The sequence below is a fragment of the Nestor notabilis genome, unplaced genomic scaffold, assembly GCF_000696875.1.
Source record: "Nestor notabilis isolate BGI_N333 unplaced genomic scaffold, ASM69687v1 scaffold28806, whole genome shotgun sequence".
NCBI lineage: Eukaryota > Metazoa > Chordata > Aves > Psittaciformes > Psittacidae > Nestor > Nestor notabilis.
The window spans coordinates 5,397-76,793 of record NW_009932873.1 but is presented as its reverse complement, the minus strand read 5'-3'; the positions used below and the strand labels follow the sequence as shown (position 1 = coordinate 76,793).

Sequence of the window (71,397 nt, the reverse complement as noted above, 5' to 3'; positions counted from 1 at the left end):
ACCACTCCCATAAACATACAAGCTTCAACCTGCAGGCTTACCTAAAGCATCTGATGGCTGCTTGAAAGTCTTTTTATGCTGTTATGATAGTGGCTGTTAGTGTAGCTTATTGGCAGCACATCAGACAAGGCGCCTCCTCTCAGTACTCCTGTGGCACAGAGGCACCATTGCACGCTCCTGTTGTGCCCAGATGCAAAGAGGTTTCTGATGAGTAAACTGAGATCAAAGCTACCAGAAAAGCGTTGGAAAAAGAGGAAAAGAAGAGAATTGAAGGAGGGAAACTATAACGAGCGAGGGAAAAAAAGGAAATAGGAAAAAGCTGCAATGTGAGACATGAGACAGTCAATAGGAAATGAGCGAGAGGGAGAGAAATGGGAGAGGTGGTGGCAACTGCCAGATAGGAGAGAGGTTTCCTGTCTGCCAGCACATTCTGAAGGCACACGTCAGCTGTGATGGACTAAAACCCTGACAAGCCAGGATTACAACTGTCTTGAGTTTTCTGTGGAAGACTGAAGATACTTGTTTGGTGTCTGGGAGTAGCTATTTCTTGAGGAGGCTGTGCAGATACTGTTTGGGACCAGAAAATTGTTTCAGCTGTTGTAATGCCTTCTAACATTTTGCTGTGGTTTGAGTGACAGTGAGTTCCATGTGGCAGTATTAGAGCCATGATGATAGCAGTTCCTGTTGTTTTGTTAGGTGGCTTTCAAAGTGGGTGCTTGCAAGTAAGAAAATACTGTGATTTTCTGATCTGTGTCGATTGGATGTTTTTTTCCACCTTCTGAATAATTATTATGTGATGTCCCAAATCAGGCCATGACTTCAGCCAAAAGTAAGGTGTTCTTTTCAGATCGTTTCTGGTTTTAAAAGAGTGGTTTTCCCCACTGCTGTAGACTTCTGTAGCCATCTAACCTAACTTAGGCAGTGCCATAGCAATTTTGAATAAATGTTTGGGGGGAGCTGTAATAGAGAGAAGGGGATGAATTTATATGATGTAAACTCCCTAAGTGTAAGGGAGGGAGGGCAGTGGTGGTTTATCAGAAAGGCTTCTGTGTCAGGGCTGAAAGTTCTTAGCTGAGAGATCTCATAATGATGAACTGCAGCTCTCCAGTTGGCAATTTGTTCTTGTTGTCTGTTGAGAGACACAAAATGATAGGTTGTGGTTTGCCCTGCGTAGTCCCTGCGGTTTCAGTAGCGGAAGTGGTTCATGTGGGTGCAGATCTCATCTTAGCAAACCAACAAGCTCAATCATTTTGGCTGGTGAAGGTGGTGTGGGGATACTGCAGAGAGAGCCGTTTGCAATTGTTGTGGGATTTTCTTTGTTGTAAGGATGCGTCAAAGTCTGTAGGGCACTGGTAAAATGAATACCTTTGTCATAGGCTTTTCTAGCCTTGAGTTATAATAGAACCTTCAGCAGTAGACGAAAATGTCTTGCAATAGTTCAGAAATGGGTACATAAGCTAAAAGAACTCTGTTACCTGGTTTAGTCGCTTCAGTAGCAAGTGCCTTAGTATATGGGTTTGGTAATACTTACTCAATGGTTGGTAAGTATAATGTTGCCAAGCACTGGAGCCCTTTGAGCAATATTGAGAGCCCTGAGTTTTACACTTAGATATGTCAGGTCTATGAAGTTATGTAAAACATTCAGCCCACTCACATTATGGAAACTGTGGTGAGAATAAAACCCTGTAATACTTGGGGGAAGAAGGAAAGGGGAGGAAAAAAACCCAAACAAAAGGCAAGCAGATTCCTCTGTTCTTCCAGTGTGGAAAGATGTAGGAATGTTGGTGATAGCTTTAAATGCTAGAGTGTTGTTTACTTTGGATGTTAACCAGTGCAACTTCAGCTGTATGTATTGCATAGCAAACCTTGACCTTCTCTCCCTTTTCCTTTTAGTAGACTTATTATCAGGTTTTACACTCATCAGTGAGACATTAACTGTGTTTTTCAGTGTTTGCACCTGCTCACCCCTGCCTTTGACTCCCCCTGCATAGATGGGGTATCTGGCTGGGTTCTGGCCCTTTTAATCCAGATACATGGTCCCCTGGTTTAGGCGAGAAGAACACTTCTTTCCTGGGAATATGAAACATGCCTGCCTGGTTGTGAGATGCAGTGATGCTGCCTGGTGGGTGCCAGGCAAAGGGAAAGAGTCGCTGTGTGCTGATTGTGGCCTGTTTTGACAGTTAACACCAGCCTTGCTGGAGGAGGCTCTTTTCTCAGCGGAGCTCCTGGGTCACATGTGAAGCAGCAGCAGATAATTAAGTTTAGCTGGAAAGGGGAGAGGAAATAGCCTTGCAACAGGTTTGAGTTTTGGGCAGCCTGCAAATCCAAATCCTCTTGCTGGAATTCAGCCAGATGGAGAGAACCTGCCCCTTTCCCGTTCTCCCTTCTCTTTTTTCCCTAATAATTTTTATATCATAATGGCTCTGCAGCTACTGGGAGGCTGCTTCGCTGAGCCTGACTGCAGTGGCAGGAACACCACAGTAGCTCTGTGTGCTGAAAATCTTGCTCCATCTGTTGCTCCTTACATACTGAGAAAATGGCTCCTTCAGCTCTATAACATGCTTCTTGGTGTATTGATGGGGTTTGATCGTTTGTTGGATCAGCAAATGGCTTCAGAAACTTACTGAAGTTTACTCCACCAAGATAAGTTGGTTCCTCTGGGAACTGGGAATATATTTTCCCCCAAATAAGGGTTGATTTAGAGCATATGTGATCAAAACTGCAATTGATGTCAGCAGAGCATTTCAACAGTGAGGTAAGGAGGAATAAAATAAGAAAGAACATACAAATAATGAGGTGGGGTTTGGGGTTTTTTTGTTTGCTTGAAAGAAAAGGTTTGCAGTTGGTTGTGAGGACAGGCACACACTTCAAACAAGGACTGTTCTGTTCAGGGGCCTTGTTTGTTTAAATCCCCACGTGAAATCTCTTCAGCTTCTTCTCAAAGTTGTATTTGGATCAGTTTGCTGTGGTAGTAAATTTGAAATACAGTGATTAGCTGTATGGCAATGAGAAGCCTACTCAAATATCTGGGACCTCAAAATGGAAAGCTTGTTTCCTGTGGGATCTTAAGAAATGCTTTCTCAGTCATGGTAAAACTAGTAGCGTTCCTGAAGGTGGTTGCATGCTCTGAGCGCTGCATCCTCTCTTTGTCTCTGGTACCTCTCCAGCTGTGTGCACACTGGATATAGATGTCAGGCTGCATGAGTCTGGCACAGGAATAACAGATCTGTGGGGCAGCCCTTTGTCAGTGACAAATACTTCGGCTGTCACCGTGGCCCCAGAATCTGTTTCTCATTGGCAGTCAACCCAATTCAGTTGCGTGATAATGTGCATGAAGAAATGCCCAGTAGCAAATGAATTTTGTCTTGTAAGATTGCAAGCCATCTGTACTCTCCCCCTCCTCTCTCTTTTCCATCACGTGAAGATGTTTGCTTTATATTAAAGCTCTTCTCTTGGCATCCTGGTGGTTTCCATGCTGCAGTGGGTCTGATTACGTATATTCTGTTTCAGAACCGCAGAAGGCAGAAAATACCTTGGGAGAAATTGCCTTACTGCATGCTGTTTCAATACAACTGTCTTTCCCTTACTGATTTAATGCACAGTACTGATGTTTAGCCAGTGACCAGTACTTAATTTTTATATTTGCAGGTTTCTTACACATCATCTGTTACTTAAACTCACCTGTTGGTTATGGTGATAATACAACATTTTGTTTAATCCTGTGAGGACGTTTGACTGTGAACAACTGTTGATGGGTAGTGAACATGTTCAGTTAATATAGTGTAGTGAAAATTGGAGAGGGAGGTCTGTATGTTGGCATTTGGAGCATGCTTTGATACAACATTGAGGGAGTTGTGGCTTCTTGCAAGCATGGAGGACTCTGATCCAGCTGAGTACAAATAAATTTAAGTTTTTGTAGGGAAGCTGCATGCATCCTCTGTTTAAATGGAAATGATAATACTTAGTTTTGCATATTTGAGGATCAAATCTTATCTGAAAAGCAGCTGCAGTTACCATGTAATTTGTCTGGTTTTAGCAATATTGCCCCTCCAGAGGCTAAAGCAGGAACTGTCTTTTGAGGCTCCAGCAATGCTCAGCTTGTGAGAAAATACACCATGATAACACAGGTACAACTAGCTGTGTGAATGCTCTTGCTCTGGATTTTTGAAGTAAGAGTTGCAGTGTTAAAGCTTTATCTGAAACCTTCAGTTTCTTCCTGCCCACCTCCTGACCCCTTGCATAGCTTTGATAGTGTGCTTTAAAGCATCATGATTACTGTGAAGGGGGAGATGGAGAGCCCTGGAAAAGATTGTTGATTATGCAGTGGCTTGAGGGCAGAGGAGAAATGTCAATAGTACAGACTCCAAAATTAATTCTAGGGGAGATAGCTCAAACGGGTATTTGACTCATAGACAATGTCTGGAAACACTGTGAACTCTAAATATCAGTGGTCGCATGTTCCTTGTTGCGCTGAAGTGATGAGGGGCTGAAAGTATGTTCTAGTGCATTAAAGGAATGGATTTCTGCATTTTCAGAGGCTGGGGCTATGCTTACAGGTATTGCTACCTTGCTGCTTTCAGAATATGGGAATGTAAGGCTACAGATGTGGAATACATCTGTATTTCAGATCAGTATCCGTATCTGTATCAGTAATGATAAAGCTGGTGCTGGTTTGCTTATGGGGTCAATATTTGATGCAGTTCTTGTCCGTTAATTGTTTTATATGTCATGTACTGTAAAGCTGGGGTGGGATGAAGGCTACAGTGAGTTGAGAACGACCTGCAGAATCCCTTGGAAGGGATAAGTGAAACTCTCCCCAGTTCTCGATACCTAGTGAGCAGTTGGTAGAGTTTTATTGAGCCTGAAAATATTTATTGCTGAAAATTTCCAGCTCTAGAGTGTACTATAACAAAATACTTAGTGCTGACACAGTGTTACTGGTCTTGTGTTTTTATCTCTTTGAATTATGACACAATTTGAACAACTATGTTCAGCAGTTAGTTATGAATGAAGTAGATTTTGTCTTAGAAAATGGAGTATCCTTGCTCTCATTTTTCTCTCTTGTTGAATTGTCAGCTATGCAGTAATTACTTGTCTCTCTCTCTTTAGTGTGCTGTTTTGGCACTGTCTCAAGTTTGAATTTAGTGATTGGCATAAATACCATATTTTGGAGCTGGTTTGGGGGGCTGCCTTTTTCTTTCTTTCTTTCTTTCTTTCTTTCTTTCTTTCGTTCTTTCTTTCTTTCTTTCGTTCTTTCGTTCTTTCGTTCTTTCGTTCTTTCGTTCTTTCGTTCTTTCGTTCTTTCGTTCTTTCGTTCTTTCGTTCTTTCGTTCTTTCGTTCTTTCGTTCTTTCGTTCTTTCGTTCTTTCGTTCTTTCGTTCTTTCGTTCTTTCGTTCTTTCGTTCTTTCGTTCTTTCGTTCTTTCGTTCTTTCGTTCTTTCTTTCTTTCTTTTTTCCATAGCAGTCTTACTGGAATCGCTTGAACTTAATTCAATGACAGGATGAGCAAAAAATTTGTTTAGATAGGCTGTTCTGAAATGTTTAATGCCTTCTAAAATTGTTCATGGTAAAAGATCAAGGAAGGAAACAGTATGACCTTTCAAACGAAGCTCCGTATATCCCATTTTCCTATGCCAGAAGTCAGACCGGACAATGACAGACTGAAAGCGTTCGGGTTCTCTTTCATAAAGGATCTTTCACTTTTCGCTTTTACAGATAGGTGGTTGTTTTGATGGTGTCACAGATTGAGCAGACTTTACAGCTGGTTTTTAATCAGTGTCTGTATTTGTACCAGAACTTTTCTTGTTTTAATTACTGTCTGTAGCAAACTGTCCGGTAGCATGTTGTGTGTCACAGCAGAAAATGGTGGGTCATTCCGTAATGTTTTCCTTTGGTTAGCACATTCTTTCCTTCAGTATATATACTATTAGTAAATGCTTGCAACTAACAATCGTGCTTAAAGTTTTAATGACTTCAGTATTTTTTTGAGGATGTTTTTTTAAGCACTGCGTTTTGCTTAGGGTTAATGCAGCCATGCATTAAAAACAGACAGATGTGGTTCAGTCTTGTAATGATTGACTCTCTAATGTAGGTTGCCAGTCTAATCCTAACTTGTGCTGATATGTGCTTTTTAGTCAGCTGGCTGGAGCCTGGAAGGTGGGTTTTGTTTGGAGGGGAGCTAGGGGATTTGTGTGGTGAATCGTTCAGTGAGGTGTATAAGAAATCTGGTTCTTTCTCAAGCAGTAGAGAGCTGTGAAATTTTCTTATCCTCTACCCCGGTTTTGTATTTCCCCCCCCGCTCAGTTTATCGCTTTCTCATGTCTAAATCATCCTTGCTTTTTCCCTTGTGGGTAGTACTGCTCTGGAGCTTGTCCTATGTTTGATTTGATGTCCTCCTGTTTCTTCTGTGACAGTTTTGAATTCGTATTTTACCTGTCATTCTACAGATGCTGTCCCTTGAGTTTCACATAGTGACTGCTGAAGCTGTGTCCAGTAACGTGCTTAGGAAATTGGGCATATTTCTTAGGGGGTTCTTGTCTGGTATCTAGGATCCTAAAAGCATTAGGTTACCTCTTGTGTAGCAAAATGCTCTGAAACCAGAAAGCTTGCAGGTTTTGTGGCTTACATGTCCATTGCTAGCACTCAGTATAACTTTCCTTCCCAAATATGTTATATATGCCAAGTATCTGTACCTCATGGAGGGCCATGCAGACTTCTCTTATTAGTCTTTTGAAAAGGAATTATGGTAGTGATTTAAGATTGAATGGCTTAATACTGGGCAAATAACCTGGATAATATTTCTATTTCAGCAGTTGTTGATCTACTTTTTTACTGCAAAAATAATTTCCTGTTTCTGTTTCCTATTTCTCAGACTAAGATCCAGTAATTTAAGGCACGTTTCTAAGAAGCTAAAATAATGTAGAGTTTGTGTATGTGAAGCACTGTTTTAGTACAATTATTACTTTGTCTGACGTAAGCTCTCCTTAAATTGTCTACTGTGACTTGCAGAAATTCCTAAGAGGAAGCTTCTGTATCTTTAACTTCCGCTGCCCATTATGTAATACAACATACTTCAAATACTCAAATGAAATATTAACTCGTATATTCATCAAGTTGTCTTCTGTTTTCCATAAAGCATGCCCAAAGCAGACAAACAGAACATTTCTTAGCCGTATGCTGCTTGTGATTGCTGGTATTTCAGACCAGTAAGAGTTTATGGAAGAAGGCAATCTGTGCTGTGAAGGCAGAGAGGGTGAGCTTACCCACTGCGCATGGCAGAAAGGAATCGACTGTAGGCGATGGAACAAGTGTGGATAACAGCTGCAGGTCATGCAGCATTTGTGTGCTGCTGCAGTCAGAAACTGCATTGGAGGGTCAGTATCAGTTCTGTAAAGACAGAAAGTCAAAGACCAAGATATGTCTAAAGCATAAATGTGCATGACTTGAAAATAAGGCACCACAGGCATAGAGATAAAAACCAGGTATAGCTTATAGCTCTCTTGGTGATAAGGGGGAAGTGCTGTTGCTAACGAAGCATGAGAGTTCTGACCTTTTTGTGGGGGGGAGGACATTCACCATACTTTCCTAAAGTGAAGTTCAGTGCCTGTAACATCCTTGTGACTTCTCAGTAGGTATGTGCGTTCTAAATAGTGGCCTGCTATTTTTGTACTTGAAAACACCCGGATGTTTCTCAGATGTCTGAAAGATGCAGATCATCATGCAGTGGACTCTTGAGTTCTTGCAGTATCTTGTTGAAATATGTCTGATTTCTTGCATATCTTCTTCTCTGTGCTTTTATATCAGCTTTCTCTCTCAAAAAGCATAGTAGTCTTTTGCTAGTTCCTGTTTATTTCAGATGCACTTTGTTGCTTTATGTAACACATGAGAAATTAATGTCCTGAGCTCACTGAATGAAAGGGAGAGAACGAGAGTGCTTGTAACATATGGCTCTGTAAAGTATTAAGATACTCTGATGGCGGAATAGGACAACCTTTCTGCTTATTGTTTATGATTTTCGGGTCTGAGAAAGTGCATTGGTGAGCTTTTTGTATACTGATGTAACGGTGTTATAATGTTAGATACTCATTGACTAAAAATGCATGTACCCACCTATCCTGTGTCCTATTTCAGGGCAGATTTCTTCATCCTTGCCACTTTGAAGTTCCACAACATGGTGAGATTTGGCTTTTCAGCTAAGTTGCACAAGGGCTGCTTAGTGTTTGGCGTGTTGAAGCCTTAGGTTTTGTTGTAGAAATTTAACCAGCAGCGGTAGTGATCAGATGCAGAACTCTTCTTGCTGCTCCATGTATTTTTTTTCACAGGGGTGTGGACTCCATTCCTTGGGGACCACTTTGCTTCCGCTGTATGGAGCTCTGGGAAGCTGTTCTTTTCCCATGCCTGGCTCCTTATTGGGGTAAAGGTCTGTGAATTCTGCATAAATATTTACCGTATCCCAGCCTAACCAGCTGAGAGCTGCTAATACTGTTACTGAACAAGGAGAAGTTGCTTGTGTTGCTTGCAGGGTGTGTGGTTTGCATATGGGCAAGAAGCAAAGCATTCCTTAATCAGTAGAGTATAAGGGAGGGGACAGGGACCAGAACTGCGGTCACTTGATGAAGAATGATGGAATAAAGAGATTGGAAAGTTCTGGAAAGTGAAACCTGAAATACACAGGCTTGTAACTTGTAGTGTGGTATTTTAGAAGCACTGATTTAACTTAATTCTTCTGTTTGTTTTCTTATGCTACTTCTAAAAGGACAAATCTGGCTACATGAGGAGCAGTTATCTACTTACTTTTTTACCATCTTTCCTGTGTTCTTTGGAGAGATTACTTTTTTAATGATGTGGAAAGTGACATCTCTTTTCTGTGTTTTCTTTCCTACTGTTGTCCAGGACTGTGGAAATCCCTGTAGATTTAAAATAGTGATACTATAGTCCTATTCATGCGTTTGCTACCTCTAATTTCTTCTACAAACCTGGTTGCACCAGACTTTCTTGCTTTTTTTGGTGAAAGATTTATTATTATTATTTTCCTCCATATTGTTTTCTTCTTATGTCCTGTGGCTGAGTGAGTACTGAGGAAAGGAAATCTGGGAAATCAGAGAAGGAAGCAAGATACGAGCTTCCATTCCTGGATCTTTCTTGTTTTTACACTGTTTCCTGGCAGCTGCATTGGTTTGTACTTGAAAGGAATGCATTGTGTTGCTTTTTCCCAAAAGCTGGAGAAAAAAATAGAAATAAAAATGAATACTGTAAAATTCTAAGTTAATTATGTGCATAAGCAAAAAAACTGCCTCCAGAAGTTAAGTCTTACATGACTGGTCTGTGTAGCTCTGCAGTGATCACACTGGGTAATAATCCTGTTAAAAATCAGTTATTTATATGCCCTTCCCCATCGCAGGTCAGAAAGCTTTGTCTCAAGTCATGATGCATGGCACTTTTGTGATATTTTGAGTCTGGACATGGTAGGCTTCAAAAGGTGGCTGGTACTTCAGCAAGCAATGGTCTTTCAGCAATTCAGTATCTGAGGAAAGAAGCAACCAGGGCTGACCCTGCTTACTTACACTGGATCCTTCTATGTGGCTTTTTGCAGTGTGAAAGAAATCTTAGAGCAAGAAATGAACAAATTAAGCAGGCTCCAGAGTTCACTCTCGTTATACTTTTCAGAAGTTGCTGTTGCTGTGCCCTGTGCTTAAATCCTTTTTCTACTTGATACTTTTCCCGATAGACTGAAATTTCATTTGGATTCTTCAGAGTGTTTTTGACTTTGTAATAATGACGAGCAGGCTGCAATATCTATTTCTGGAGCTTTAAGAGAGTTTCATGGTACAAATGCATTTCTTTTTCCAAGTGTTGATGCCAGTAAGAGATTTTTTTGTTGAAGGGGATTGAAAATGTCCCTTGTGGAGTAAAAGCATAACACAGCCTTGAAGCTTATTCCTGTTGCAGTCGTCCTTTTATTCACTGACCTCAGTGGTTTCAGATGAAGTATTTTACTTGCAAATTTCAGGAAAGGATTTTGTGTTTTGCAGGGATATGATATACTCTACAATGTTACATGTTTTCTCTTGCAATTGGAGAGCAACTTATATATCATGAACTTGTGGTATTTCCCTGCGCAAGGGCAATATGCAGTTTTATTGAAGGGTAAACTGAGGCACGCAGCTAGGGAATGTGGGTTTCTGTGGAGGGTGGCAGATCTGGTTCTGACCATCCTTTCCAAGCACTGCTTGTTGGAGTGCACTGTTTGAACTGCTGAAGTTGGTAAAATTTCTCTGTACAGTGAAGGAAATGGGAAGCAATGGTATTTTAATCAAAACGTAGTTCAGTAAAGTAAGGCATATTGGCCTGTTTCATCTGTGTTTCACTTAATATAGAGGAGCATTAGGGAGAAGAATTAGGAAATACTTGATTTTAAAATGTGATCCAGGTTTAAAAATATCTCTGTTTTGACACCCTCTTTATGCCTTAGCCGTGGCTGCTTGGTGCACGTGATTCTCACTCGGGCGTGAATAAACTGGGTATGAAGCTCTGCTCTGGGATTTGCAGTGACTTTTCCCTTGCTTTCTTAACTCTTTGTGATTCCATGTTGGCTTAAAAAAAATACTGTTCTTATTTCTTTTCTTGTTTTCCTCCTGTACTTTGGGTCATATATCAGGACTCTGAAAAGAAGGGGTGCTGGCCTGTGAGTATCTGAGTAGTACTTATGTTCTGGGCTTTTTGCTTTCTTCTGGTTACCATTTTCTTTCTGAGAGCTGACATTTTCTTTTCTGATTTGTGAAATTCCTAGAAAATGAGGAGCTGGGCAAACCAATATGTTTCAAAATACAAACCAATGAAACAGAGCTTCTCACTATTCAGAAAATGATAATGCATGCCACTGGAAAAGATAGAAGCATGGAAAATACAAGCTCTAGCAGGGAAATTATTGCATGCTTAGAACCATGGAGTAGATAGTTGTAGGGGTAGGAGTTGATTTCTTTGGCTTCCTGTCTGCTGTGTAATTGTAGCCTTGATGCAGTTGTGGCTTGGAGATTATATTTGGTACCAGCACGCATTGGACTGGGCAGCACAGAAGTTGTGGTGAACGTAAGTCTAAAAAATTTGGTCATGAGAACTGAGGAAATGCTGAGGAAAGAAAGTAACTGCTATTAATGCATTAAGTGGTTTGCTGCAGTTTTATCTTTTTAATAGGCCCCATGATTTGGGAAGAAAAGTGTAATTTTATTCAGAATGGCAACTCAAATCACCAGAACTTACTTCGGTCAAATTGGATAGCTTTATGGCAAAGGCTAAAATAGAGACCTTGCTTTCTCCCTCCTCCTGCTGCATGTGGAGGCTGGGGTGCTTGTTAATGGTGAGCCAGGCATCACACTGCCTGGGGCATGGTTAGAGCCCTGGGAAGATTTACATTAATCAAACACAAACAGACAGTGTAGCGTGAAGAAATTTCTATCCCGCCAGCAGTGCTCACCAACTTAATTAGGTTATTGGGGCAGAAAAAGAAAACAGCCCCTTCACCCTCCAATCCTTCTTCCCCAGGGCTTGACCAGTCATACAAGCTGTAAGAGCAGTAAGCTCATTGCCCCCCTGTTTTGACCTCCCAGTTTCTTTCCCCGGATGACAGAAAGAGGCATGCTTTCATTCTCACCCTCTTTCCTGCCCTCTTCTCTTCTAAAACAATACAGAGGCTCTGTTTTTCTGAGCCTATGTGCTTTTCAGGTGCCGCGGTGGTCGGGTGTTTTCAGAATGCCTGAAAACAAAATACATTATGTGGCAGAGTGTGACCCTGTAACAGGCTGGAAGTGGATTGAAGGAAAAAACCTCTCTGCCCTAAGCCTCGCCTTTGTTCATGCGTCTTGTGTGCTACTATTTCTTTGATCAGTGATCCGATTTGATAACATGCATGCACATACATATATGTATATAGACATACATGTGCACATACATAAATACATACAGAACATAGATATTTGTGTATTGTGTATGTGTAAATACATATATAGGTATATATTGTTCTGTCCCTCAGAACAGTTGGAAATGCTAAATTTTAAAATCCTAGCTCTCCTCGGCTTTCTTGTTGGATGCAGTCTCCCATACATGCATATATATGGGGTGTACGTGGATGCTGTTATCCGTGCGTCCATTAGCAGCGCAGCGTTGGGCCACAGCTGATGGTGGTTGGGAGGAGGTGGGAGAAAAGAGGTGGAGTTTCTTCCCTTCCCTCAAGTGGTCAGTGAAACAATCACGCAGATGCCTCTCAAGGACATCGGATAAGCGTGAAAAAAAGAGAAAGCTTCCAAGAGGGATAGCTTGAACTCCTTGGAGAGGACTTGGTCTCGGTGTACTCCCCCTGGAAATGGGCCTTTGGGATCTCCCTGTTCAGCTGACTTTGTCTTGTGAAACAGGTAATATCTGTCTTTGTTCCTATTCTGTGATACATAAATAGACTGAAAGATGAGAAAATAGCTTCCTTGAATGCAGAGGAGAGAGAAAGGATTTTTCCTTTAATATGTATTGGAAGAGGGCAGGAGGGGAGGGGTTTTATTTTTATTTTTTTCTCTTTTAATAGCTGCTGTGTGAACCTTTGTTACTCTTATATTTTCATTGTGAAAATGGTCAATTAAATATGCTTTCTGTAGGAACCTGTGCCTTGGTATTTCAACTCAAGAACAAAAGGTTTTGACAGCTAGAAAAGATGCCTCAGATGTAGATGCTGGCAGCACTACTTTCTTTCTATTTCCCAATGCTGAATTGCATACCAGCATGTTAGCAGAACCTTCTCACCAGCTTTTGCAGTCTAAATGAACGTGATTTTCGATAAGCTGATATTTTATGCATGTTAATGTTAAATTAGCTATTGGTTTTCAAGAAACCATCTAGGAGTGTTTTCAGTGTTGTTTTTTTTCCTGGATGCATTTTTCACTGATCAGACCTCCTCTCCTCCTACCCCTCCCCACCTTTTATGTTTTGTTTTCAAGTGTTCTAAAGATTAAGCAAATTGCATCAGTAGACGATAGTGATAAAGATGGTCTGCACAGTACTGTTGGTGCAGAATTGAGACAGCATAAATCCAGGGACAGCTATCGGAGCACTGAGAGACTTCTCCCTGTTTGCAGTAGTTTCCGCTAATGTGTGGGTCTGAGGATTAGATGTAGAAGGGCTGCGAGATGCTGATTGCTGCTAGGAAATTTGGCTTTTACATATATATGCAGATACAGTATGTATGTAAAAAGCCTTTTTTGAGTGCTGATATGCTATAAAGTGGACAGATGCTCATTCTCCAGGAAGACAGCGCTGTAGGTGGCTCTCACATGAAGAGGTAACTGTCTAAAATACTGAGTGACAAGTTACTGCAAGCTCTGCTCTCGCCCAAGTCAGTGAGAGTTGGCAGTTCTCAGCATTGTGCCTGTATGAGGAGGAGGTACCAAGAACTGCTGTAAGTGAAGCAGGTGGGGGATCAAACCGGGTATTGATATTTCTGATAGCTTGGTTACCTCTATACTGATCAAACCGGGTGTTGATATTTCTGATAGCTTGGTTACCTCTATACTGCTGCCACGTGTCTTGAGGGATTTTGCTGCCATCACCTCGCAGCAGCTGGTAGGTTTCCTGAATAAATGTGTTTTTCTTGTATTTTTACTTCTATTTTTTTATTTTAAGAGACCCAAGAGGAAAATACTAATACAAACATATTCAGAAGCCTATTAATAGCAATGTATTTGACTCCCATGCTGTTCTCAGGATCTTGAGCCATTTTACAAGTACCATGGCTTTGCTGCTGGTTTTTTTCTCTTCCATTTTAGAGTAGAAGAAACAGGTCTAGATTTGCTGTGAAATCCTAATGCCATGTTCTGCTCCAGTTCTTTACAGTTGGTCTTGCTGGATTTATCCTGTAATTTAGATGAAGGGGGAAGATGAAATGTGAAGGAGCAAAGCATACCACGAATGCCTGTGTAAATTTTTTCACTTCGCATGCAATGTATGCTATGTGCATCTTTTGTCTTGTGTTTTACAGGCGAGACCTACATTTCAGGGAAGAAACAATAGGTTTGCATATCACAGTAGACTCTTTATTTTTCTTAGACCATGTAAATAACTAAGACAGCATTAACTTTAGTATGAAGTGTTGCTAATCTCTTTGTCATTCAGTTTACATCACGTATTCCTTTTTTGTAAACTCTGACAAACTCAGATGCATGGTTGAGAAACTTTCCATGGTTACTTTTAAAATATGAGTCAGTGCTGGGATAGAAACCCTCTTGGGAGGTGTTGAAGCAAGTAAGGTGAAATAGTCAATTAGCTGCATATTTTTTGTCTCAAATAGTTTAGATTTCTGTTGCCTTTGGTGTTTGCATCTACATGAGTAAAACTTCACCAGTAGAATTAGCTAGATTGGAAGCTGCAAAGGATTAAGAGCTAATAATACACTATACAGGTTAAGCAAGAATGCGGTAATGATTTCTTGGTCCTCTCTCAGCTTTCGTCTGTAAAATCGTGTATTCAGTTTTTCCCTGGTGTAAATTAGGCCACTGGGAGCACTTTGCCTTTGGGTAGTTTAAGACATATTAGCTGTAAATTAGTTTATTGCAGCTGGCAAATATTTAGAAGCTTTGCAGAGGTCATAAGGGTGAATGTTGTCTGCACATCCCATGCAGAATGGGTGTAGTTTGACCAAAGGTTCATGGCTGGGTGGGAGAAGGAAAGGCTGGGCTGAAAAATGCTTTTTGGTTGAGTGTCTGCTTTACTTTGAACTGATTAATTCCTGGTTCTGATGAGCAGGCAGGTCCTGGGTTTGAAGTGTTGGCATTAGACTTCTAGATCAGTGAATGTGCATTAGCCCTTAAAAAAAGACAATGGAAGGAAAATTTAAATTAAGACAGGGTGTCTTTCTTGGAGCTAGGTATTTTAGTCATGCTGACTTTGTCGTAGGAGTAACTTAATGGAATTTTGTGTTTTACAGTGGGTCAGACAAACTGATAATACCTTTTGTATATATAAACCCATGGGTGAGGGTGTTGCTGAGCAGTGTACTTCTGGGAATGTTTTCGAACAGTAATAACATCTGTATTGATGTGTTGCATTGTCAGACACGAGTTCATAATACTGAGGAGCAGAACAACACAGCCTTGTTGGTTCTTTAAAATACCTTTTGAAACATATGTTGGAGGAGTAGTAAATACGTCTTAATGTAGTTACTTTCTGCACCAGAGCTGCATGTATTTGTTACAAGCTGTAGAGGTGTGGTGCTCCTGTGCCAGGCAACTGTACTCACTTACTCACCAGAAATGTGAACTCTGGGCCAAATATTCAAATGTGGCTCTGAACCTTGTACATATATTTGCAAAACTTAAAGCTGGATAATTGGAGTTAGTGTTACGGTGTTTTGAAAGCTACATTTCCAGTTTTATTACGTGCACTGTGTTTTTTTTTTTTTCTCCTCCCTTTCTAATTGCTGTCTTTTGCTGTTTTTAAGAACTGTTTCCACACTAGTCTCATTGCTGGTTCATAACAACCACAAGCTAGGTATGGCATTAATAAGGAACTAGGCTGTGTGCCTAATGACATGCAAACACTACTTGACACGCTGGGGCAACACGAGTGATCTCCAAGCCCTTATGCGTCCGTCGGGTGAAAGCAAATGCTGTGGCACTCGATGGCTTTAGGTTTCTATGGCTGGTTTAGGAAAATCAAATTGTCTGGCGCAGCACTCTTGTTCCTTTGTCTCTTGCTTTGATTTTTGTGCATCTAACTCAAAAGCTTTTCCAGACGCCCGTGTAGGAGGAGTGGTGGTGGGGAGGCGGGGAGTAGGGCTGCTTCCATTGAGCCAGTTCTGTATTGCAGTTATTGGCAAGCAAAGCAAACATTTCATTTCCCCGTAATTAGCTCCAGTTTAGGGAGGCAGGTTAATTTTGACTGCCGCGCCCTGTCTGTGCAAGAAGCCTTCTTGCTTTAGTTGATTCTTTCGTAGAGGAGCAGTCTGTGGGCAAAGGGATTTAAAATGATTTTCAGAAAGGAAAACTGAATTGGAACACACATGTTCTGTGCTTTTTCCTCCACCTCGAACAGCTGAAGCTAAGGTTGCCAAGATAATGTGAAAATGTGGAGAAAAGGGCTATCTCAGAGCTCCTCTAGTGTGGCCAAACTTTCAGCTGCTTTTGCTTGCTATGCCTGGGAATATTTGGCCATAGCCTGCTAAAAAGAAGTGGGTCATAACTTCTGAAATGACAAGGCGTGACCTTTCTCCTGTACCTGGTCAATTCTGCTGAGTGGGTCATGCAGTAAGAGCTTGCAGCAACTGTGGACATCTCTGCATGCGTTAGAGTTTTGCTTCAATTTTTGTTATGATAAGATTTTCTGAAGGTCTATTTCAGTCTTTCTGGTATTTAATTAATTTCTTCTTTTTCCATTTCAAAGATGTCAGTTTTTCTTTCCCAGCGGTGGAAACTGACAGATGTAGTAACTTGTAACCAGTCATGTTTGGAAACAAGTAGGAAATCACCTGTGATTTGGCAACCTCTGTTCATCAGTTTCTGAACAGAGTTTATTCCTGTTCAGAATTATATTCTGTGGGCAAACAGCATCCCTATTGCTTGAATCTTGCTTTTAGGCTGAATGTAAAAGCAGCGTTAGGGAAATGAGCAACGTGGTTTATCTATGTTCTCTTCCACTGTCCCCCTCCCCAGTTTTAGTTTGCTTGCTTCTACCCCATTGTAGAGATACAATAGGTGTCCTTGTCCTAAAAGGCTGTAACTTCAGTCGCTGTAGATGGAAAGCTGATGGTTCTGAGCCTTGGAAGTCAGTCAGGAGTGGAAGAACAGTACTGGCTGCTGAAAATGTCTCTGTCCCCTCCCCTTTGTAGAGTTTCTGCGGGGACTAAAAGTTCTTGCAGGGTCCTGGCTTCAGCAGCAGAGCAGCACAAAGGCCACATTGAGAATAGCTGCTGGGGAAGCCCTCCTTCCTTGCCTGCCCTGTAAATGCAGTTCTTTCTCCATGAAAAGCCCTGACATCAGCTCTTGGAAAAATCCAAGTGCTTGTGTCATGGAAAATAGCTGAGGCACTTGCTTGGGCTGGGACTGAATGACTGAACTGTGGATGAAACTTCTCTAGATGCTTTTCTTCTACCCTTTCCAGACATTACTGTTCATAGAGAAATAGAAACCCTTTCCATCTGGAAGTTTTACAGCGAAAGGATGCTAAGAACAGTTGGCTGAAGTGTCTTCAAAGTACCCTGCTTGTCATTTTTCTTTATTTTCATTTTATCTATTTAACAGACACTGTTGCAAGCTCCTTTTAGTCCCATCTACCTGTGAAGGAGTATTTTCCAGAGACAGCAATGTTCATTTGTATGGAGATACTACATGTATCATCAGGAAATTCCATGTACCTCTTTTTTGGAGGCAAAATCTCCCTGTGTTTGAAGTCCATTTTATGAAGAAGACTTACCTTTTCTTGCTCCCTTCTCACGTTGCTGCCTTCCTTCACCCATCTCAATGAATCCCTCACCTGGTATAGCTCTCTAGTTAACTGCAAGAATGAAAGATTCATCTATATTTCTATACTTATATATATTTTTTTAAAGCTCAAAGAGGAAACATCTGTGTGATGGAAAGGTGCTCTCACTAGTGTCGCTGGAGTGGTCTTTCCCTGTGGAAGCACCTTCCTCTTGGAGTCCTGACCTTGTCTTCTTAGGGACCATCAGAAACCCGTTAGATTTCCAGACTTGTGAAAAGGCTTAATTATTTTTTCTCTTAATTTTTATCAAATTGATATTCACCTAGTTTGCATTAAGTGCTTAACTCAGCACTGTTGGTTGCTATAGCGCTGGTCCCTTGCATTGATCATTATATTGATCCGTCAGGAAGTATGTTGACAGACTGTATTGACTACTCTGCGTTTTCTAACCTAAAAGGAAGATTTAATGGCATATTCTGGTTATGGATAGAAACATTGGTGGGCCAGAAAAGCAATGCAACATTGACCGAGTTGGAGGTATTTATTAGGGCAAATCCAGCGCTGGAGTCACTGTGGATGTTTAGAAGGTGGAGAACTGTGTGGAGTTGACACAGAAGGTATTAGCTATATGGGCTCTCCAGTCACTTCACTGAACTTCCTCTGTTCCATGTCGGAAGGCAGTGACTAGGCCTGTTCACAAAGCTGTCAGTAATCTAAGGCTAATAATGCCACGAACGATTCTTCCATGAGTCATTGCGTCAGCTGTGGTTGCTGCCTTGGTCTCCTACAAAAATAACATGGAAACTTTTATTGCCTAGCTCGGTTTCGCCTCCTTGTGCACTTGCTACGAGTTCATAGGATCTGTCCATAGGCTCTGACAGCTCCCAGGAATCCACGCTGTTTGGGTGTCATCTTCAGCCTCGCTGTTTCTCCACACCTCACATTACAATCTGTTGTCATCGGTATGCAGTGGGGATTTTTTGAGGAAGAAAACTCTGTGGTTTCCCGAGCTTGTGTACTTTGATACGAGGAAAAGATGACATTGCATAAAACTGCTCTTCAAGTGCGTTAATGCTAAGGTAAATACACTTGATGTGTTGAATCAGTGTTGTCCACAGAATAGCTGATGTGGTTCCAGCTGCAGCTTGTGGGCAGCGCAGTGAAATGGCAGACTTCTGTCTGCGTTTTTTCTTGGTTGCTAATAGTTGCCCACTTGCTGCATCTGTATTTCTCTCTATCCGCCTGTCATTTGCTATCTCATCAGTTCCTTTTACTCATCCGCTGTCCTATACAGAACATGTCTGCCCCTTTTTGTTGTGACAGAAGACTGCCTTTAGCTCTATATTAAGGTCACGTTGGTACTGCTTTTGTTCGGGTCATGTCAGCACTCTCCCATAATACCTTTCTCAGGGCTTTTAAGCCCTGCAAAAACCTCTCTGGTGAATATGTGCGTCTGCAAACTTGGAAAACAGACCTTCCCCCCCCCCCCCATCTCTTGCAAGATGAAATTCTGGGAATTATCTGCAGAATGGCATTTAAGACATCCATGCTTGCTGTACTTTCAAGGCACTTAGTTAAACCTGCTAGGTTTAGACATTTAGACAGAAAATGTAGCCTTTTTTCTGACTAGTGTCAGTGCAGGTTGTTGAAAATGAAGCTTCATAGGTAGTGAAGAAGTTCTAAGCACTAGATGCAATGGAAATAGTCATGAAATTTAACTGTCACCCAAGAACAGACTTCAGTTCTTTGAGTTACAGGACCTGATTGGGTATGTATGAGCAAGAGGAGAGTACAATCAGGCTCAGCCTTCCAGAAGTGTGGCTGCAAGTTACACAACTTGCTTTTTCACCAAAATCCATGGAGGCGGTGCTGGCAAAAGGCTCCTCATTGACTAATTTACTTGGTGAAAACCTCCTGAAGCAGGATGATGTCATTTTAAGTAGACATAGTTTGGGGTTTTCGGGGGGGGGTGGGGGGTGCAGATGAGACTTTGACTTAACCTTTGGTTTTCCTCTTGTCTTCCTAAATGTGTGAAAAAGAAGAGTGAGTGAACCTGTAACGTTTCTCATCTCTCCTGCATTTGGGGTGGTTGAGTAGTTTTGCTGCTTTCCTTTCAGAGTTAGAATTCTGAAAGAGGGTTTGCCTGTAACAAGCAATGTCTTATTTAAATGAAACTAATAAAGCAATGAAGAAGCTTCTATTGCAACTGTTCATCTCCTAATTAAAGATTAGTTCTGTCAAGCAAGCAGTTTTTGGCTGTTGTCTTTTGTATGGATTTCACAATATTTCTTACTCATCTCGGCACAAGTTGTAATAATTTATACTTGCATCGTGCAAACACATACAAGCTTCATTTCAGGCATATGAGTAGTCATGCTGAAGTAAGTGGGACTAAAGTTAGGCACATGAATAAATATTTCCAAGGTTGGGGCCCTTGTCTGAATCTAAATATTTTTGTCTTTGATCAGTTTCTGAGATAGCAGATACTTGAGTTCTGGTAATATTTTAGTATGGGAGGAAAAAAACCCAACATGGTTATCTGAACGCTGTGCTATTTATGGTCAGATATATTTTCAACCTCCTGGGCTAGAATGGAATGCTTTGTACTGTTGGAAGCTGGGAATCCTTCCTTGCTCTGCTGTGTTTTGACACATTAGGTCTTGAAACTATCTTTTTCTGTCTTGGCTGCAGGCACTGGTCCCGTACTGAATGGTGCATGCATGTGTGAGCTAACTCAGAGAAGTATGATTTTTAATCCATGCTATTACTAGTTGTAGGTGTATTTCTCTCACTTGGCTTTATGCTAAATAGGTTTTCCTAATGCAGCATGACTAACAAGACATACTTTTAGTAATTTGATGCATTTAAATGACTTAAATTATTTGACCCAGTATTTTAAAAACAAAATGTGACTTGGCTTTTAATTGTTCCTGGTATTTGGGAGAGTGGAACAACTTGTTTGGAAATGTGCTGATGTTCATCAGTTATCAGACAAAATGTCTACAGGGTTTTATCGTATAGCCTAGACTTGCCAGCTAGATTTGGAAGTAAGTCTCCAGCTGTTAACCGCACCCTGCTGTGCTTTCAGCTTGCATGGTGTTTACAATAGTAGGTAAAATATGTTTTGCATGTTATATATAGTGCCGAATACTGTAACACAGCGAGGGAATTTTCAGTACTACTTTCAAACTTAATACTATTTCAAAGTGAAGATAAGTTGCACTGAAATACAAATAGTTGCTGGGTAAACTCATGGGAGCTCTTCTGCGTTCTTTGATTATGCTCCATCCGCTTTTTCTCTGTTTTCTGGTGTACTGAAAAAAGTGTTTGGGAACTGAAGAACGTCTTCAGCAAATAAAGAAATACTGGGTACTCTCCAGGTGGGAGACTGGAAGAAGAGAAGGAACTTCTATACAGAGTGCTCCCTGCTGTCTTGGCCAGCCAAGGATGTTACATTGCAGTTGTAGTCTTAGCTCAGCTGACTCTTCCCTCTCTGATTTCTGTGACTTCATGACTCGGTGGCCTGGGTGGGGAGTTTTTCTGGGGGAACTCGGGAGCTTCATCTCCAGCCAAGCCAGACAAAGCCCATCCCTTCCTGCTCCATTGGCTTTACGGAATACTTCTGAAGGAAAGCATGTGCAGGAGGGGGCCTAGAGCTCCCTCAGCCTCACCACCTCTAGACAACGCACTGCGTGCGCCCAAGAGGCTTTGCTGCGGTGGTGACCTGCTGCCTGCCCTGCTTCCCCACCACCTCCCTCCTCCCTCCCTGCTTTGCAGGAGAAAGAAACACAGGAAGCTGGCGGGCGGCCAAGGGGCTCCAGAGCTTCCGGGAGGCGCTCCTGGCGTGCCGTGCTCCACAGCAGTGGGCCCAAGGGCTTGGTGGACGGAGCACTGTGCTTCTGACACCCCGGGCCTGCGCTGGGGTGTCCCTTCCCCTGGGTGTCGGCATCACTGCAGTGGGGATGCTTCAGAGCGAGCCGGCTCCTGACGAGTGCTGGCTGTGTGTGCCGAGGTGCCATACCTACCTGTAAGCACAGTTATAGCCTCAGACTGGGAAGCTGGGAGGTTTTGGCTTGCGCTCGGTGGGACTTCTGTGCTCACCATTAATGTCAAAGCACCGAAAAAACTCACGATGATTTCAGTGCTGTTTTATATAAAAAACCTTTAGGGTTCTCTTTCTAAATAATTATTGTCAGTAGTTTACTCATAATAAGTAGAAAGATTTTATACAATTTTCTAGACATCTAAAATAGAACATTTGCACTTCATCCTTGAACAGGTAACAAATAGCTCTGAACCAACCAAAATGGTACACCAGTGAACCGACTTCATTCATCACCGGTTTCTTTTGCTGCAGGAGCATAAGCTTGGAGTTCTGGGTGCCTGATAAGAAACACTATGGAATAAAGGTTTTTACTTAAATGCTTCATTAAAACATTTGTTAGTAGTGTTAGGACTCTACGCAGCTCAAAAGTTCAAGTGCATTAGATAAAAAAAGTGGTATAATTAATCTTAAGCATCTTTTCCTGCCTTAGTGGAGGGACGATAGATTGTCTTTCCTGGATCCCTTTTCTCCTTTTCAGTGAAACACTTGGTTACTACTGCATCTGTTCACCGTACAGTGTTCAGGCAGGGTTAGGTTGGCCTGAGATTACTTGTTTGCTTTGCTTTGGGATTCATGTTGTCTGTCTTGCATAAAGTAGTTTTTTACTGGCCAAAACTTGTAAATGGGAGGACTGAATGCTTAAGAGATCTGGCTTTGCAGGTAGAGCAGAATGAGGAGAGGCCTGAATTTGAATCAGCATGGATTTCCCAGGCTTCTAATATTAAAATAGTGCTTTTTATGGAGAGGAGCAAAGAGGACTATTACTTCTTGTAGGGTCTATATGCAATCTTTTTCTTCGATTAACTAACTTCTGTACTGCTTTACCCATAGGTTGCTAAGGCTTATGTAATCAAAAGCCCTATATATCCCCTTAATTTTGAAGCTGTTAGTGAACTTCAACTAAATTTGATTCTGTTATCTAAAAGATGGCAAGTGTCTTGATGTGTGTAATTATTTTCAGTAATAGTCAGACAACATTTTAATTTCACTTGCCTAATGTGTCATCAGATGTTCATGTCAGAGTTGCCGTATTAGTGCATGTTTGCATAGGGGATTGGCATGTGTGAGCTGGCCAGCGTTTTGGGTGTATACGCATTTCATGGACTACCTATTATTCAAAGTAAGGGATTAAGTTGAGTACTTCTGCTGTGTATCCAGTTATGTTTTTCAGGTAATGGGGAGGGACTTACTGTAGCTTTAAGACTGTGCTATTTCTGGCTGCACCACTCTACGTCTAGTTATCGAGGAAAAAAGAATAGGTGAATAGGTGACAAGGTGCCCCTCCTTTGGAGAAAGGAGCTTAAAACATGAGGTGTGCATTTTGGGCATTTCGGTGATGCTCGAGGAATCTTCTGTTGTAATGCTCTGAAATGCTCTTGGAGAATGAGTTGGTTCTGTGTGTTGGACCAGTTGTTGGACAGGGCCGTTGCTTAAGCTCAATTGAGTATTGAGATGGTGTGTTTGGGACAATCCTGCACTGATGTGGTCTCATTCTAACAGATTTAACGTGGGATTATTGATTTTTACCAAATAAGTCTGCTTAAACCAAGCTAAATTAAAAAAAAAGAAAGTATTAGATTTTAGATTTCTTCTCACTTGAATTGTTTCTCTGCCTCCCTTTAACCTTCACCCCATTACTTTTTGAAAACCTGTATAAATATCAGAAACTGAATGCAGCAAGGATAACTATTATGTATATAATGGGAAATTATCAGTTATAATAGCTGTAGAAGTCTTCATTTAGAACAAAAGTGACTTAAATTATCTATTCTTTTACACAGCTCTAAATTTTTGCATTGCTTTCTAGCCGAAGGATTGAAAAACATTCAACAAATAGGAATGGAGCTAAACTTCTGTAAAGTTTTGGGGGAAAAAACCTAGTTCTGCTTTATGAAAGCAGAAGTTGGTGCCTTAAGCTGGATGGCATACACCTTGCTCAGTCATTTTTCTGTGGTAATTGAAGGGAAATAAAATCCTAGTTTCAAAAATCTCACATCTTTTCCTTACTTAAGTGCATATACACTTCCTCCTCCTTTTAAGTGGATTTGTGTTACCTATGTTATCTGTATGTCCTAGTAATCATATTTGGAATAGTTAATTTCAACTTCACTTTACTCTGTTGTGCTGGTCTCGAAGACATCAAGTTCATACAGTTCCGTGATAATAGTAAGATCTTGTTAGGAGGAGATGTCAGCATGAGCTCCTTTATACCACAGAGGAGGGAGACAACCAGAGTGTCTCAGCTATAGGAGAATCTTCAGTTAGAGTTTGGATCTTCAGTAAGTACCAGGTACTCAGTCCATCAGCAGGACAAAGACTCAAGCTATGTTAATTTTAGTGTATGGAACCTAATTGTCATGAAAGGAAGGTGACCCATGAGCTGCAGTTATGTATAAAGAAAGAGCGAGCTACTAGATGCTGAATATGAGCTCAGAGATTTCTGCTCTTAGTTCTGTTTGAAACCTTAAGCATATTGATAATAATTCTTTACCTACTTGAATCAGTTATAAATGGACTAATAATTAGCTGAAGTAGAAGAACAAAAAGAGGCTTGTTCTCTTGTGGCGGTATTACGGAAGTGTAATATAACTGTATATTTAAGCATTAGTGTTAATCTCAAACATAATCTTCAGGAACAAAAAGGGTCACTAAACTTACGTTCTTTCTTTCTTTTCAGGTTTCCTCTCAAAAAACCTACAAGGTGAGTTACTGAAGTCTGACTTTTTATCTGTATTGCAATTTATGATCCAGCATTTTTGAAGGAGGTATGCTTTTGAAAGAAGACAACCTGAAATGTATAAACAGAGATAGCAGTACCCATTACGTATGCAGGAAATTAATATCCAGATTGGGACAGTGTGCCAAAAATACACTTGGTGGGGTACTTAAAGTGCATGGCATAGTGTTACCACTTGCGTTTCTGTTATGTACACTGGCAGGTTGTCTTACCTGAGATTTGAGATGGTTGGAGAAAGTGACACTGTGTTACTGAATGAGGCACAAATGCTTCCTTTGAGGGGGTATTGTAAATGTTTAATTCGTGCATACAAAGACCATTAAGGTTTGCTGGGAGATGAGGTGGAGTAAAGATTTTGGGATGTTTTCCAGTTTTATATAGCTTGCAATCATTTTGCTTTTAAAATAAAATATGGCCTGGTGTTGAATAGGAAAGATAATGCACTTGGTGTTACTAATATAAAAGATTAATGAGACTGTTACCTGGATACACTCCCAAAGATGGTGAGGGAGATAATTTTTCCACTTGAATTCAGTCTGGGAATAAATTTTTTAAGTGAACTTAATGCATGCATTTCAATCTAAATTCCTTGTTAGCAAACAGAACTAGCTCAGGTTATTTCCAAGCTCCTTGCCACTCTAGGCAGTGCTTCTGTGGTCCAGTAGTCAGGATCCTCTGCTTTGGTTTGACACAGACACGGCAGCATTCTGAGCAGAGAGTCTCCAGCTGACAAGAAGCAGAAGGTCGAACGCTGCAGTAGTACGCACGACTTTGATCCGACAGGTAAAGTCCTAAAACTTCACTGGTGAAAATCTGAACTTCAGTTGGAAAACTAATAGGGGTTGGATCCAAATTATGTCAACAAATGTGGTTTTCAGAGTTGTGTTGTTCTGCGATTGCAAAACCTTTTGAAGCATGTGGGCATTGAAATGCATATGGGCTTGCTTTTAAACATGCTCATCTACACAGCAGCTGTTAACTGTGCAAGAATAAACCTAGATTAGTGGTATCAGTGAAAAATTATAACTGCTTCCTTTTTCAGAGAAGTCAGTCTGAAATTTCAGTAGGCAAACACTGTAATTAGTTGTGAGTAGCTCTTTTGGCCATTTTAGTTGAAGTGTGAAATTGTAGATGTTAGAGGCTCAACTAGGACTAGTATTCCTTGTTGGTGTTTTGTTGGTTTGGGTTTTTTTTTTTCCCCTTAGTAGATTTTGATCCATCTCTGTCACTTGTACGGTGACTTTATACTTTCCAACCTGACACAATTTAAGATAACCATGTAATTTTAAAGGATATACTCTCCTATGGTGTTTTTAACCTTCTAAAAGGTTAAATGAGGGTCAATTTGGTAAGCCTGTCCAGTGCTGGCTTGGAAATTAGGATGCATGCAGGGATTCTTCATTCTCTCTCTGAAACACTAACCCAGCGACTACTGCGTGTGTTCATGAAATGCATGACAGGCTCTTGTCTGAGCCTCCTGGCCCCATGCGGTGTGCATTTTTCATGTCTCTGCATTCTGCTTTCAGCCCAGTCTTTTCCCTGGGGCTTGCGGAAGACATGAGAGTTGAATGGAAGGGTGGTAGAACTTGTAGAATGTGTTTTTTGCACAAGACACTTGAAGCTCATGTTTATAAAACATCCTGTTCGTTAATGCTTTCTGCCACTAGCTGCATGACTCCGTCCTAGTGTGCACAAAATAAATGGGCTTTTAATGTCGGTTTAAAAAAGAATCCTGTAAGGGAGAGCACCCGAATTAGTGCTTGTCTTCTTTTCCTTTATCCTTGGAATAAGTAATGTAAAGCTATTTTGGGTTGGGATATGTTGGGGGAGGTCTCAGGCTCTGAATCTGTTTTGTAGAAGGGATTTGTTTTCTTCCAAACCAAACTTCAGGAATCCTCTAATCTAAATTTGGTGGAAATCATTCCAATTTTGCGAGCTGTTACCTGGCACCACTGTTAACTGTGCTTGTGATCTGGTCTGATAGATGAACTCTCTTCATTTTATTTTTAAGGGGTGAGTTCAGAATGCTGAACAACTATGCATATGTCAGTTACTTTGGAGATAAACAATTCCAGAGTTTCTATACTTAGACTGTTTTTTATCCAGGATACTTTTTGTAGTTCATTGCAGAGAACTTCTTTCATTGTGTCTTAGATTCTGTAATAGATTCTTTGTGGTGTTACCTGTGTCCTCATGCTCATATTATTCACCCCTTATTCCAAGTGTTTCACCTGTGTTTTGTTCACATCTTATTTGTGTTTTGCACGATTTAACCTAATAAATCAGTCTGTGGTTTTCATGAAGTTTTTTTTTTTTTCTCATGTTTGGTCTCCATATTTTCTATATCTCTCTCTCCTTTTCTCCTGCTCTCGTGCAGATAGCTCCTCCAAGAAGACAAAGTCTAGTTCGGAGGAGAGTAGATCCGAGACGTATGGTAAGCTAAAGCAGCTGCTGCAGCCTTGCACCTTTGCAGTCTGCTCCATGCTTTCTGTCTGTGCACCCAAGGCTTTTATCCTTTACATGATCCGCATGGTTGGCTCTGCAGCAGGGAGTGGGAAACTGGGTTTAAATGTTGCTTCAGTGTATCAGCTTGTAGTTTTTGTAGTGGCTGGAAACTAACCTGTACCTGGTTCTGTTATCTGTTGATAGTTGGGAAAACTTGCTGAGGCTGCTCTTCTTGGAGATCTTGTGCCACTGGGTATTTTTGGCATCGTGTGAAGACACAGCTCATGCCGGACTCCAGCATAGTTTGTGGTTGTAGAAAAATCTGTGGAGGTTAATCTGGATGAGCCAGCAATTCTTCTTTTTGCTTTATATGTAGAGGATCTCATGTCTTGTTTCACAGCAGTAGAAAAATACATGTGTAAATTTCAAAAAACAGAAGAATATGAACTTCATTCATCATTCTTTGCTCTGGAGAGGGAGTAACTTCCCTCGCAGTCCTCTTGTTTGGTAGTCTTTTGGACCCTACCAGCTTCTTAAGAGCCCTGGACCTAGTCTGAATCTGGCCGGTACTGCTACATTTCAGGTTTCTAAGTGTAAATGTCCACCTCTGTCTTGACTCCAGCCATGGGTTGCCTTTTCTTTTCTGGGGTTTTTATTCCTTGATATTTAAAACAGTCTGTGATACTTGCTATTTTTATTCTGTTGAAAAAATCGCTTGCTGCATAACCTGCTGTAGGATTTTGGACAGATGCAATGACTCTTCCAGTATCAGCTTTATTATTCCACTGGAATAAAATTACCAGGTGTTAATGGCTGTGATCCAACTTCTTAAACCACCTACGTAATACACAATGACGCTGTCATAGCTCTGCTTGTAAGGAAGATTAAAAAATAAAAGCAAAAAAAGCGCTCAAAAACCCAAACCCCACCAACCCTGAAGAGCTCCTTCTAAAGCAACATAGGCATGTTGGTAAAATCCTTTCAGTTGGTGCAGTTCAGAGAGGTGTGATCTGTTCCTTCTGCGAAAATGAGATCTCAACTTTCCCTGGAATTCTGAATCACATGCTTTTCTTAAGGAAAAAGAAAATATGACAGTTATGTTCCTCAGGGTGTGAGGCTATTCCTCAGAAACTGTAAACAGGTTTTGAGAGTGCATTGCTTTGCTTCAGTAGAACTGGAAGCCTGTCTTAAGGAGACCTGGCTTGCTGTAGCTTGTATGTCTTCCTCCCATGCTCAGAGAGAATGAACAGGGAAGCGGCCTGCTTGAAAAGCATATATTTTGGGATGATGCTTGTGATGAGCTTGTATTGAAGCCTTGACCAGTTCTTCCCTTTGCCAGGTAGACACTGGTTAGTGACAGCCCAGTCAGGTTGACTGGATTCCTCTATTTTGAACTTGATTAATTTTTGCCGAACGCTGCTTACCCATAATATATTGGAGGTGCTGTCAAGCTATTGTAGGTTAATTACAGGAAACATTTGGTATGCTTGATGGAATGTATCTGTGTTTATACTTCTCCCTCAGTCTGTGCAGTGTCCTGGTTTTTCATGTATGGCAGAAAGAAACATGACTTCCTAACGTAAGCCTTTGCTTCCCCCAAAGTTTCCTGCAGATGCTCCATCCATGTCCAGTATCTATGGGAGCAGTTTCCACTCATCCTTCCTTTCCAGTGGCCTTTGCTGTGTTGGAACTTGCCCTGCCTTTTTTCTCTACTCTCTTTCTCCAGGTTCTGTGGTATGTGTAGAGAAGTCTGCTGTTTGCTTTGGATGGAACCAAAGTATTTAAAACCCTACAAGTAGATATACTGTACTGATAGTTTTCTTGCCGGTGACTGGATGTTAGCTGGCTCTTTCTTTGGCTAGCCATTGGACAGTGAATAATAGAGAAGTCTGGAATGACAGCAGGAAAAGGAGGTGTGGCTTTTGTGTATGTGTTCTTACCTCTTGAAATTCTTAATTAAGGAGCAGGAGACCAGAATTTCTTGAAGTATATGAGTGGCTTCTGGAGGGTGGAGTGGGTAGGTAGGGAAATTGTCCCAATATACAGAATCTGATTTATAGTGACATGAAACTTACTTCTTCTGTACATCCAACCGTCTCATGTCTGTGTATTTACAAAACTTAGATTATCGGGAGAGTGGGTATAGTTTCAGATACGCTATAATGTACTAATGAGTGCCAAAATCTCCGACAGTACTTGATACCTGTTTCTTGAAGTAGAATTCTTGTCTCTTAAGTGAATTTAAGATTGAATTTAGTGGTAGGTGAGAAATAACAGTTGCTCTTCCCTTTTGCCTTGCTTGCTCTCCAAGGCTATCTTCCCTTATACATAGTAATGATCAGTTTCTGGTCCAAATAATAGACTAGAGTGTATACATATTCTTTCACACATTCTTGCCAACTTTGGGATAAGTTTTTAAATCTTTTTGTTTCGAAAGCCCAAATTTTACTCCTGTTGAGATTTTTTTGAATTGAATTTACTTTTCCTGTTTTGTTTCTTGCAGTTCTTGTCAGCCCTGTGTCTTTATGTTGTGGCCACCATTTTCGCTAGACTCTTAAAAGGACTCTTGGGAGCCCCTCATCGCTACCCTTATAATAGCCAGAAAGGGCTGGGAGTGCAAGGGGCACTCGACCACAGGGGTTGAATGTGTCGTTGCCATGGGAGCAGATAGTCCTATTTATCATGGGTAAAATACATGGTTCTCTTTTTAAGAAAGGTTACCAAGCCTTGTTTTATGAACAATGTTCAGTGCCATTGTTATTAACAGTTCTAAATAGACACTGCTCTGATTTCAAACCATACAGTTTTTGCACTGACTTTACATGTCTTCTATTATGTCTTCTATTACCAGGTTAGTGGAAGAATCTGAGGAATGCTGCCATTATGGCATTTGGTATGAAGACCACTGTAATCACTACAGTGAAGTGAAATTCAGAATTTCATCCTATGAGACATTTTCTGAATATAAGATGATAGTTTTATTTACTTTGTGGAGCGGGGTTTCTGAAATATTTTGTAGAAATAAAACTTCCCAAATGAAGTGAACCTTTTGGGCACTCTCAAAACCCCAAGGAGTTTGTTGTGTTTTTTTTTTTTTTATTGAATGATTCACATCAAATCACTATATTAAATTGCATTTTCCCATTGTGGCCTCATGCCTCCAGGGAGGTTATAGTTCACAAGTCTCCTCCCATGCTATGTCCCACACAGTTTGATCAGAGGAAAAGCTACTTTGTATTATGGGAGATGTAATTCATGTCTTTGTTCTTCCTAGTGAGTCAGGTTTCTAGAATGAACCCCGGCTCTGTTTGTTGTGCACTGCTAGGGAAATTAAATTTCCTATTTTATTGAGTAACTTCTAGATATTTAGGATGTGTAGAAGTGAAGCAGTAAATGATCCCTCCACTGCAGAAGCTCTTGGACAGTCGAAATGTATTTGCCAAGACTGTTTGAAACAATCATTTTTACCGTGGTGTGTCAGTGACCTTGAGAAGTTTGGACTTTACCCTTCCTATTAGCCAAAAGGCACCCTTGTAATGGGGCTGGAGAACGGAGCCATGGTGTCGCAGAGGGAATAGTGCCACCTATTGAAGAGCTGATCGTCTGGCTTTTCTTGCAATTCCTTTTTTCCAAGACTGGTCATTTCTAACTGCTTTCATTTTTAATCTTAAACCTCTTGAACTACAGCACATGGTTAGCAGCTTTACTGTACTCTTGGCTTGAAGCTATACCAATGAGTTTGGGGAATTATAATATCCGTAAGGATGAAAAACAATTGTTAATATTTTCTCTACAGAATTTTACGAATCCACTCAAAATAGGAACATGTAGTCTGATTTTGTGTACTTAGCACATAGTTACAGTGATGGCTTCTCACTTTATGCCATCGAGATACTGTCATGTGAAAGTGAATTTGGGAGTAAGATGATTATTGATTTGAGTACTGTCAGTGGTGAATCTTGTTGACCTTGTAATGTTAACTAAGCTTCAGGTGGAAAAAGTGAAATATCATGGTAAGATACTTCAAAATGAGTGACTCATTCATTCCACCTAGAGAACACTGAGAATTGGAACATGAAAGCAAGAAAGGTGAATGAAAAGCTGATTGCTGCTTGCTAACATGGGCTCTTCACTGTTGCCCCAAATTCATAGACTTTAATTAAAGTAGGTGAAGTTGGTGTAGTTAGTAATTTAATGTAAGAATTCCTGTATGTACTTATGATACCCAGGCGTGACAGTAGCAGCTATTGGAAACTTTACATTGTGTGTCATCGAGCTCTCAGTGGTTTGTGGCTTTCCTTTAAGTTCATTCCAGAGTGTCTAATGAGGTGTTCAAGGTACAAGACGTGGGTTATGAAAACATTGCTGCTCTGGTCTTAAAATTCCACTACTATAAGCAAATTTCAAATTGAATTTTACTTAAGGAACAAAAGTGAGCAAATGGCACATTTAGGGTGGTTATTGCTAATTTTGCCTCACAGCAGAGTAAAAGAGAGCACTTGAAGGCTGCTTTTTTTTTTCCTATCTGGTTCAGACAGGGAGTGCTGTCAAAGCTGATCTAGTTCTGCAGGTAATAGTGTTATCTTCAGAAAACTTTCAGATAACTTCATTAAGATCACTATAAAGCTGGTGTATATCTCCGTCAACCATGGTGTCTCTCAGCTGGTCTACCTGGACCTCATTCCAGACTTTTCTGTTGTATTAGGAGAAGGGTTAAGTGCTTGCTTCTTGTCTGAAGGGAACAAAATAAGGGAAAAACCAATTACGGCCTAATTTGTGTTCAAGTCCTAATTTCAGTTGCCTCCCAATTCTAAAATTAAAAAGTGGTCTTGGGTGCAATTGAGATTTGTGGTGTGAAACAGTTTAACTTAATTTTGTGATTATTCTTGGGACTTAAATTATACTCTGTAGGGCCAGTTTGTGTTGCACATCCTACTGCATTGCCACTGCTTTGGCGTCACGTTCATTCAAGGAGGAAGCTTAACAGTAGATTCAAGGGTTGTTGGTTCTGGAAGTGAAACAAACTCAGTGGAAGAGCACTGACTATGCAGGGCTATGCTGTGCCTTTAAACAAGGACAGTTCTTGTGAGTCAAAAGATTAGTTAGTGTCTTACTCATAAAACCTGTACGTCTGGCAGCAGGATTTAAAACGAGCTGTTTTTATGGAATAGCATATGTTCTCTTTCCCACACCCCACCCTGGGGCATCATTCTTGTGAAGTGAGACTTAAAGAAGCTTGGTCCTATAGAAAAATGGGAGGTACAAAAGGGAGAGGCATTTTATTTCACTTAACTATATAAAGAGGGTGTGAAAGGTGGTGGGGTTTTTTTCTTGTCTGCTTTCACCTTGCATCCATTCCATCAACTTACTACAGATAGCTATGTATAGCATAATTTGCTTCTACTTTATTGGCAGAAGGGGAAGTTACTGGGATAGATACTATGATCAGGCTGCTGCAGAAGTGCTGGAATGCAACCTTTTCCAGTACTCTCACACCCATTTTCATATATGCCACACTCAAGGAGAACAGGGCTGACTGGGCAGACAGTATTTTCACTTGAGGCTTCTCATTTCCATTAGGAGTTGCTCTAGAGGAATGAAAGGAGCTGTAGTGGTGCGAGAGTAATTTAAGACATGGCTATGACTTCACACTGTTACAGTTCATTCCTTAAAAATGATTGCAGAAAAGACAGTCTTGCTGGGACAGCGTCTTCACAATTTCCTTTGCTCCCTCTATACTAACTGAAACTGCTACAATTTTGGTATCTGTGGAGAACTCCAGTTCTTTCTCAAGGTACTGAAGGTATAACAATTTTGCCTGATGCAGAAGCAAAGCAAGCTGATAGAAGTAAGGGTGATGTTTAGTAGCGAGTAATTTCTGCTGTGTAAATAAAGGAACATCCGTGAAGCATTTTGCAGAGTTCCTTTTCAAGATAAGGGCTCCATTGTGGTAGACATTTTGCAGATGCTCTTAGGCAAGTGCTCTGTGGTGGATATTGCCAGCACTGCTGCTTTGTTTTGCTTTTCTCTTATTTCATTTTCAGATAAACAATAGACATACACAACGTTACAGCTTTTCTAAATGCTGCACCTACTAGGTACATTTATCTCTGCAGCAGTATTTATGTTCACATTATATGGAGTAATCCTAACACAGGGAAACAAAACAAGTTACCTTTGATATCACACAGCAAGTTAAAGGTGGAGCAGAATCAAACTTGCATCTCCTGGTATTTTGGCTCCATACTTCAGTAGCTCAGAGGGAAACATAGTCTTGATTTCAGATGTGTTGTTCAGTGTAGAAAGCATGGCTTGTACTTCTTTACTGCTGCTGCTCTGGTTCTAAGCGATATTCTCATCTCTTACAGAAGATGCCCCAAGATGATATTTTTGCTGAGAATTGGGAGAACTTTTCCTGATTAAATCTGTTTTAGTCCAACCTGCCGATGTTAGTCTGAGAGATTTGTGACTTCTTTAATAGAGTAGCTTGTAAAAGATGTTTGGTGTTTTGGATGGTGTACTGGAACATGACAGCCCTCTGCTGTATTTTGGAGAAGTATTAATCCACACGAAGGGAAATTGTGCTCATTGGTTCATGACATAGTTGCTTTTCCTTAAAAGCTGCTTTTGCCTCAAGTTGTGTCTGATGTGCCGGAGCTGTCTGCATCTCTGCTGTTGTATATCTCTGTTTCATGTAACTGAAGCAATAAGCTTGACCTGTCTTGATATTCCTATCTGTTTCTGGACTGATGCCCTATTTCTGTCTCTCATATATTTTTTCCCTCTCTTGTATTATACCAGTTTCTTTCAGTACTCTGTGATTATCTAGGAGGATAAGGTTTTGGACTGATGCCTAGCTTGTGTCTCTTTGTATTTCTCTCCTTCTCTTTCTTCTGCCCTTTCCCCACCTTTGTTATACAGGTCTTGTTCAACGGTGTGTAGTTATCCAACGGGATGAAAACGGTTTTGGGCTGACAGTCAGTGGAGACAATCCAGTCTTCGTGCAGTCCGTCAAAGAAGGTAAGCAGGCTTGCTAGGTGTGCTAGCCAGAGAGCAGCCTAGAGAGTTTTCATGTGAATTGGAGAAATGTGTGCATGAGCTGGAGGAGAAAACTCCAAACGCCCTTCTCAAAGGTGGGATGGCTGTAGCTTAAGGAATAGATATTCAAGGACAAATTGGGATGCAGTGGATTGATGTATTTGGAAACTGACCCTCAGTGTCTGATGTATTTGGAAACTAACTTGTGTCTGAGAGAAGTAAATGTGGTGGGATTGTGGCTTGGTGTATCCACCGTAAAATGAGCACGGAACTGCTCTGGTCTAGGTACTCGGAGATCCTACTATGATAGAGACACGGGGAGTTTGGGTGAGTGTGGGAAGTAGCTTTGCATGGAGCTATCGAAGTGCTTAAACCTTCTTTGTTTTGAATGCTTCTATTGAAATTGAACTAAATGATTTCTTGCCTCTCTAGATGGAGCAGCGATGCGGGCTGGAGTGCAAACAGGTGATAGAATTATCAAGGTAAGGACAATCAAATCATCAAAGAAATGGATCCTTTCTATGAAACAATTTCTTTCCCTGTTCTCTTTTCGCCCCAAACTACTAAGAAATCAAGTCAGTAACTAAAAAGACTAAGCTTTGGCTGCAAAGTGATGGTTGTGCTGCAGTAGCTACTGACACAGATAGAGCTGTGATTTCAACTAAGTATTTGAATTAATGAATTAGATTAGCCACCCTAATATTTTTCTTCTTCCTGGTCAGAGATGGATTACTATTTTCACTTGGTTTTCTTTGGGGGTGGGGGGTTGTATAGTTTTCTTCTTGCAGAGCTCTGCTCACTGAGATAAATTATTAGAAGTTGGAAATTAATAGCTAAACACTGTTAACTTTCCCTTCTTCTCCCTACCCCAGGTGAATGGCACTCTTGTAACACACTCAAACCATTTGGAGGTGGTAAAGCTGATCAAGTGTAAGTAATGGCAGGTTACTATTTTTGTCCCTGTGCTCCTTTAATGCATGAAAAGCATAATTTTAGAGGACAAATGACTGATTCAGCTATCAAGTGAGAAGAATGAGGTCTAACCATGCCCCATGCTGAGAGATAAAGGATGTGTGTGAAACAGTGGAATGAAATTGGGCTAATTTTGGCATCTTAAGCTTGAGCTGCTACATGATTCTGCAGCTTCTCCTTAGATTGATACTGGATGTTACCATCAAACCTTGCCTATGAGTCTTCCCATCTTTTGATTCCATCTTAAATACCATAGCTATTGAGGCACTCCTTATTGTATGATGCCTGCAAAGCACTAGTGTTTCTAAAGGGAAGTACCTTCTTGGTTGATATTCTTGTACAAGGAAGAGGATGGTAATGGTTCCTTCCACCCTAGCAAAGTTTATTTTGTGGCCTGAGCATGTGTATACTGTAAATGCAACCTGGTATATGTAACCTGTTGGACTAGAAATTGGATTGTGTGCTTTTATTAAGTATGATGAACATAAATGTTTTTGGATTATCTGACATTTAAAGAGAGGTCTCTAAGACAGAGCTGTCAGTGCTCTGCTTGAAGAACAGATGGGTGAAGAATGGTCTGAGTTTTGTCTCTAGGGCAAAATGACAAGCAGAGAAAGAGGAACCATAGAAATCTGCAAGTGTGTCTGAAATGTGAATTGTTCTCCCTGCAGCGGGTTCCTATGTAGCTCTCACTGTTCAGGGGCGCCCACCAGGGTCGCCTCAGATTCCATTAGCTGATTCTGAAGTGGATCTGGCAGCGTTTGGTCATATGTCTCCCATCATGACATCTCCCCATTCGCCTGGCGCATCAGGAAATGCAGAAAGGATTACTAGCCCAGTGCTTGTGGGGGTAAGATTTAAAGCTCTTTTTCCAAAGAACAGCACAGCAGTGGCAGAAATGTAGTCATACATTTTTTTTTCCTGAATTGTTTTGCTTCTTGTAGGGCTTTTCAGAGCCTATATTTAGGAAGCAGATGAAAAGTGGGCATATGCATTTTCCTTGTCTTTCTTCCCAGCCCCACCGAAAACCCCATCTCTTAATCTCTCCGTGTCTTCTAGGAGGAGAATAATATTGTCCATAACCAGAAGGTGGAGATTCTGAGAAAGATGTTACAGAAAGAGCAGGAACGGCTGCAGGTACTGGAGTTGCACGAGTTGGAGGGGGGTGGAGGAAAATATGATGCAAATACAAAGATCAGTTGTTGAATCACCACTTAGCAGCATCTTCAACATTCCCACGCATAGCTTGTGTTTCAGCTTAGCTTTTCTATATACCAACCTAACACCAGAGATCTAGTCACTTTTTTAGGTGGAAATGTACATATCCCTCAGTCTGATCTAATCCTTGGGCAAGCAAGCATCTTTGACTCTTACCGAGAGATTTCAGTAAATCTCTAGAGTGTGGTTATTTTCATATGGCACAGGAGAGAGGGGAGAACTATATAAAATGGACATTCTGCAGCATCCACTTAGTAGGTGTGCAGATAATGCTGTTTATTGTTTAAAATGTGTCAATGAACATTGTAAGTAGTGGTAGGTTGTAGTACTAAGCTTTGAGATTGACCGGATACTGAGTGAAAGCTCATAAAACTATCTTTCAGTCTCTGCAAGAAGAGTATAACCGATCACCCACCACACGATTGTTCAAAGAGATACAGGAAGCAAAGAAGCACATTCCTCAGCTGCAGGAGCAGTTGTCCAAAGCCACAGGCTGTACTCAGGTAACAGAATGTGTCAGGCTTCTCTGGGCTGTGTTCCGGGTGAAAATTCTTGGGGGATGATGTTGTTGTGAGCAAGCAGTAGTTCCCTGCCATGTGCTTGTACAGGCAAATTGCACCCTCTAGAGGTGAGACTTGTAATTAGGCTTGCAGTGGCTGACAATACAGTGCAATGGATGTACGTGAAGTAGACTTTAAAATGGACTTTCAAACCATCTGTGAAAAACTGCTTTTAAAACAGTAAGTGCAATGTTTAAGGGTTGATTCTTGAAATATTCTGCTTGCTCTGTGCTGTCTTCCAACTCACTTTTTCCATCTATCTTTTTAGGATGGAGTCTTATCCTCCAGGTCTGTGACGGAATCGCTGCAGATCAGTGAAGTGGAGGCAGAGAGTGGGGATTGTGTAAGCAAACTAGATTACAGTGGTGACAGCCCCTCCCGACCAAACAGTGACATTACTGATGTGAGTCTTGAACAGCTCCATGACATTGCTTCTGTACGGCTTGGATTTAGTTTTCTAGTGCAGATTCATTATTGTTGGGTTGTCCTGTGTATCATACGTATGTACTCTGACTCAGTAACACTGTATTACAAGAATCGGCTTCTCACTACACACCAAAATACATTCCTGAGAAAGCATACTATATTGGACTTCTGTTAGGACTGGGAAAGAAACAGTGTGGGTTTTGGGTTGTTATCCAGGATTAGATTTTCCTGGCACAATCCCTGAAACCAGACAAAGAAAGATGGATGCCAGCATCTTTCTCAGAACTCAGAGATGCCAATTAGAGCATCTTCTAAGAACATGGTAATGTTCCAATTGCGGTAGCTGTGACTCAGATCTAGTCTGTCGACAAGTTGCCATGAAAGTGGGGAAGAGCCTTACTTGTACCAAATAAACTCCAATTATTGCCAACAGTAAAGGCCCTTAATCTGTTCACTCATTAGTTGTCAATCTTTGTGCTCGTATGGTCTCCCCATTGGAGTGCCTTAGCACCTAATCCTTAATTAAAAGTCAGTATCTGATCCGTGCAGAGCAATTGAGACTCTGTGCTTGGGTTTTGGCCTAAGTTTGTGGTTTAACTTAAGGATGTGGGAGCTAAATTTGTACTTGCATTTGGAAGTGAAAGGAAGGTGGGTCAGATATACCTCTAAGATGTGAACATGTGTGACTGTTCTGAAACATTCCCTCTCCAACTCCAGTCTGACTAGATATTGCCATGTTTGTATATAATAAATGCAGAACAAAATTCATAGCTATCTTCCCAATCAAATTAATCCTGTTAGTATTGTGGATGGTATTTGCTCACTGGAGATGATTGACACACCAAACATTGAAGTGTAGCTGAAAAGACCTGGGTAATACTGTGGACACACTGAAGATAAGCCAACAGCACATGCTTTTTGCATGTTTAACAGTTCACTCTGATAGAAAGGAGAAGTTTTGGTTGTTGTGGCTGAAAGACTTACTGTGCAGTTCTCATTTACCTTGATTTGCTGGTACTTACCGAATTGAACTTCCTTCTTCCCCAGAGTCCTCGCAGTGGTTTGAAGGAGCGGGTTTATCCAGATGAGAGCCCAGAAAAGACTGAGGTTCAAGATACTGTGAGTACAAAACATCAAGTGTCACAACAGCATCTCCCGTAATGGGCCCATTAAAATCTTGCTGGGTTTCTCCGCTGTCTAGATGAAGCATGCATAAACTTTGGTTTAGAAATTAAAATGCAATTAAAATTGTGCAGGGAAAATTAATTAGCTGAGTAAATGTTTATGGAGCTTAAGAGCAGGCACATTTAGAGCCGAGAAACATACCATGAGCAGTAAAACAGCTGGACCTAAACTAGCTACAGCAGTTGTTGTACATATTTCATTCCTTGAGTCCAGCAGTAAATGATAAAGTCTTTTCTTTAGGATATTTGGATATTTGGTCATTATGAGGTTGGCATTGTCAGGGGCAGCCTCAAGGTTAGGTAGAAGTGAAAGACAGCAGAAAGTGCAGACCTATGTGAATGTGTTATCTTCCTCAGGATGGCTTCTGAAATGTTTTTCCCCTCATTTGCTTCACTTTCGAAAGTCATATTTCTCCGTTTGTACTAAGATGGCATTTGTCATATGCCACTTGCTTAATGTGCTCATGTCTGCATATGATGCAGTTGGTTTTGAATCATCTGATTTAATGTTTCTGAGTGTTTGTAACTTGGGGGAAGCATTTGTAAGGGGATCTTACAACTGCAAACTTGGGCAAGGTTGAGTAAAGACACATGGATTTCCATTGGGGTTTGGTATCAGTATTTCTAACTTGGTAAAGAAGTTTTACTGTGCCAAGAGTGTAATAGCACTGTACATTTCTTCCTTTGCTTCCCTACCCTTCTTTTCCCTTGCTTCTGACTCACCACAGGATTCCCAGTCCAGTGTTGGAAGTCCTTTATCCCGAGCGGTGCCTCAGATCATTGGAGCAGAGGATGATGACTTTGACACTGAACAGGAGCAGGTGGGAATGACTTTTAGCCACCCCTTTTCTCTCTTGACCAGAATTCTTTTTCTCTGGGCCTAAACTGCAGCTGGTTCAATGACTTGTTTTTATTGAGCAGTTTTTGTGTGGTGAATTAAGAATGGGAGAATCCTGTTATTGCTGATTTTGCCCAATAAAAACATTTGGGGAGTTTATGACAATATGCCATCATTGGTATTTTCTGTTACTGTCACAGCAGTATAGCTGCCATGGCTTTTGACATATTTATGTGGAATTATTTTAGCAGTCCTTTGCTCTCAATTATATTTCATTATATTGTACTCAGTGCTCAGGAGCTCTTTCTGGGATGTTAGAATGGCATCACAAAGGTTCTGGAATTGATGAGTTCTTACTTTAATTAAACAAATGAGGAGCTAAGATGTTGGAACAAAGCTTCCTGGGTTTTCTAACAACAGCTTTCTTGAATAATTCAAATAATTTCCATGTCTGTCTGCAGATTAATGGACAGTGCAGCTGTTTCCAAAACATTGAGCTCCTGAAATCACGCCCAGCTCACCTGGCTGTTCTTCTGCATCATGTGGTATCCCAGTTTGACCCTGCAGCATTGGTAAGATGATCTGGAATTATTGCCCTGGCCCAAATTGGTAGTGTTAACCAGTGTCTTAGGATTTCCTTGTTCTTATATAGCATTGTCAGTGACATGGCTGTATCAGCAAGGAGAGAAATGCAGATCCTGTGCAGGCATGAGAGTATTTCACATAAATGAAGAGAAGCATGGAAAGAACCTCCCTTATGTTTAGTTGTTTACAAATGAGTATTTAGCTCTTGAAAGCATGCAATTGCACCCTAGGGAGGTGGGATTAGTTTTCTATGGGGAGGGTCTGATCCCCCTGAGTCTTTCTTTTCCTGCCCAACCTCACCCTTCCCTTCTCTGCTGATTACCAGGGCAGCCCAGCTGAGGTTACCTGAGCAATCTAGATGGCTGAAAGTAGTTAGGAAGAGTTTCAGTCCAGCAACACTGAATACCTTGAAATACTTGAAAGAAAACTTGGAGTTAGGGGTGTTAGAATCTGAGTTCTCGTGGTATTACTTAATAATTTCTTCCCCTCTGTTTCCTACAGTTGTGCTACCTTTACACAGACTTGTACAAGCAGACCAACTCCAAAGAGACTCGGCGTGTCTTCCTTGAATTTTACCAGTTCTTCTTGGACCGAGCTGCAGTATGTTCCAGTCATTTCTCTCATTTTCAAGCATATCTAGCAAGTTGATTTTGACATTTCTCTACTCTCCTGAACTGGAAAAAACAAAGGAGTTATTTAAGACCTCCAAAATGTAAAGGTTTTCTTGTTTAAATGTTACCAGTGAATATGGCAAATTACAGCCTTAGGTGCCTGGTAACTCAATAAATCACAGTGAATGTGTTGTCTGATAGAAGAAACAATTTCATAATATGTAAGCAAGCTCTAGCTGTTATACATTGTCTTTTAGGTGATAATTGCTGCATATATTGATGTGGCTATTACAAGGATTGGGAAATTTTATGTGTCTGTTGGGAAGTCTGAGAAACTTCTATCTTGTCTTGAATTGGTCTACCAGATAGTGTAGCAGAGGCTAGTACCACATCTTTAGATTAAATAATTCTTGTGTAATATAATATATATTCAAGATGGGAGTCTTGAATATATATGATATATTTATTTATACCATCAGGTGTTCAGACTGTATGATTTCGGCTAGTGAAGGGATTTTCTTGTGTGTTTTGTACTGTGTGTTTTATTGGGGTGCTGTTTGTTGTGTATGTTCTTGCAGCTTTGCTTTTCTTTTGCAGAACCTAAAAGTTCCAGTTCCAGATGAAATCTCCTTAGAACTAGGTAGGGTGCTCTTGCCTTGGATATCTGTTTCTGTGTCTCTACTGTCTGAGGCAGTCCAAAAGAATAATCTATTATCTGTTGTGAATTACAGACAGAAGAAGGCCAGAACTCCTTCCTGAAGAGCTTCATCGTCAGTTTATACAAACTATGCAAGATAAAGTCTGTCCAGAAGTTCAAAGGAATCTGGAAGATTTCAGGTAACAACAGTTATCCATGTAGTTTTCGTTTAATTCATGCTTGCCTTCAGTCAGCGTGTTCAGTATAGGGAAAGTCCAAACTCAAGGGACATAGTAATTCATCTTGGACTGACTAGGAAGATGCCACTGGAGAGGGCCTCCAGGGTCACTCTGTGACCAATCCTTGAATGTTTTTTGACACTGTGTTGAAAGTAATTAGTTGCAACATCAGTTTTAGAGCTTGGATTCTTCATTCCTTGAGGCTATTGGAAGCAATTTCAGAACATTGTTTCTTAGGTGATATGATATAAAACCTTCCCACTAGCTGTGTTTACTGTCAGCTTATATCTTCGTTCTTCCCCCCTCACCCCCTTAATTTTCCTTTTTTCCTTCTCTCTCCTCTTTGGGCACAGAATACTTCAGAAAGTTGTCATGGGCATATAGTAGAATTTGATAATTAGTATGCTCTTTCATCTGGAGTTGTAAGAGCTCAGTGCCAACATGACACATTAGACCAAGACAAGCGTTCAATAATAGAGCGTTTTTTTGTCCCTAAAAATGTCTCAATTCAAGTCTGTGCTTCAAGCATACAACCTGGGATGCTGCAAAAAGAGTAACTACTTTTTCTTGACCCTTACAATAGCTGCCTCTCTTGACAAATAGCATACAACATAATTTCTCCAAAGGCTATCTTAGCTGAGTTTTACAGTGAGCACAAATGTTACGGAGAAATGTTACGACTTCTCCATTTTCATATGGAAACCACTAATAAAATCTGTTTGACATCATGAATGTCAAGAGGTTGCTTTTCCTCGTTACAGGTCAGTATTCAATTTCAAGTGATGCTTCCCTCTCCGCATTTTTCAGGCAGAAACGTAGTATGGGATTGACCCTGGCAGAAGGAGAGCTAACCAAGCTGGATGCAGAGAGAGTTCGTGACCGGATTGCAGTGGAGAAGGAAAGAGCATGTGCAGAACAGATTATAGCTAAAATTGAGGAAGTCTTGTGAGTAATAGCAGGTTTAATTGTGGGGGTGGAAAAGGTTTTACCCTGAAACTAACAACAGTAAAAGAATTAGGAAATAGAAGCAATTTGACATCACTACATTTACATCGTTTCCTCTGCTATCAATGTATGTTTGAGTAATGATAGCCAAAAGTGAGCTAATAGGTAAAGTCCATATATCTTTTCAAGGAAGCTGCTGTTCAAATAATGCTGTCATTGTCAGCTTCTGCATTATTAGATCAGAGTCTTGTTTTTGGGTGGTGGAAACCTGTAGCTTCAGAACCCATTTTTTCCTTTTCATGTGAGCTGAATGAGCCTTCTTTTTGGTTTACCTTCCCCACACCCCCTCCCTGGGACTTTCTAACATTCTAAAGGACGCTTTGAACACAGCAGCTGATGCTCTGAGTGGATATGAATGGGTGTTAATTGGTTTTGGAGCTTCATTTTTAAATTCTGTCTTGTTTTTAGGATGACATCTCAGCCTTTGGAAGAAGATAAGAGGTAATAGAACTTGCGTAGTCTTGGTCTGTGATGTAAGAACCCCACTGCTGGCTCTGTGTTCTGCTGAGTAGCATAAGACAGCCCTCTGCTGGCTGTAGCCACAATCTCTGATTTTCTAAATCCCCTGGCATAATTAATTTGAATTCCGAGCATAAACCTCTTGCTCCTAACCTCTTCTGATTCTGAAGTTTGTTGCCTTTGTTTCAGATCTGAAAAAGTTAACTCTTGCTGAGAGTTTGTTTCATCTGGTTTTGTCTCGTAGCTGTTTCAGTCTGGTCTGGTATTTATTTTCTCTATGTGTTTTGCCTTGTTCAGTTTGTACACAACTGTCTGGATAGCTTTTACTATACTCTTTACAGCAACCCTAACTTTTACTGTTACTTAGTGTTTACAACAACTCAGAACTATAATATGAATTAAAGTATATATTTGGTATATCATTTTAGGACCTTCTGTGTCATGCTCAAAATTAATTTACCTCCTATGCTAATATGCCTTTTATATACTCCATCTTTTGCTTATGAGAGGAACAAATGCTGGTATTAGCCAAATCTTTTCCATTGTCTGTGATAGTTTGTTTCATATTAAAACAAAACCCCCAAAAGATGCCAGCCTCTTTTAATCTAAAAATAATTAATTTCTCAACAGAACTTTGCATTTGACTTTTCTCCTTATTCTCCATCATCTTTGTTTTTTATATATTGGGCAGTTCCACAATGCAGTATGTGATTCTTACTTACATGAAACACCTGGGAGTCAAAGTTAAAGAACCTCGGAACCTGGAGCAGAAGCGTGGCCGTATTGGTTTCTTGCCAAAGATCAAGGTAGTAGTGTTGTGGCCAGAGTGCGTTTGTTTAAAGCTGCCCAGCATGTGTGCTTAGTTAGATTTCAGAATCCACTTTGGCATGACACATGAGAAGTTGGTATGATTATGCAGTCTTCATGGCAGCATCAAGAGGACCTGGGATTACTGAGCTGCATGGAAAACCTAACAGCTGAAATTGGGTTCTACATATGTTTTCAGACACGTGAATTAGAAATGAGTTGTCTTTTTTCTTCCTTTACCTGTATGCCTGAATTCTAGCTGCTTAGTTTTCATATTTCTAGCCTTATTAAAACTTGGGGTGAGAAATGCTTCTTACAATTGATACAGCCTTGAATCACATGAGTATCTCATTAAGGCAGATCAGGCTGTTGGCCTGTATGCTTTAGTTTCTTCTTAAGAAACTTGCCCAAAATCTCATGCTTCACCATGCAGGAAAGCTACTCTTCCTGCCACCCACACTTTCTAGTTATATAATGAATGTTTCCACTAAAACTCCATCTCTGTGGGTGTATTCAGTTCTCTCCCACAGTATGGGGGTGTCCCTGGTCACAGTAGCTACTTACTTTCACCAGCATTCCAGCTTCTTTTGAACTGTTAAGAGTGTTACGAGCAGTTCTGCACTGCCAGTGCAAAAAGGTTAGTTCAGGCATTCACACCTTTCTGAACTGGTAAGGTAAGTTGCACTTCTGTCTCCCAGATAGGAGTCTATATGCTTATGGAGGCTTGGAGCCGCAGGATGCTGTACCCTAGAGAAACAGGGTGCTAGTGGTTGCTGTAAATTAGTCTCATACTCTAGGGAGGAGAGTGATCTCTAGTTCCTGCTAAGTTAAATACAGAGTATGTGAGGTTTTGCTTATAACAGATGTATCTCTTAAGATACTGTGGCACCCTGCTGCTAACCCTGTTACACACCATTTATAGTCTGTCCATAGGCTGTCTTTGCCTCTGATGTTGCAGGATGTTGACCTCTCAATAACTTGTTAGAAATAAAACTCTCTTGTACCAAACTCCTGCAGTTATAAAGAATTAGTCACTGTCTCAGTTAATAACTACTTTTGAAGAAATGAGTGATCTGTTTGCTTTGCTTTTATGCAGCAAAGTATCAAGAAAGAGAAAGAAGGAGAGGAAAAAGGAAAGAGAAGAGGCTTTCCTAATATTCTGGGCCCACCAAGGAGACCAAGTCGACATGATAGCAGTGCAAGTATGTAAAACAAGCAAATATATGTTCCTTGACTATTAATCTGAAAGTCCGGTAAAGTCTTTGCTGTCTTAAAAATCCATGCTAGGAAGACTTAGTAAACCTTTTCTTTTAAACATGTTTTTGAAGACACACAAACCTAATTTTGTCTTGAAATTCTTCCTCTCTTCAACACTGAAAGCAGGCAAAAGCTCTTTCAGCAGTATAACGGCTCTGTATTTGTTCAGTTGGCAGAGCCATGGAAATGCAAAAGCCCCGCCATCTAAAGCATGTACCTCCAGCATCTTCGGTTAGTCCAGAGCCACCAGATTCTAGCAAGATGCGCCAGAGTGGGTCCTCCAGTGAAGGAACAGATGGGCCATACCCACCTGCCAACCCAATGTCTCCTTTGGCAGTGGGTCCCTTTTCCTCTCCAGAGGGAAGCAAGGACAGCGAAACAGGTAGGGTGTTACTAGCAGAGGGGACTGATTAAAGATTGTGTTGTGACCAGGATATGCAAAGCACAGTTCTGGTCATAGAATAATAGGATGGTTAGGGGTGGAAAGGACCTTGACTGATGCAACAAACTTGGCAAATTAGGAAATAATTTTACATCATTAGACATTTATCTAATGATATCTATCATTAGATATCTGTCATTATATCATTTATATCATGATCTTCCTTACTTTAGTCATCTTTTCTGCTGTAGTCTCTGGTTCAAATTAGGAAATCTTATCAAGGCCAGAAATCGTTGTTAGGTGGATTCTCTTAACTGTGGCATTGGATCATCTAACAGGAAAAGAACACAGTCTCAGGTGCCTGCTTTTGTAAGCACAAGTCAGTATTGTCTGGAATCACTTGTCACTGAGATTTTTCTTACCAGCCTAGGAATTCAGTTCCTCAAGCTCTAACCTGAAATGGAGCTGTGAATACAGAGGCTATGAAGAGGCTGTGAAGTTCTCTAATGTACTCTAATTTGTTACAGTTCTTGACATTTCATACTTACTTTCTGTTTAGGTTTGAAGCAGACTGGAGAAGCTCCACCTGCTAATGACTCTATGGATGGCACACCCCGCACACCTAATAATACCTTTGAATTTCCATCTCCTTTGGAAAACTTGCAGGAGGAGGAGGGAGAATCAGAGAGGTAACTAATGGTACTCTGTTGCTTGAGCCTTGGAAGAGAATTGGTGTGACAATGGCTGTTGAAGCTTAGTCCAATTGTTTGTATTAAACATTGTTGTAGAAGCAGTCGTTAGTGGTCTGTGACTGCTCCTATGGTAGTGCTAGAAAGCTGTGTATCAGGGTCAAGCTGACAGATGGACAACATGTTCTACTTAGGAGGTTAGGCCTTTACTCTGAAATGATACTAAATTTCTGAGTGGGGTGAAATTCTTGCATAAGCTTCCCTAATAATTTCTTTTGTTCTTTGCAGAATGGTTGACATGGGAACACCAAAGCCTTTTCGCAAGTGAGTGTGCTTACAGATGTTCGGATTTGTTTAGATGGTGGTAGGTGATAAAGTAGAATGCAGTAGTGTTCCTTGTTCTGAGCCAGTACAGTTGTCTGCATGATCTTCCCTTTTTCTAAATAATACATATATGAAATGAGGCACTGGCATCCATATATAGGACAGGTGGAGTGAATCATATGCTGATAAGCCCTGTGATCTATGAGTGAAGTGTAGTGATGGTTGTATCTACTGATTTGAATTGATGGATTAAGGAGATGAGATTTCCATATTTTCTTTTTAAATCTGTGTGTTGCTATTAGCTCTGTATCTACAGTTAGATGGATGAAAGAAATTGTAACCTGTCCTTTCACCAGCTCGATAATTGACTTCTTTTATCTGTATCATTAAAACCAGTGTTATGGAAATACTGCAAGAACAGATATTCACTCTTAGTTGTTCTGTGAAGGGCAAAATTAGAAAATATGCCTGTAGGTTCAGACATGTAAGAGCCTCCAGCTGTTATGGAGAGCGTATTCATAATGCTGCACAACTGTTATATATACTTAAATTTTTATCTTCTTTTTCCTTACATCCATGCCTAAAGTGGGAAGTACTGACATATTTTTTCATGTTAGGATGGACAGTGTTGGTTTCGCAGATGTACAAAGTGAAGATGAGCTGTATGATTTTGACATGGACATGGACCCTCCCAACTGGCAGCAACTCGTGAGCCGAGAAGTGTTGATGGGGCTGAAACCCTATGAAATCAAGCGCCAAGAAGTGATTAATGGTGAGATGGATATGGACTTTTTTCCTCCCTAGCTCACCAAGCACAAAGTTGAAACCTGTCCTTTGGAGCTCTGAAGTTCTTAACATTTGAAGCTAGGTCTTTCTTCACTGATCTGCTCAAAGTCATGGCCATGGTTTGCAGAGTTCATGTGTGAAACTTGGAATTGTTACTGAAAAGTATCCTGAGATGAGACTGATCTAGTCCTTAGAGAAGTAATAATATTAAGTGGTTTGACATTGCAAGGCCAGTTTGAAGTATCATGTTCTGTAAAGGAAAGCAAGAGGCACTGCCTAGACTGTTGGAAAGCACATGATGCCAATGGAAAGCTGCTACCAAACTTCATCTTCAAAGCTTCATCTTTGATTTTCAGGTTTTGCAATCCTGCAGAACACTCTGTGTGGCTATATGAGCTGCTAAAAGCTTTCTGTTTGTTTGGGGGAAACTATGAGTCATGAATCAGTTGGCTTCTTTGTTCTTTAAACGTGGAAGTGTAGCAGAGTGCTCTGTTCTGGAGCAAACTGGATTATAAGCCAGCAAGGGCAATGTTGGTGAGGGAAGCTTTTCGAAGTTCATACTTCTGACTTCTATTTACTTCACATTTGGACCCATGTTGCCTCACCTCTTTAAGTAGGTAATTATACTTCTGCTTTCCTTTCTCTCTTCAGAATTGTTTTACACCGAGAGAGCTCATGTCCGTACGCTGAAGGTTCTGCACAATGTCTTCTACCAGCGTGTCACCCGGGAAGGGATCCTGAGCTCCAGTGACAAACGGAAGATCTTTTCAAATCTGGAGGATATCCTTGGCCTTCATGGTAAGAGCAGCTGAGGTGCCTTTCAGCTTTGTACTGTCAGCTGGAATTCTGGATACAAATACCTGAAAAATTGAAGCAAGTGACCCTCAAACAAGAGGCAACCTCATAAAACACTTCAGCTGAGAAAGAACACTTCAGAAAGGTGGTTCTTCTTTTTGCACACAGTTTGTTTTTCCATTTCTGATTTAAAAGATACCTTGATAAAGAATGCATGCATCCGGTATATACTTGTTTTATCTGTTTGCACGCTCTCTTGTGCTGATTCATGCTTTGATAAAAGGAGCAATACTCTGATGAATGGTCTTTATAGGTCAACATTCAAAATGTTACAGCTGTTGTTGAACAGGATATGAAAACAAATCTGGAAAGATTGATGTCTTGCAGGTGGTTTTGAAGGATAACCCTTCCTAATTGTGTAGAGAAAGGACTGTTCAAGATCAGGTTTGGCTCTGCCACTGAATAATCACTTGTATAATTTTATGCAGGTGGATTGAAGTGCGTTCTACTTCATTCCTATGTTTTTAAAAGGGCAGAGGTCCTCAGAAAAGATAAGATTGGAAGGGTTCTTAAGGGTTATTTGAGGACAGGGGAGACAGAAGTGCAAAGGAGTTAGGCAACATCTTCTTAGATATTCTGCTAAATTTACTATGTCGTGAGACACTTTCTTTTTTTAAATTTAATTGAAATCATTACAAATCTAGTCTTATCCTAGAATAGCTTTTATTTTAAAATAAATGCTGAAAATCAAGCAAACCATTTGAGCAGTATTAATAAAATTAACTTTTCTTTTTTTTAAGTTGCATTGAATGATCAGATGAAAGCTGTCCGAAAAAGGAACGAGACATCTGTTATTGGCCAAATTGGGGAAGACTTGCTTTCCTGGGTAAACTCCTTTTTTGCTTTCTTAGACTTGAAAATAATGTTTCCTAGAATGACAACCAGTGCCAGAGGTTAGTTATAATATATATATTAAGTGGAAAGGTTATTCCCAGTTAATAGGAATTAAAGGTCTTAGAGCTGTCATTTCTATGGAGTCAACACAGAACTAGAGAGTGAGGGTTGAACGAAAGCAGGAGAAACTTGTAGGATTTTCATTTGACTAGAGACAAGAGTAATTTAAGGAAGAACAAATAATTTTCTTATGCTGTGTGGGTAGAGTAGAAAGGTAATTTTGGAGACATAAAGGTGAGAGTAGGATTTGGAAAAATGTAATGACACAATTTATTTCAGTAACACTGAGATTTAAGTCTTGTGTTGCCTGTGGTGCAATTAAAAGATAGGTAAAAATACCCGTTTCCAATCCTGCAATTCATATAGCTGAACCTTTTATAGCTTCCTTTCTGAGCTCCAAATGACAGGAGAAGGAGTGATGTAGCTTGTTTAGGAAAAACCAAATTCTCTCTTGGGAATCTCCCTGTTTGCTGTTTGTTTTCAAGCCGACTTAATTTGGGATTGAAGATTGATTTGCTTATTCTTTTCAGCTTTTCATGCAGAAGTCTCTTGTAGTTTTTTATATCCCACTGTTTGTTTAGTATTCCAGAAAAAAGGAAGAAAATGAAAATCAGATGTGGCTGGTAAAGAAACGCCTCCAACCCTTTCAGTCCTCTTCCATGTTAGAAAAAAGCAAGAAAATACTTGCTGGAGCAAGCTAGATCTTAAGCTAGTAGTTATATACCCTTACATAGTGTTCTGGCCAAGTGGCTAAAACAAAAAGCCACAGGATCTCATTCTCTAGAGTATTTTCAAGAGTTACTACTCTGCATCACAGACTGGGTAGCAGGAACGGGAAGAGTTGCAGTTTCAGTAACAGATTAACCATCTGTTACCTGCGGCACATTTCTCAGCCCTGCTTATGGCTATCACTTCCCCTAGCCATGTTTTGGTAACACTTTTGTTTAGGAAATAACAGCATATGTTATATTCTGGTGTTTAAACATGGGTGTCCCAGAGAAGCAGGATGACCCTTGGTCTTGGCTTTGCTGCCCAGTACTCTGGTAAATAATCCTTTGTCATTCATCTGAGTGCATTTTTTTCTGCCCTCCTTAAGGCTGCCAGTGGAGACATGGCACTCTTATTCTCCCTGTGAATCAGCAGTGCATTTATGGAAAGGTTTGGATGTGCTAGAGCTGGAGACAGGAGAACTGTAGAGTTCAAGATGTAAAGGGGTTTGTCAGTACATTGGGAAGACAAGGCCTTAAAACCAGGGTGGAAATTACTTCTTGTATCTTGCCAGCAATTCCTTTCTTTCCTGGCAAGACCAGTTGTGCTACGTGGCTAAATGTCTGTTGCATGTGGCACATGCTGAACTTGAGACTGTCTAAATTTGGCTTTCTTTGCTTTCTGGCACAGTTTAGTGGACCAGCAGAAGAGAAGCTGAAACATGCAACTGCCACTTTCTGCAGTAACCAGCCCTTTGCTCTAGAGGTTATCAAGTCACGCCAGAAGAAGGACTCTCGCTTCCAGACTTTTGTGCAGGTGAATTTAATGCAAGGGTTTGAGTTGCCTGAGGATGTGGCTGATGGCCAGCATAGCATAATGAGTGGTTGTAGATAAAGTAGTTATAATTAATGACATCATGTCTGACATTGTCTTCAGATTGGGATCATTTCCAATACCGTATTTATCTCTGCTAATCATTTCTGGAGGGAGGAGCCTTTCATTCTGGGGAACACAGAATGTCCTGATAGGATGCAGGAAAACACATGCTGTCCCAGGCAGGAGATGGCATCTCACTTGAGGTAGCTGTTTCCTAAGGATATATATTTCTGTGGGGAAAACTGCTTATTGTAGTGCAATTTTCATGCATATCACGGGCAGAAGACAGATGATATACACCTATTCTGCCTGCCAGGAAAGGGGCTTGAATACATGTGGCATTTGGAGGAGAGAACATTATCTTCATTACCACAAGCTGGGAAAACTGGTAATACAAGGGTTGAGGTTACATTGAAAAATGTACTGTAGTTTTGCTGTAGTGTGAAAGCCTGCACTGATGTCTTCCCTGTATGGTGGTGATTGAGACTGATTGGAGATGGTACCAGGCCTCCGTGAAGTAATGAGGGAAGGAAGCTGCTGCTTTTGTGATGAGCCTTTCCTAGATGTAATTGCAAATGGAGAGGGGATGTGTTGTCTGAATGATAGATCTTGGCATTTCTTGTCTTGTATTTAATTACTGAAAAGTGAAGTAATAGATGCTTATGTGATGAATGGATGTTACATGTTCAGGTAGTTACTGCCTTAATAAAAATGACAAATGCACATATTGTGCTGTTTAAATTTAGGATGCTGAGAGTAATCCCCTGTGTCGACGGTTGCAGCTGAAGGATATCATTCCCACAGAGATGCAGAGGTTGACTAAGTACCCCCTTCTGCTGGATAACATTGCTAAGTACACAGGTAAAGCCTTTCCGCTGGGGTTCGCGCGTGCATCTCAGCAGATTTTCTAGACAAATGTGATTTGAAAGCATATCATAGAATCCCAGACTGGTTTGGGTTGGAAGGGACTTTAAAGCTCATCCAGTTCCAACCCCCTGCCACAGGCAGGGACACCTTCCACTAGAGCAGGTTGCTCAAAGTCCCTGTGTCCGACCTGTAAAGTTGCAATACAATAATTGTAGTTTCAAAATGTTAGAGGAGGGAGAATGCGAAAGTTCTGAAGATAAACCAAATCATTCTGCTTATGAAAGTTATTGGCAAAACAACTTGATTTGCTATTCGTTTTTGAAGAAGGAAACCATGAGTTCCTGCCTGTCTTCTCTCCACGCTCCAGTTCCTCACCCATTTCTTAGTTTTACACTATTATGGTTATTAATGGTTTTTAGTGATTACAGCAACCAAATTAAAGTGAAGAAAGTGTTTTCTCTGCATCCTCATATTTCTGATTGTAGAAGAGTAGGTGATAATGTCAGTAGCTGGCATTACATTCAGAAGAAAAAGAAATGGAGGAAAAAGAGCGGGTATCATGTAACTCTTCCTTATTACATGCTCTGAGCAACCAAATCTTTAGGAACTGGCTGAGAGGCAAGTTGCGTTTGTGCTATTGTTTTGAATAGTCATTAGCATGCCTGTTCTTTCTGTACTTTTCTAGATATATCTAACTCATTTCTGCAGTCTTGATGGAAATAACTTGAAAGAATTAAATCACTAAAGATGATAATCTATTTGTTTCAATAAATTGGTTTTCAATAATAAATATGCTCTGATAAACATTTTTCCTGAATTCAGGACATTAAGATAACTAAATCAAACTATTAAGAGAAAACGCATTTAAGTGAATTCCAATTTCCATGTAGATGCAATTGAGAGAGAAAAAGAATAAGATCTTCAGTAACAGGAATCCATAATCATCCATTACAAACGTAAAAATGTGAAGAATGAAGAATCTAATAAAAACCTATCAAGTTATTCCATTGCTTAAACAAGCTTGACTAGACACAGGGCATACTTCTGAGCAAGGAATTAAAGAAAAGGAAAGCATTATAGAATCTAAGCAAAAATCATGTACTGTTAAGGCTTATGGCAAATCAACATATTTCTTTAAGGAGAGAATAAAAGCAAGTAATACAGGACAAATTGATTCTTTTTCTTTAAGGTCAATACAATACAGTGTCAACTAAGAATCTGAAGCAGACTGAACTTGGAAAGCAGTACTTTCCTACACAACAGACACCAACAGAATCTTAATGTAGCCCGCCTTCCTCATCTGCTGAATCTTTAAATCACTGCAGAATGTTTTAATGTTCTTGCAGAAGGTGAAGTCTAGCTAGGATGTGTTACTCTGAAAGATAGTTCCACCAGAACAGGAGAAAATAAGATTAATAATACCACAAAATAGCTTTTCAGGTTCACTAGCAGATACCTGCCGCAGTGTAATTTCATTACTCATAAAAACTATACTGCATTTACAAGTTGTCTCTAATCATAATTAGGAAAGTATGTGATACTCCATTATCCTTGATGTACTTGTTTATTAGCCTGTTAACTAAATCCTTAATGTGGCATATGGTAGTGAGAATGGATGGGGTTCACCTGTGTCTATCTGTATATGATCAAGTGATGTTAGTAGGAAAGATACCTCTTGTTTGGTCTTGCTGTAAAGGAAGACCAAACAATTATGGTTTTTATCATCAGGCTGTGTGAATGTAGCCAGAGATAGTTTTTTCCTGAGCTGTTCAAGTAAACACAGGCAATCTGATTGGAAAATGTTACTGTGTAACACATTTTTTGGATGTTTTGCTTTATGTTTCTTTGTTTCTCTTTCTTCCAAAATAAATTAAAAGGATTGGGGGAAAGGCAGAAGCCAGTAGTCAATTGCCAAATCCTGGGACTTTGGCTAGCTGGCTCTGTGTGTCATCTTAAGTATCTGCCCCAGGACCTTCTTTGTACTATGGTAGAGTCCACCACCTTTATAGATTCCTCAGAATACTTCTCAGGTTGATGTTTGTGGAGTGAATAGTTGCCACAAGCACCTCAAAAAGGGAGAGTGACAAGTCTTGTGCTTGTGCAGTAGTGCTAATCAGAGGCCAGTGCCTTGTGCAGGGCAGAATAAATTATCTTCTGTCACATATGTGTTTTTGTCATTTCACCTTTGAAATGCAGCGCTTTTATTGGTATCTGGTTTGTGAATTGAAGTTCTTTCTCAAGTTTGAGGTCAGCAAACTGCACTGAATTTCTGGCTTTTTCAGCCTTTATTGAAAAGCATTCTTTCATTTCCTTTTGCTCTTGCAGAACTGCCTGAAGAGAAAGAGAAGGTGAAGAAAGCAGCAGATCATTGTCGTCAGATCCTTAACCACGTGAACCAGGCTGTCAAAGAGTCTGAGAACAAGCAGGTAGGAGGTGAACGGAGTGAGCATCAAGGCTTGGGGAGAGGAGAGTTGAAGGGCAACAAGCTGTTGAAGACTCCTTGGGTCTTTGTACTAGTGACTTTATATTGTGCTAAAGATGTTTTGTGGCTCAAGTATTCCTGTGAGAAGAGGAATCCTGGGCATTGAGAATGTGTGGAAGTATTCATGACTGCCTGCATTCTGATGCCAGTGAGTTTCAGTAATTCTTCTTCATTGCATTTTCTGCAGCATTTGGAAGATTACCAGCGTCGTCTCGACTTGTCACCCTTGAAACAGTCTGAGGATCCCATGATGGATGAGTTCAGGGTGAGTGACAGCATTAAACCAGTCTCTATGTAAACCATGATTGCAACCCTATTGTTCAGTTTGTGGATCTTTCTGCTATAGTCTTCTGATGTACAATCAAATGGTCCTTGGAGATGAATGTTTCTGTACAAAACCTAAACAATTAGTCTCAGAAATTTGAGTTTTGTTACCTTCCTGAATGTCTCTGTGGATGTAACAACTTGGTTCTGCATAGAGTTGTGTCGATGAAGCTTGTAAATTCTCTGAAACAAACCTTAATGGTTCTCAAGCTAATGTACTCTTATCGCACATGAGAGATCCAATGGACCATAGGTTGTCTTATGGATATATTTCTCAAATGATTGCATGCCTTTGTTGTGCTGTTGGAACTGGGGAGGCCTCAGAGAGTCATGAGGTGTTGCAATGCAGTTAGCTTTCCAAGGAGCTTGTACACAGACTGATTTGTATGCAAGATCCACAGGTACAGCTCAATGAAGTCTTAAGTCCAGTGCTAAAAGTACTGTTTCATGGCCCCTGTATATTCTTGCAGTTACATTAGTGAAGCTGATTACTTGCCCTCAGCTGCTGTTAAATGGAATGCTCCACATCCTTGGAGCAGGACTAACTTTGTATCTTGTATAGATCGTCTGTTGTTTATTTATCACTCCCCTATCTTCCCCAAAGTCAGCATGTAGCCAGAAAAATTTTACATGAAGACTTTTCTGTAAAACTGTGTCATGGATCCTTCCACAAATAAACCTGCAAGCATTTTAGTTAGGAAATGAAGAACTTGCTGTCAGTTATGAAATCTTGCTGTCATTGATTGTAGACTCTGAGACTTGGAAGGAATGACTTGTGAAAATTGTCACTTCTACTTGCCTGCAGATCTAAATGTCACAAGCACTGAAATGACTGAAGAATCCATTGACATTATAAAGTCCACCAGATCATTGGAATGATTTGTATATCAGTATATCATTTGTAGGCACACTTGACTTGCAAATCAAGTGCTGAAGCATTAACCAGTTGCAGTGCTGGAACTGCTAGCTTTATTGGAAAAACTCCTCCTAGCAATCAGATAACATCCTGATGCCTTAGTATCTTGAGTTGCTAGGATAATTCTCTACCCTATGACCCCCAGCATCTGCAAAAGAGCAGCAAAAGAAGAACAGTGATAGCACCTACCTCTCTCAAGATTTTGGTTTACAAGCATACCGTACTCGTGATGCACATTTCTTTTTCCAGGCTGGGTTTAGCTGCTCATCTCCAAAGTGGAGTACCTATCCTAGCCTTCCCTTTGATGTTCACATGCTTTACCATTGCTTGCTTCCACAGAAATTCCATAGTGATACTATTTTTTCTTTTCCCTGGTGACAGAACTTGGATCTAACAAAGAGAAAAATGCTTCACGAAGGACCTCTAACTTGGAAGGTTAATCGTGACAAAACTATTGGTGAGTCCTGCTCAGTCAACTGACTGACTCAGGTTTATGTGGTTTTGGTGACAAGGAGAGAGAGAGAAAGCATTTCTGCAGTTTCCAGTTAGGATTCTTACTGCCACCTGTAATAATGCCTATGTGTTGCTCAGAGCTGATTAAATTATTCTTGTCAATTCTCAAATGTGCTGGAGTATCATTAAGGCCATGCAGGGACACAGCAGTCAGTCATGAGGTGATCCAGTTCCATCTGTAGCTTTCTGATGTAGTTTTCATGAGGAAAATTTGCAAGGTTTGCCTAGAATGGCATAGCACTGATTACTGCCTCTGCATGAGTAATCAAAAATGCAGCCTTTTTCCTTCTGCAGGGGTGTGATACGAAACTATGAATTCTTTAACTCATTCTGGGTTCTTTTGCACCCCATGTAGATCTCTACACTCTGCTTCTGGAGGACATTCTGGTGCTGTTGCAGAAACAAGATGATAAACTGGTACTGAAGTGTCACAGTAAAATCTTGGCATCAACAGCTGACAGTAAACACACCTTCAGTCCTATCATCAAACTGAACACTGTTCTGGTTCGTCAGGTGGCAACAGGTCAGTATAACCAATTGAGAAAGGAAGAGAGGAAGCCAAAAAAGATGACATCAGTTGAGGATAGATGTTTTTCCATAGAGTTTCAGAGTAGAACATGAGAAAATGTGTAGGCTTAATTCTTGGTTGTCCAACATCTTACTTCGTATGTATGAGCTGTTTAACTTCTTTGCGTCAGTAATAGGCATGGCTTGAGTTTTAAATAGACTTCTAAATTAAAGTACTCTGATTGTATTAGATGAAAGCTGCTCTAGAAATTATTAAGAAGGAAAAGAGGAGAATTAAATCTGTTTCAAAATGGTTTGGGCTGCAATGGCTCTTTTCTTTCAGGACTAATAGGCAAATTTCCTGGATAAGGAAAGATTGATTTTTGTATATTACCGCATTGAGGGGTTATGTAATGAACTCTTCTTTCATTGCTTCTTATGGGGGTATTCCCAGTTTTAGGCATTTTCAGGAAGCTATGCAGGACAAAGCATCTAGCTAAATTCTTTCTTCCATGTTGCTTCAGATAACAAAGCTTTCTTCGTCATCTCCATGTCAGAAAATGGCGCTCACATTTATGAACTGGTGGCACAGACTGTGTCAGAGAAGAATGTGTAAGTAATTAGTTCGGTTCCATCTGCTGCTTCATTTGTTGTACTTAAGAGATCTTTTACATCTGTTTGCCTGTAGTAACTGTGCAGGTGTCTGTGAATTACCTGAGTTCCTTCTCTCATAGCTGAAAATGTCGCTATGGTGGCCTGTGTAGGAAGTACCCAAGGATAGTCTCTCCCAACTTACAAGAAGCAGGGGGATGGTGTGTACACATACACTAGTGAGTATGTGTATGTGTGTGTACATATAAACACATATGTATTTAAAAACTACCCCATACATACACTCAGTGCTTCTGTTGTTGTTGCTTGCTGTCTGGCTCACTCCAGACCCTTTTCTGACCTTAAAAACACAGTTATTTACCTTTGCAATTCTGGTCTAACATGACTGACTGCCAGATAAGTAACTGAAATAATCCTGCATCTGTATCCTAGTGAGGTGAGCATTATGCTGTCGTGCTTCACTTGTGACTGCAAGGTAATACTGGGGATTGAATGTAACAGGATTTAAAAAGAAAGAAAAAAGATATTTCTGTTGACAAGAAAAGCAGTAATAATGTTAGCTGGATTTAAGAGATTTTAAATAGACAAGTATTCATTATGCTTCACATCTTGCATGTTTTTATTTGATGCTTCTACTGCAGATGGCAGGACCTTATAGCTCAGATGGCAGGGACTGTAAAAATGGGGAGTACCAGAAGAGTGATTCCATTACCACAGTCTGGACCTGGCGAGTAAGTAAAAGTAGCTGGAGGAGGAAGGGCTGTTTTTTCTTTTTCTGGTACCCCTTCTTCTGCTCAAAGATTGCGAGCCAAAGCATGGATTCTCATGCAGTGATTTAGATATATGTGACTAAAAGAACGTGTTCATTCTTTACTCCCTGCAGAGAAGAGCGTGAAGAAGAAGAACAGCAGAAGCTCAAAGAGCAGCATGACATTCCTGCCAGTAGTCTACGAAGTCCAGGTAAAACTCTGGACCAGATAAATCATGTTAGTAGATTTGCACATGGAGTATAAATACACCAAGGCATACTCCCTGTGGCTTGGGATCTTTTGGTAGCTTTGACATTTCAGGAAACAAATGATTTCTTTACGAGTCATGTGGAGAAGTAATACTGAGCCTCTTAGAAGTGTACCTTTTACTGTTTCTATCTGGTTTATAAATTACTGGTAAAAATTCTTTTTTCCCCTAGAAAGAATTGGCCTTTTACCAAGCCCATGCTCAAGGACTGTATTTTTCAGTGTTTTCAGAGCTTTCTGTGGGAAGCAGAAATTTCTGCAGTTTATCAGAGTTGACATGGTTGTTTAACCTTAATCTGTTTGTTTTCTGTTTACTAGATAAAGATTTGGGCCTCGAATCTCCCTTAATACTGAATGCTCAGTCTTCTTCACTCATCATGTCTGAAAAGTCCAAGGTAGAAAGTCTTCTTGCATCAGAAGGACAGTTTGATAAAGTGCAGCAGGCAGACCTGACACTTAAAGACTCTTCTGCATGCTATGAACACACAACCACCAGTTTATCCTCCGTATCAGAAGGGCAGTGGGCACTGGATGCATTAAGGAACTGTAAGTATCTGTGGGTAGTGCCTGGTTGGGACGTGATGTGGAGATGGGCATTTCTAGGTCAACCATCTGAATCAATGAGCTAAAATAAAGCCCATTTCTATTAAATATCGATTCTCTCTGTGCTGTAGATCACAGCATAGCAAACCAAAGTGAACCTGACAGCAGGAAATTCTAAGTCCTGAATTCATATACTGACCTTTTCTTTGGCTTTAATCATCTCATTTTTCTGTGGATTTGCCATGTATAAAATGATGGTGGTAATGAGTTGTTACTTACTGGCCAAGAAGTGCTTTGATGACAAAATTATATTGCAGAACTTTGTGCAGTGCTTTACAGTGCCATTGCTGGATGTTAAAAGACAGTGCAGGCAGCCTGTGGACTTATTTTCATAGGACTGGAGCCAAATAGGAGAGGTTGCATGAGTTGCAGAACATGATTTTGCATGGTTTTCTGTACCACGCAAACATATTGGATACACTAGAGCTTGGCAAAGTCTAGGTTTGGATTTTCTGAGGACTTGGGACATGGTTGGATATAATTAACTCAATACTTGTGTGTGTTGTGAAGAAATTCTCCGGATGGACAGATTCTGTATTAGAAGATTTTGAATCACTTCCTCTGTTCTCTGGCATACATCCTTTCAGAGGAAGGATGCAGAGCCATGCAACCTACTTGATCAGATCTAGCAGTGCAATTCCTAAATATAACTTCCTAAAATTTGAATGAATTCATTAATCCATGTATCTCCTCTTGGCAATTCTGAAAGGGACATGAAGTCCCTCAGTTATACGTGGAGGGAATAGTCTGTATTGCTTCTCCGTTATTTGCTTTTACCAACATGCAGAGGATTCATCTCCTTGGCCCAAATTCTTTCTTCCATCTCTCTGTACAAGTAAACAACAGTTCTCTGCTATCTAATAGTTTATCTCAGATCTTTTGATCCATTTATGTTTCTCCTTCTTAGAGGATTCAAAGTCCTTTTCTAATTCTGAATGCTGTATGAATGTTCTTGGTACTTGTTTTCAGAGACCAGTGCTAAAATAATCTGTGGGGTATGCAAAGGCAGTGCCCTAGCATCTCATGACTATTCAGACTTAAAAGAGCAGCCCTCTAACAGCAGCAATATGTCACTCACATTTTGACAACAGCCTTCCACTTAGATGAGTGACTGTTATGCTGTATGACATCATAGCTTTTCCTGGGTGTTACATGAGCATTACATGGTGAGAATGAACAGCGTTCTGCTCTTGACAGGATTGCATTTTTGTTTTCAACAATATGTCCTTAATATGAAGTGTTGGGTTGGGATAATTTGAGAACTAAAGGAATGTGGGTTGAAGTTCAAACAAGCATAAATTTGCATGAAATTTTAGGGAAAAATGTGTCTTCAATATTTTTTTTGATCTGTCATTTCAAAGTTGAGTGGAATATTTTCAATATGCTTCTTTCTCCGGTGGGAATCCCCTCTTATGGCCATAGTTTTGGGGCATGGGAAAAACTTGTGTGCTCCCCTGCACTCAGCTCACTTGCAGGGTAATTTCAGTAGATGATTTTTTCCCTAAGCAAGATGGAACTTGTACTGACATGTTTGCTCTCGCTTGTAAAATGTGCAGGAAGGCTTCAGACCTAATATACTTATTTTTATCCCTGTTTTCCCTACCAAGAGCAATGAGAGGGCTGGCTGCTACGAGCTACACCTTTTTGAAAGGGTAGCCTGGGTTAATCACCGTTAGGGAGGTTATGGTCTGTGAAGCCTTGTGAACATTATCTGTACTTGCAGTGGGCTTGCTGAAACAGTTGTTGGTACAGCAGCTTGGCTTCTCTGAGAAGGGGACCCTTGAAGACCGGCAGCGCTTTCCCAGGTTTCGGACCGTTTCTCAAGAAGCCCAAACAGAGAGTGCAAATGAGCCTGGACTACAGCACCCTGAGAATAACAAATTCCACCAGCCTGGAACAGACAGAGCTCTTCCACGAACCGGAACTAATGAGTCTACAGCTAGTTATGGCCTCCGGACTTCAGCTGAATCGCCAGCTTCAGGAGATGCCATGCAGCTGATGGAGAGAGACCCCAGATCGAGTAGTAACTTAGCAATAGACCGCATGAGTATGAATCTGGAGATCTCAGCCACAGAGCTGGAAGGGGTGGGTGCTGATGAAAGTGGGGAGCATTTTTTTGATGCTCGAGAAGCTCACAGTGATGAAAATCCATCTGAAAGTGAACTAATGGAAAGGAAGGAGGAAGAGGATGTGCAAATACGGATCTCAGGTGAGCATATTTAATTCACTTGTTGAATGACAGTCTGTCCAGATTCAATATTAGAGACTTCCTCTCTTGCTTATATGGTATAGGACAAAGTCAACTCTTGTGCCTTGACAGTCATTTTAGCCCTGAAAATGGCTGTGCAAACATGTACCTAATTAATTCTCTGTTTTATGAAAGCAGAAGCTGCAATACTGTGGGGTTAATAATATAGTGGCAGACTGTAATTACGGAGGCACTGGGCACAATGCAAGCTCTTGACTGTGGTTGCCAGTGGACCACTTTATCTCTCAACTGACTGTTAGGATCTCTAGGGAAAATGTGTTCCCTGAAGGCAAAGCACTTCCGTAGTCTGTACACACAGAGCCCTCATGACTCATGCTATTTCGTAGATACTGTGTTGGCTTCTCCTGATCAAGCTTCAGAAAAGAAACTTAGAGTTTAGCTTTGCGCTGTAATTGTCTTGCGACCTTACTCCTGCCTGAAGCTCTTAAAAGCATATTGTTATTTTGTGTTTAGAAAGTCCTGTAAGTTTTAATCAGCCAACATGGTGACACTGCACTAAATTGAGCACACAAGTTGAGGTTTATCTCCTGTGCATGTTGTAGTAGAAATAGCTGCTAGTAGGTAGATTCTATATAACTCCTGGTCTTGAAATCTCTTATCATAAATATGCTTGTATTTTCAAATTGGATTCTGTCAATGTGAATAAGCCAATCTGTGACTATTTGAATGCTGCCTTCCAACTCCATATTGAAAACAATTTTTCTTTCCCTGAATTACTGAGATATTTTAAATTATTAAAACTGAGCTAACAACACAAAGCATCTAATTTATTTGTCGTCTCTTATGCTGTTTACTTTCTTAACTGCGCAGGGACATCAGAATTAGATAGACCTGGTTTTTAGTCAGTTCTGACTCCGCGTGCTTGCTTTGCTGGAATACTGTAGAGAAATTGAACATAAGCTCATTTTTAGGTGCAGGTTGTGAAAACATTTCTATCTATAATTACTTTATCTTTTAACATGTCATCAGCAAGCTGAATTTTCAAGCTAACCAGTCTAAAAGCATCCTCAGTACCATAGCTAGCAAGTGGAAATCTAGCCGTCTGATTTGACAGGTGCCATTAGTGTAAGTGCAAGATTTTCCAGACATTATAATAGAAATACACATTCAGGAACAACAGGAAGGGAGGTGATTAGCTCATCTTATCATGTAATCTTCAAACTGCAGTCCAGAAATAAGGCACAATCTCTGAAGCCTAATTCAGAACCAAACTAGTCTGTTCTGAGATAATCACTATTCTGAGTAGTGTTCAAAAATGCATTTTCTTTTCCATTTTAAAATGTCCTTGGAGGTGGGCCTCTCACCACTTGCCTTTCTTAAAGTCTGCTTAAACAGTCTACTCTAGTTCAGTGGTTCTTGGTGGTTATTGAGCTGGAGGTGTTAGTAAAAAGCTATTCTCTTAACAGGAAATTATTTGATCCTTGATGGATATGGAACAGTGCAGGAGAGCTCCACAGACGAGGAGGTATCATCTCTAGTTCTCCAGTGCACCGCAGGTGGCCGCGCCTCTTTGGACTCTGCACAGCAGCAGCCACTTTCCCCACGGGACACCCAGTCAGATGGAGGAAGCTCCCCGTTTGCTGAGGAGATGATGGCTTCACGCTGGGGAGCAGTGGAAGAGTCCTGCTCATTTGTAGCAAGCCCTCACTTCTCTATAGAGTCACGTGTGCAGATGATGCAGTATATTCAGAAGATAGAGGATGACCTTGAAAAGTTAAAGGTATCCTGCGTTTCTATTCACAGTATTGGGGTTTTCATACTCCTTGGGTTTTGTTTCAGAAAAAAGCTTGAATACAATTTTTTGTCTTTGGCTCTTATCTCTGGAAACTTTTGAAGCAGAATCTTGATCGTTGTTTGTTTGCATTAAGTTGTGGGTTACAAGAGGCAAGTAGTTCTGCTAGAGCTAGCGGGTATGTCTATTGCTTTGATTTGAACTTGAAGAGATGCCTGAGGGCTAGGACAAACCTGGTGCAAATCTGCAACAGTGGAGTTCTGAAGGGGCCACAGGCCTAAGGAATATGAATTCCTGACATGAAAAGACTTATCAAATCTGTCGCATACTGCTGCCAATGTCAAATGAAGGTGCTAAGTTGCAGTAGACTAGTAACAATGTTTTCAGACTTAATAATTTTTTGTATGTGATGGGGGTTCTGTATGCGTAATAGCCATTGCTGTAGAAGGTTTGTAGCATCTTGATGTATGAAGCATACCAACATGTTAAGTCGGTAGCCAGACTTCAACTTAACTGAAATCTGAAAGAAAGTGGAATGTTGCATACAAATAGAAGGCCTGATTAAGATGCTGCTAAAGGAGTTGAGATCCATCGTGGGTCATTGTGCAACATGGGTGATTCTGGTCCACTCACCTGCAATGAAACTTCTCTTTTCCCATCTGAAGTCCTCTTTGATCACTTGATAAATAGAGGAAAAAGCCACTTGAGGTTTTGGGGTTTGTTTTTGTTTTTTAGGAGGTTGAGGAAGACTACACCATTCTCCGACGCCAAGGGCTGGCTGGATCAGCCTCCACAGGAGAGCACTCAGGTACACAACCACAGTGTCTGTAATTGGTAGCCTATAGCACGTTAGCTTCAGACATTAAACAAAGAGCACAAAGTAATGTTTCTCACACACACAAGAAAGGTTTCACCTACTGCAGCAGCTCTCACAGGGCTGAGACCGTGCTGATTCCAGGAAAGGTCAGTTGAATCTGTTGAGACTCACATGTGCAGAGGAGCTTGTTCATTCCTCTGAAAAGGTTGTTACAAGCTGTCTCATCCCTACCTGCCAAAGATCTACATCTCAGGATGTACAGCTTCTCTTTCAAAGAAGCCTAGATTGAAGTAAAGACCCAAAGGAAGATTTCTGAATGACTAAAATCTGTCTTTCCTTTCTCTGGGGTCCCTGTGATGCTGTGTGAAGTGGTTGCCATGGGTCTCTTTAAATTGGCTTCAGGCATCCTAGAGAGGTAATCACTGGAGTTGCTGACAAAGGTCTTAAGGTTAAATGGGTGCGCTGTCTTTCATTTAACACGTGTTCTCTGCTAGCACTAGTGTTCTAGGCATTCACCTCTCATTGCATCCCCCTCGTCTCACCACCCTTTTTCTCCCTTTTTTTTTTCATTTCCTCTTCAGACAAAAGCTAGTCATGTTTTCAGGCATGGCTGAAGATTGGATGAAGAGCATCAGGACACAGCACCCGCTGTCTTCCCTGTGGACTCTGAGACAAGAGGGTTTGGACCATCCAAACGTGAACCATACTCTAGCAAAGTGGGCATGGGGTGCTTTTCCTGTGGGGCATCTGCACTATCTTGTCAGTGAGGGAGTCTATTCTATTCTGCTCCTCTCCTTGCTCGCAGAAATTCATTTTTCAGAACAGAAAAACCAAACCAAATGTACAGAGCTTTGGGTGTAGGATATAAAAATGTATTTAGACATTAAAAAAAGAAAATCAATGTATTTATTTGACTTCATTCCGTGTATCAAAAGCACATTTTAATTTTTTAATCTGCCTTTTTTTGTTCTATTTTTAATTGGGTAGTGACAGTTCTAGTCCTCTGCATATAGTACACCCTGCCTGCCACTGCTCCTGAACCAAAGGTCAGGTCTGAGGGGAGAGGGTGTGCTTATGTGCAAGTGTATCTTTACTTCACTGGACTGGACTCTGCACTCCCTCCTGGCAATCAAGCTGCCATGCGAAGAGCTACTTATGAAGGTGTTAGGATGACTTGTGGCTGGAACTATCTGTATTCGCCAATTGCATGGGAACTGCTCATGTCACCACATGTGTAACAAGGATTTTCCATGCACTAAATAGCCAGGCACTTCAGATGGGCAAATTTGCTTTATCCCCCTCTCCCATTGGGGGTCTCCTTTGTTGACATGCAAGATTAAACTGGGAGAGGAGAAAGATAGGTTTAATTTTTTCTTTAACTTTGTTGGCTTTGATCATTGTCTCCTTTGTAAAGTGATAAAAATCCTTGGACCTGCAGCACTTTTGTAACTCTTCTCTGGATCAAAAAGAACAAATGCAAACCCAGAAGTGTTTCAAAGATGTGGGGCAGATCTGCCCCCTATTCACTACTGAATGAATAAGGGCTGCCATTTGAGTTAGCCACAGGTACTGCTGATTATAGGGCCAGTAAGTTTTAGTACCTGAAAGTATGTCTTGCTGAGGGCTTGGGGTGGGGTTGGGGGTTTTTTAAGGGGTGGGGTTGGGTTTTGATTTTGGTTGTGGTTGTTTTTTTCTTTCCTGAGCTGATTTGTGCCAATGTGTACTCATTGAAACAGAGATGTGCAAAACAAAGAAGGCTGAAACAGCTCTCTGGTACTTCCTTAGGCCTGTTCTAATGGGTTTTGCTGTTGGAATTCCTTCCAGTCTGGGAATAAGATACAGGTATCAGGCTACCAGCAGAGCTAACACTGAACAGCCTAAGTCGGCTGTGCCTCTGCTCTGAAGCTGGTCCTAGGGCAGGGAGTTCCTGCTTGGCATAGGGTGGTTCAAGCTTTCCCCAGTATCAGACACAGTGAATAGGACTGCTAGTGGAAAGTGTGTAAGTCAGTCCCTTTTACACCCTCTTTCTAAGGTTTAAACTACTTAATGAACCCAAACTGAGCTGCCTGCCAAACCTGTAAACCCCATTAACAAATCAGAACTGCTGTAGCGTTATTTGCATCACTGCGTGCATCAGGAAGTGCTGAGAATCTATCTTTGGCCAACAGAAAGATCATACTCCCTGCTCCTTTAAAACAAACATTTTCTCTTTAGCTACTGGCAAGAAATCAGTTCTGTCCTTTTTCTACTCACCTAGGAAAAAAACAGTTCTTTTTCTTCCCATTAGAAATATGCATGGGATAAGTTCATGTAAAGGTTGACAGAGGTTGAACAGAGATATTTTGAGCCTGATGTAAAAGTTGGAGCCATGAGCCCTTACAGAGTAGGGGGGAGTTTCTCTTGTTTCAAGAGCCAGTTGCACAAAGTATTGTTTTTCACCAGCAGAGCGTTACACTGCCAACACAAGCCAAAGTGTTCTCTTCCAGGCTGGCAGGAGCTTCCTCTTCCTTGGGACCCACCAAGGCCTGTCCTGTTGCACCTGTATGAGTATGCTATCAGTATTAGCCAAGCACTTCCATTCTTTCATGGGTGGTATCTCCCCTCCTCACCTTCAGCCATACAGTTTCTTTGGTTATAGTCGTCTGAACTTCCCCTGATAAGCCCCCAAACTAGAAAACTGCCTCATGCTGATGTGGCATCTTTTACCTGATCCTGCCAGAAAGAGAGCTGGGCAATAGACTTTGTTTGTAAAGCCCTTCCCTCCCCTCACAACTCCCTTTCATTAGCTGGATGATGCTTGCCTGGGTCTACACACTCCAGAAACAAGAGCAGTTATTATGACCTTAGCTGTCTAAAAGCTTTCCAGCAGGCTTCCATGGGTGTTTGAAAATTACCCCTGAACTCTATTAGAGAGAGCTTAGGCTGGCTTTTCAAGAGTATGTTGAAGGACCTGTAAAGGCCTGGTTGCTTAATACTCTTTCCTTGTAACCTAAGACAAAATCTTTGTTTCTCTGATTTTCTCCAAGTATTTCAAGATTCATGGTGAGCAACATATTGCACAAGAATCATATAGCTGTTAGCATATACATAGCATATAGATGAGCTGTGGGGGAGCAGTCTACCCATGCTGCCTCTGACTTTTTCACCTTTGCATAAGCATTTTGTAGCATCATCCACCACTTTACTGTTTCATCTGGTATAGATGTAGCAGCAGTGAAAAACCTGGGAATGCAGAGTATTTACATTGCCATGTCAGCCTTACATTTCTGTCTCCAGAGCTGCTGGAGTGGAATTTTCCCCACTATTCCCTAATGCTTCTTTGGACATAATCCAGTGGGAGGTCGGGTGCAATTCTGTCTCTATCACCTCTCAAGATAGGGGGGTGGAAACATCCGTACTTTGTGCCAGGCTGGTGACAGTGGCAAAGAAGCCTTTCTGGTAGATGAAATGGACAGTCTCCAGAGCAGGAGATTGCAGAGAGCTTTAAGGAGTGTTAGAGTAAGACCAATCCATTTGAACCCAGTTTTATGGGCAATATAAATGACACATTATGCTCTGTCCTGTTTGGGTTTTTTTTTTCAGCTGGCCTTCTTATGCTACATTGATCGTCCTCACAAATGGGGCATTACTCCTCTAGAAAAATGCTGGTGGGGTCAGGAAACCATTATGTTCTGAGAGCAGTAACCTGAAATAATGGGGAATTCCTCTTTCTTCTGTAGCACATCTACTGTATGGTAGACCTCAGGCCATGTCTCACTGAGTGGAAGGAGCTGGAACTCAGTGCACTATTCAGGATTCTCACTTCTGTTTCACCTTTAAGCCATAAGATTATCCTGTTATAAATTCCAGCTTTCAGTGTAAGGAAGCATTTTACTTTGCCCCTGGTTGGTAATTGAATGATTGTACATTCCCTTATTCAAACTGGATAGCAGAGCAGGACAATGTTCTCTGGTTTGTTTGCCCCAGCCACTCCTCCCCAGTGTTAGTTGTTTTTCTTTCTCCCCCAAATGCAAGATGAGCAAGGGTTTCTTATCTCGGGAACAAAGATGTAGTATAGCAGCCATCGTTTGCATATCCTTCTGGGAAGTGATTTCTGCAGTTAGGGGTTGATGGACAAGTCAGATAGGTACTTTCTGGAATGGGGAATTTCCTTCTCCCGTAGAAGGATAGGAGAGCAAATGCTAAGTTGGTGTTTGATCATTCTGGTTTCTTGAATATACCTTGTCTGTAGGGAGGGAAGATTTCTTTAACATCCTGTAGGTGGGATCAGAAAGAAGAATGAGGAATGTAGCTCAGAAGTACTCCAGATGGTTTTGGTCAGCTTTCAGACAGCATTATGCCTATTTCCAGTGTTCTCATAAAACTTAGATATTCTGATTTACACATACTGTCCCTGTTATTAGAAGATGGGTCTGATGCTTCAGCACATGACCCTTAGTTATAATCTCAGTGCTTGATGGTATCTGGTGTTTTCTCCCTCTGTTCCCCAAAGAAATCCCTTCATTCCTTCCCCTCCCCAAAAGGTGCCAACTGACAAGCAGATGTACTGCAAAAGGGATACTGCAGCCAAAACACTGCTGTTTTCTTTTGAATTAAGTCTTGTGGAGCTCTCTTCATACTAGGATATTTTTATTTCCTTTGTACAACATACAATCATGTACTCGTAACAGAGATTTACTTTAAAGAGAAGAAAAAAATCTGGAAGTATTCTTTAAAAAGAAAAAATACACAAATCTTTATTAATAATCCTGTATTTTTACTGATCATGTTTGAATGTCTAAAAAGACTTTATTGTTCTAATTATCCAGATGTATGTTTGTAAAATAGCTCTTTTATGACTTAGCTGATAAGGTTGTATGTTTCTGGAATTAAATATTGGTCACTTAAAAAAAAAATCTGTTTTCAGGATCTGGGAAATAGAAAATTTAAGCGTTTCAAATATCATTAAATAAGCTTAAAGGAAATGAGTTTTGTCTGCTGGATTTTTTTGGGGTTGTTTTGCTTTAATTGCATGGAGCATTTTGCAGGGCAAACTGTCTTGATGAGCAAAGGAAGCTTTCACTTGAGACCAATCTGTTGTTCCTGTTGCAAATGTGGGACCCCCAGTTCTCCCACTTAACACACATCCCATTGACCAGTCGCTCTTCCCTGTGGCGGGAGTGAGAGCCTCCTGCCAGTGGTGCTGGAGATGCCTCCCTGTGCTGAGCTGTCCCAGCTGACTGGCAAAGCAAGTGGCAGTGCTGCTTTCCTTCTCTGGTCAAGGTAAAGGGGTCCTGTAGTTCCAAGCACTGGCTGTTCCCCTTCCTGATGTGCTGTCTCTTCTTAGTTTCAGAGGAAATGTTTGGGCCACTTGAGCAACTTCAGTTCTAGCTGATGAGTTCTCTCTAACCATCTGTGTTGCTTCCCCATCCTAACCTCGTGAATAAACAGTGCAAGAAATGGGTGTCTCTGGACTCAGCAGACGCTACTTGTAGCAGTGTATCTTGGTTTGTGTGTCTTTTCCAAAGCTTTGAGTGCAAGATGATCCTTTAAAACACACCCACAGGAGAGGGTGGATATCTGAGTTTCAAGAGATTTCGATCAAGTCTTAAAGATTGTGACGCTGAAGGCACCAGCTTCAGGTTTTCACAGATGCTTAAGTAGCTCGACCAGATTTCTGCTGGTCACAGTGAGTTAGTATCTGCAGTGCCTCCTGAAAGAATTCTAAGTTCCAGATCAGTAATCAATGCTGCTGTGCCCATCGTATTCTGGACTTGGACTTCTCGGCTTCTCAGCGGTGGTGTCAGCAGGAGTCTTGCACAAAGGCTATCATCTAGTATCTGTGTATGGTGGATAGTATGAGTATCATGCTAAACCAAGGCAAATGAAAGCTCACAAAATAAAACAATAGTAGAAGTGTGTTGGTTTGGGAGCTGCCTTTTAAAGGATGGTGGTATTTAGTTCCTTGCCATATGCAGTCTTTGTAGTATAAGGAAGAATGCCCACGTGTCTTCCCTTTAGCGGTGACCAGTGAAGAGCAATTAGCACACAGCATCACTAGAAGAAAACAAACAAGTCTGCCACTTGATCTAAACCAAGACTGATGCCTTGGGATGTTCTTCACGGTGAGTGATGCCTTGGTTGTGTTTTGCACAGTTTTGCACCTGGGGCCATTCTGGTTGTTTCTGCAATTTTTGGGTTTTACTTGGAAATGGAATTCTACTCCTTATAGTGAATTTCCTACTTGGGTGCAACACCCACCGTTTCATTCACTGGAATGCTTTCTGTTCACAGGTGTTTCACTGTTTGTGTCACTAACGGCAATGTAATGAACACTTTAAGAAGTCCAATATAGCTGTCACCATTAATGCTTTGGCTCATCTGATCCTGTTTGACAATTAAATCTGAGCAATGTATTTCTATTTCAAGTCAGTTTCATCTTCCCCTGATCCAGCACTTTACCTGCTGTAGGGCTTGCTTTTAAGTTTCTCTGTCAAATCCAACCAGAACCATTATCCAATGACATTAAATAAGTTGATTTTATTAACTTACAAGCATATAGTTATGTTTAAAAGGGAATCTGTTTTGATGATTAGGAGCTGTCAGTACGTACCTTTTCAACATGATAATACAGCTTTAGTATCTTGCAAATTTTTACCATTTAAGTCTTGCTGGACTAATTTTTCCCCTGCAGCATAACTGCAAGCGGTTGCTGTTCAACTAAAAGGCTGCAGCTCTGTATCAGATGCTAGACAGAGTCCATTGGGTTTAAACGATGGTTTGCTTGTGTTCTGTAAAGTGAATCATCTTCCTTATACATGTCTTTTGGTTTTAAACTTTATACCCTTGGATTGGTTTGGTTTCTTCCATCAAGTTCTTTTTGAGACTGGAGTGTCCGCAGAGATGGTGCATACGCTTGAAATGATGTGTGCAGCAGAACGAGACACTTGTTTTTCCCTTCTCAATTGCTCTGTTTTACCAAGATAGAGTTCCTAGAAGATGGAACTTCAACCTTGTGCTTGGCTGCCCTTGCCTCCTCTTCACTAGATAAGAGCTAAGGGACAGGCACGTCACAGGAGCTGTATTTGCGTACCAGGGGATGGGAGCACTTGGGACTTTGCATTTCCCTTCTTTTCCTGGATAGTCTTCCCTCCACTAGGATCAAATAGGAATTTGAAAGAGAAATGAAATTGAAACTTGCTGTTGAGGGAATTTAGAAATTTTTTTTCAATAGGGAGCATCTCTGCTGGGAGTTTTGTGCCAAGGCCTCTGTTTGTTGTATTATCTGCAGAGGACGCTTTACCTGAATCCCTATTACTTAGTGTTACTCCCATCTTTAGATTTTTACTTCCCTGGAAAATGTTGCAGTCGCATTTCTGATAGACAAGCTGATAAAAATAAATACCAAACCAGAAAGCAAACTAAATCAGGTCTGTGGAAGTTGAGAGTCCTCATTTTTTTTCCCCTTCTGCAGTATGTATGTGAAGCTCTTTGAGAGATTATTATAATTGCTAATCTGAGCGCTATTATATTTTCCTAATGATGCTGTTTGTGTTTTGCCTATTTGAATGTTATTTTATACATTCTCTTTACTGTGCTGCTGTAAATAAGTGATTCAAAATAAACAGCTCAGAAAAATCTGAGCTTTGTGTCTTCTCCTGCAGCCTATGCCCTTGAATCCAGCTAGGGATGAGAGAGAATCATACTGCATCTTTTAGGGTTCTTTCACATACACAATCATGGAATTAATCTCTCCTTGCTGCCTACCATGAATAGGGAAGGAAGACACAAGATAGGATTGAGAGAGTCTGAGTTCAAATGGGTTTTTGTCATTTCTGTGTTATTTTGTGCCAGGACACATCTGGGGAGGGCACAGCTCACACAAACCTAAAGCTTAGATGTGTTTGTTTTTAAGCATGATCCATGTGAGCTCATGAGTGTGGGATTGATACCTGGCACGTGTCTGTGTTAAGTAAGATGTTGGCTTAACAGATTTTCAACACTATTTTAGATACCTGTTATTTAAAGGGTAGCTTCTGAAGGCAGCCACAAGTTTTAATGCTACTTTCAGCTCTACACTGGAAAGGCTGGAGCGGACAGTGAGAGATGCCACAAAAGCAGGGAGATACGGCTGTGACTGCATGAGGGATTTCAGAGCCATTCTGCAGAGCTGGAAGTGTGGCAAGTCAGTTTCCAGCCCCATGCACTGATTTGACCACTTCTTGGTTAATAGGTCTGGCAGAACTGTGCTCCTTGCTTGAGATGGCTGTGCAGATCCCTTTCACAAACAAAACCACTGACAGGGCTCCCTTCTGCAAGCAGGGAACATCTATTTCTCCCTTCTCCAGATGGGAGTTTGCAGCTGCAAATCATCAGTTGGGCTTTTGGCAGAGTAAAGTGCCCAAAATATCTCTGCTGCTTTCTTGCACCAGTTTGTTTGTTTCCAGATGTCTGCAGCTGAATAAGCTGCACAGAGTGAAGTATTTTCCCTGCTCAATATTTTAACCTTCTTGTTGATATTTACTCAGTGCTGCTGAATAAACTGTATTAAGTGGAGCTGCATGGATGGAAGAGTAAATCTGCATTTCTGTCAGCTCTCTGGAGGTATCACAATAATTCATATTATCTGGGGTTATTGTTAAACTAGGATATTAATGAGCACATCTTCC

General features: G+C 40.8%; 1 protein-coding gene across 1 annotated transcript; it reads left to right on the top strand.

Moving 5' to 3' along the window:
• The first annotated feature begins 24,240 nt into the window (after nt 1–24,240).
• On the top strand, nt 24,241–63,702 carry ARHGEF12 (Rho guanine nucleotide exchange factor (GEF) 12). Its single transcript, XM_010016603.1, has 40 exons — nt 24,241–24,260; nt 24,991–25,079; nt 26,674–26,730; nt 33,663–33,761; nt 34,212–34,261; nt 34,652–34,709; nt 35,423–35,601; nt 35,811–35,888; nt 36,353–36,472; nt 36,798–36,932; nt 38,003–38,074; nt 38,868–38,960; nt 39,439–39,549; nt 40,064–40,162; nt 40,771–40,813; nt 40,905–41,010; nt 41,857–41,994; nt 42,463–42,495; nt 43,205–43,319; nt 44,417–44,522; nt 44,747–44,959; nt 45,519–45,648; nt 45,937–45,972; nt 46,590–46,744; nt 47,410–47,556; nt 48,354–48,439; nt 49,906–50,031; nt 50,838–50,952; nt 53,284–53,384; nt 53,628–53,705; nt 55,062–55,137; nt 55,549–55,716; nt 56,225–56,312; nt 56,954–57,043; nt 57,196–57,272; nt 57,647–57,874; nt 59,655–60,140; nt 61,607–61,920; nt 62,668–62,740; nt 63,331–63,702. Exons 5-40 carry the CDS (start codon nt 34,223–34,225, stop codon nt 63,339–63,341), a joined length of 4,323 nt encoding a protein of 1,440 aa, XP_010014905.1. The 5' UTR covers nt 24,241–24,260; nt 24,991–25,079; nt 26,674–26,730; nt 33,663–33,761; nt 34,212–34,222; the 3' UTR covers nt 63,342–63,702.
• Nucleotides 63,703–71,397: the final 7,695 nt, after the last annotated feature.

Excerpts from the sequence above, each read along its gene's own strand:
- ARHGEF12 (XM_010016603.1), top strand. The coding sequence starts at position 34,223 with ATGCGGGCTGGAGTGCAAACAGGTGATAGAATTATCAAG. Across the intron at positions 34,710-35,422 it reads GGTGGTAAAGCTGATCAAGT|CGGGTTCCTATGTAGCTCTC; the intron begins GTAAGTAATGGC and ends TTCTCCCTGCAG. Across the intron at positions 36,933-38,002 it reads CAAACAGTGACATTACTGAT|AGTCCTCGCAGTGGTTTGAA; the intron begins GTGAGTCTTGAA and ends CTTCTTCCCCAG.